This window comes from Callorhinus ursinus, unplaced genomic scaffold (assembly GCF_003265705.2).
Source record: "Callorhinus ursinus isolate GAN/ISIS: 27379988/994484 unplaced genomic scaffold, GSC_fseal_2.0 scaffold37, whole genome shotgun sequence".
Taxonomy (NCBI): Eukaryota; Metazoa; Chordata; class Mammalia; order Carnivora; family Otariidae; genus Callorhinus; species Callorhinus ursinus.
Window position 1 is genome coordinate 7966144 of NW_027397099.1, and position 72089 is coordinate 8038232.

Genomic DNA, 72089 nt, shown 5'->3' on the forward strand with positions numbered 1-72089 from the left:
GAACTCAGCAACACCATCAAGTGTAATAACATACGTAGGATCCCAGAAGGATCTAGCAAACTCTAAGAGAGCAAGAAAGGAACAGAGAACTTCAAAAACAACCATAAAACAAGTAACAAAATGGCAGTAAGTATATAACTATCAATAATTACTTTGAATATAAGTGGACTAAATGCTCTGGTCAAAAGACAGAGGGTCACAGAATGGATAAAAAAGCAAGACCCATCTATATCCTGCCTACAAGAGACTCATTTCAGCCCTAAAGACACATGCAGATTGAAAGTAAAGGGATGGAATAGCCTTAATCATTCAAATGGAATTGAAAAGAAAGCCAGGGTAGCAATACTTCTATCAGACAAAATAGACTTCAAGCAAAGACTGTAAGAACAGACAAGGATGGCACTATATAATCAGAAATGGAACAGTCCAACAGGAAGATATAATAATTATAAATATTTACACACCCAATATGGGAGCACTCAAATATATAAAGCAGCTAATACCAAACATAAAGGGCATAACTATTAGTGATACAATAATAGTAGGGGACGTTAACATCTCACTTACATCAATGGATATATTATCACAACAGAAAATCAACAAGGAAACAGGGGCTTTGTATGACACATTGGACCAGATGGATCTAACCGATATATTGAGAACATTCCATCCTAAAATAGCCAAATACACGTTCTTTTCAAGTGCACATGGAACATGCTCCAGAATAGATCACATATAAGCCCACAAAACAAGGCTCGATAAATTCAGAAGTTTGAAGTCACATATTTAGTTTTTCCAACCACAATTCTATGAAACTAGAAATCAACAACAAAAAAATCTGGAAAGAACACAAATGAATGGAGGTTAAATAACGTGCTACTAAACAATGAATGGGTCAACCAAAAAATCAAGGAGGAAATAAAAAAAAAATACAGAGAGCTAAATGCAAGTGAAAACACAATGGTCCTAAATCTTTGGAATGCAGCAAAAACTGTTCTAAGAGGTATGTTTATAGCAATACAGGTCTATCTCAAGAAAGCAAGACAAATCTCAGATAACCTAACCTTGCACCTAAAGGAGCTATTAAAAGAACAAAACCCTAGCCAGTAGAAGGGAGAACCAAATGATTAAAGCAGAAATAAATGAAATAGAAACCAAAAAAAAACAAAACAAAAAAATACAAAAACCCCATAGAACAGATGAAACCAGGAGTTGGTTCATTGAAAAGGGCAACCAAATTGATAACTGTTTGCCAGACTGAGAGAGAAAGAGACACAGACACACAGAGAGACATAGAGGCAGAGAAGACTCAACCAAGATCAGAAATGAAAGTGAGAAAGAACTGATGCCACAGAAATACAGAGGATTATAAGAGAGTATTATGAAAAATTATATGCCAACAAATTGGACAACAGGAAGAAATAGCTAAGTGCCTAGACACATATAACCTTCCAAACTGAAGCAGGAAGAAACAGGAAATTTGTACAGACCTATTACCAGCAATGAAATTGAAATAGTAATCCAAAACACTCCCAACAAACAAAAGTCCAGGACCAGAGAGCCTCACAAGTGAATTCTACCAAACATTTAAAGAAGAGTTAATACCTATTCTTCTCAAACTATTCCAAAAAACAGAAGAGAAAGGACTCATTCTCTAAGGCCAGCATTACCCTTATATCAAAATCAGTACTATTGGATATTCTAGCCATAGCAATCCGACAATAAGTAAAAGGCATCCAAATTGGTTAGGAAGATAAAACTTTCCCTATTTGCAGATGACATTCTATTCTACATCGAAAACCCTGAAGAGTCCAGCAAAAAAACTACTAGACCTGATAAATGAATTTGGTAAAAGTCACAGTATACAAAAATCAATATAAATCCATCAGAAATCTGTTGCATTTCCTAACACTAATAAAGTAGCAGAAAGAGAAATTAAGAAAACAACCCCATTTACAGTTGCACCAAAAATAATAAAATACCTACAAATCAACTTAACCATGGAGGTAAAAGACCTGTGAAAACTATAAAACTGATGAAAGAAATTGAAGAGGACACAAACAAATGCAAAGATTCCATGCTCACGGGTCAGAAGAATATTGTTGAAGTGTCCATGCCACCCAAAGCCTTCTAGAGATTCAATGCTCCTATTAAAATACCAACAACATTTTTCACAGAACCAGAGCAAACAATCCTAAAATTTGTTTGGAACCACAAAAGACAAAATGCCGAAGCAATATTTAAGGAGAAAAACAAAACTGGAGATATCATAATCCTACGTATCAAGATATACTACAAATCTGTGGTAATCAAAACACTATGGTACCGGTACAAAAACAGACAGATCAATGGAACAGAATAGAGAGCCCAGAAACCCACCCATGATTATATCATTAATTAATCTTCGACAAAAGAGGCAAGAAATGCAATGGGGTAAAGATTGTTTGTTCAACAAATGGTGTTGGGAGAAATGCAAAAGAATGAAATTGGACCACTTTCTTACACCATACACAATAATAAACTCAGAATGTATTAAGGACGTACATTTGAGACTTGAAACCATATAAATCCTAGAAGAGAGCACAGGCAATAATTTCTCTAACATCAACCACAGCAACATCTTTCTAAATAGGTCTCCAAATGCAAGGGGAACAAAAGCAAAAATAAAACTATCGGGACTAAATCAAAACAGAAAGCTTCCACACAGCAGAGCATACAATCAAGAAATCCACAAGACTCCCAACCTACTGAATGGGAGAAGATATTTGCAAGGGACATACCTGATAAAGGCTTGGTAATCAAAATATATAAAGAACTTTTAAAACAACACCCAAAATCCCCAAATAATACAGTTAAAAAATGGGCATTAGACATTGAGACTTTTCTCCAAAAAAGACACACAGATGGCCAACAGATACATGAAGAGATGCTCAATATCACTAATCATCAGGGAAATGCAAATAAAAACCACAATGAGGTTATCACTTCACACGTGTCAGAATGGCTAAAATTAAAAATGAGAAACAAGTGTTGGCAAAGATGTCGGAAAAAAATGAACTCTCGTGCACTGTTGGTGGGAATGCAAACTGGTACAGCCACTGTGGAAAATGGTATGGAAGTTCCTGAAAAAGTGAAAAATACAATTACCATATGATCCAGTAATTCCACTACTGGACATTTAGCTGAAGAATACAAAAACACCAATTAAAGATATATGCACCCCTATGTTCATTGCAGCATTATTTACAATAGCCAAATTATGGAAGCAGCCCAAGAGTCCATCACAGATGAATGGATAAAGGAGATGTTGTATATAAATACAATGGAATATTACTCAGCCATAAGGAAGGACAAAATCTTGCCATTTGCAACAATATGGAAGGATTTAGAGTATAATGTTAAGTGAAATAAATCAGAGAAAGACAAATACCACATGATTTCATTTGTATGTGCAATTTATTTTTTTAAACATTTTATTTATTTATTTATTTGACAGAGAAGAGTGAGAGCACAAGTGCAGGGCGGGGGAGGGGGGCGGTGGCAGCAGCAGAGGGAGAGGGAGAAGCAGGCTCCCAGCTAAGCAGGCAGCCCAGTGTGGGGCTCAATCCCAGGACCCTGGGATCATGACCTGAGCTGAAGGCAGACACTTAACCGACTGAGCCACCCAGACGCCCCTGGTATGTGCAATTTAGAAACAAAACGAATAAAAAGATTGACAAACTGAACAGGATGATGGTTACCAGGGGAAAGGTGGGTGGGGACATGGGTAAAATAGGTGAAGGGGGATTAGGAGTACACTTACGATGATGAGCACTGAGTAATATATAGAATTGTTGAATCATTATATTGTACACTTGAAACCAATAAGTATACTGGAATTAAAATAACATTTGAAAAATAAAAATAAGTAAAAAGATTATACTCCATGATCAAGTGGGATTTGTCCCTGGGAATCAGAGATGGTTCAACCTATGTGAATATATATGGAATAATTCACAGTAATAGAATGAAAGATAAAAGTCATATGATCAAGTCAATAGATGCAGAAAAAGCATTTGACAAAATACAAGTCTTTCATGATAAACTCTCAACAAATTAGGTGTAGAAGGAAAAAACTTCCACATAATAAAGGCCATACATACATAACAAGCCCACAACTAAAATTATACTCAATGGTGAAAATTGTAAAGCTTTCCTACTATGATCAAGAAGACAAGGGTGCCCACTCTTACCACTTGAGTACCACACAGTACTCAAGAAAAAGAAATAAAGATATCAAACTTAGAAGAAGTAAAATTGTCTTTTTACAGATACATAATTTTATATACAGAAAATCCAGAAGACCCCCAATTACTGTTAAACCTAATCAACAAATTCAGTAAATTTGCAGCACGCAAAATTAACATAAAAATCAGTGTTTTTATACATTTATAATGAATTATCTGAAAAAAATCCCATTTACATTATCTAAAATACTTAAGCAGTAAAAGATCTCTACACTGAAAACTCTAAGACATTGATGAAAGAAACTGAGAATGACACAAATACATGCAAAGATCTTGTGTTCATGGATTAGAAAAATTATATTGTTAAAATGTCCATAGTACCCAAAGCCATCTATAGATTCATTGTAATCCCCATCAAGATTCCAAAGGCATTTTTTTACATAAGTAGAAAAAACAATCACAAAATTTGTGCGGGTACACAAAGGACCCTGAATAGCCACATCAATATTGAGAAAGAAGTCAATGCTGGAGGCACCACACTTTTTGATTTCAAACTATATTATAAAGCTGTAGCAATCAAAACAGCATGGTACTGGAATAAAAATTAACACACAGACCAATGGAACAGAATCAAGAGCCCAGATATAAACCTATGCATATACAGTTAACTGATATTTAACAAGGGAGTCAAGAGTATTCAAAGGAGAAAAGACCATGTCTTCAATAAATGGTGCTGAGAAAGTTGGATATTCACATGTAAATTAATGTAACTAGACTCACTAGACTCATCTTCCAGCACCTACAAACATTCACTCAAAATATAATAAAGACTTAAATATAAGACCTGAAACCATAAAACTCTAAGAAAACAGGGAAAAAGCTTCTTGACATAGATCTTGGCAATGAGTTTTGGATAGGACACTAAAAGCACTAGAATCAATAACAAAAAAATAAGTTGGATTTCATCAAACTTAAAAGCTTCTGTACAGCAAGAGAAATAATCGACAAAATGAAACCTATTGGATGAGAGAAAATATTTGCGGTCCTCTTTCATAGTAAGAAGTTAGTATATAAAATATATAAAGAACTAATACAACTCAATAGCAAAAAAAAAAAAATTAAAAAATGGTCAAGGGATCTGAACAATTTTCCAAAGAAGATATTCAAGTTGACCAACAAGCTACTTCTTGAAAGACAAAGGAAGTAGGCAAAGGTCAGGACATTCAGGGACTCGTATGTCATTATTTGAAAAGTAATCATTAATCATTAGGTTAATGCAAATCAAAACGTCAAGGAGATATCACCTCATTCCTGTTAGAAAGGCTATCATCAAAAAGAGGTAACAAAAATGCTGGTGAGGCTCTGGAGGGAAAAGGACCCCCTTGTGCACTGTTGGTAAGAATGTAAATTGGTACAGCCTTTAGGAAAACAGTATGGAGGTAAGTCCTTCAAAAGTTAAAAATGTAAAAATAGCACTGTTTGATTCAGCAATTCCACTTTTCAGTATATACCCAAAGGGAACAAATCACTGTGCTGAGGCAATATCTGCACTTCCATGTCTACTGCAGCATTATTTACAATAGCCACGACATCGAGATGACCTAAGTGTCCACTGATGGGTGGACGGATAAAGTACATGTAGCACACGCACACACACATGCACACACTGGGATATTATTCAGCCATCAGAAAGAAGGAAATCCTGCCACTGGTGAGAGCATGGGTGGATTGTGAGGGCATTATGTGAAATAAGTCAGTCAAACAGAGGAAGACAGATACTGTATGATCTCAATTACATGTAGAATGTTAAAAAAATCATAGAAAAAATGAGATCAGATTTGTGGTTATCAGAGGCAGTGGGTAGGGATGGGAATTAGGTGCATATATTCAAAACATACAAACTTCTACTTATAAGATAAATAAGTGTTGGTGATGTAATATATAATATCTATAGTTTACAACACTGTATGGCCTATTTGAAAGTTACTAAGAGTAAGCCCCAAAGTTCTCATCACAATAAAAAAAATGTTTTGTAACTATATGAGGTAATAAATGTTAACTTATTCTGGTAATCACTTCACTATATATATATATATACACACACACACACACACACACACACACACACGTGTGTGTGTGTGTGTGTGTGCGTCAAGTCATTATGCCATATGCCTTAAACTTACATGGTATTGAATGTAAATCCTATCCATAAAATTTGGGGTGGGGGGAGGAAGACGTGCAAAGGTCCAGAGTTGAAAGAGACATTTTAAAACCTTTTCACATTCAAGCCTTTCCTGATGGCAGAAGCCTCAACCTTATTTTGTATCAAATTTAAGTACATAGGCACAGCTCACATTATACTTTCAAGTTTTCAGTTTTGGCAAAATAACTTATTGTATAATTTAATCCATATTATTTATATAGAATTATATGAGTTGAGTTGTAGTTGACTTGTTTGTGGATGTTTATTTTGATTTCTCAGTTTTCTTTTCAGATATATAATCTGATATATTTGTTTTCCAGATCTCAAACACTTTTGACAGTATCCTTGGCCCTGAGCACCCTCTCTATAGTGTTGAGAGGACGCATCAGCTCTAAAAAGGAACAGGCCATTTTCCAGGAATTGCATGGAGTTCTTTGCCCAAGGAACAGACAGTGAATGGGGGTGAGGAGGAGAGCTAATTCTTAAAAGTTGAAGGGAGGTAGGCAAGGCTCAGGACATTCAGGGGCTCATATGTCATACCAAGAGCTTTAGTCCAAAAGAAAAGGAGAGCCATGGAAGATTTTTTAAGCAGGGAGTGATGAATATCGTTGTAGTTTAGAAAAATATTACCGGTTGTTGGCTCGGAGGATGCACTGGAATTAGGGGTGGTGAAGAGTCTGGTGCAAATCTCCAATTCTGGGAGTGGCAGAGAGACTTATTAGAACACAAGAGTGAAGATGGAGAGAGGCTAATAGAAAGCAAAGGAAGCCATGAGGACTAGAGAGGAGGCAGTTCTGGGGAGCAGGATTTGGGCCATGCTGGGTAGCAGACTGTTGGTGTGAGCATCAGTGTGAGGTGGGAAAATCTCTCACAGCCATGTTGTGAGGACATCTTATCCTTCCCAGGCTGTAACCAGAGGCTGAAGGTATCCATTAGCACCAATGACCTTTTCTTATGGAGGAAGGAAAAAGGGAGCACCAGGAATCTGACCTATGGCCCTGGCTGGTCAAAGGCCTGCCAAATGTGCTTGTTAAAATGTCAGCAGCCATTTCATCTGTGGGAAACATCCTTCTGTCTCAGCCCCTGGCATGTGTGTACCCCAGGAGGGAGCCAAAGGGTCATGGGTGATGCCAGAGCCCTTGCTCCTTGCTGTTCTTGAGTCTGACATATGGAGGCGGGAAACTCCAGAATTGATGACCATGAGCAGCACTAACTGAGCCCAGCAGATGAATGAATCTCTTATTCTCAGACAAGATGTCTGTCATCCATGTGAAATGGCAGAGATAACCACAAGGATGATACTGACACCAGCTCATGTTTATTCCACCTTCACTGTGTACCTGGCATTGTGCTAAGCGCTTTATGTGTGGTTTGTCATTTAATCCTCAGGACTTTATAAGGGGGTTTCAGGAAGGGTGGGTCAGCAGTTAGGAACAGACAGAGCTAGGATTCGTACCCAGCCACCAGTTCCAGCACCAGTCTAACATTTCCGCAGCTCTTGTCCTTTTGACTCATCTCATTCAGTGGTTCTCATCCAGGGATGATTTTCACCTGCACCCTCCACCCCTACAGTGGATTTTTGGCAAGATCAGAGATATTGTTGATTGTCACACTTGGAGGTAGAGTGAAGCTGCTGCCATCTAGTACATAGAGGCAGAGATGAACACCCTGCAATGTGCAGAACAGACCCTAAAACAAGGAAGTATCCAGCCCAAAATTCAATAGTTGAGGTACCCTGACCCAGTCACTGGGGCAAAGTAAACATCCAAACAACATTTACAGTTTTGGAATGAACAGTTTCTGCCATTCCGTTCCTTTCTTCATTCAGTTGTTTATTCATCTGTTTCTTCATTCAAGAAATTGCAATCCTTTCCTCAAGGTTTTAGTACCTTTTCCGATATACACAGGTGGCTTTTCTTGGCTTAGTGTACCTTCTAATTGGAAAGAAAAATCACACCCTGTTGTTTTCACCTGGTTGATAACCAAACGGAAAAGCAATTGTTTGTGTGTTGGTACTTGAAAAAAAATTTACGGTTTGGAGTGTTAGCTGGGAAGTCTAAGGACAGTGTTGATCCCAACGCAGAGAGAGAGACAGAGAGAGAGAGAGAGAGAGAGAGAGAGAGAGAGAGAGAGAGAGAGTGTGTGTGTGGTAGACACCCTAAGGAAATCAGTCTGATCCCAGAGAAAACAATTAGAACCATGTGGTTTTTCATTCACCACTGTTTTCAGAAGCACTGCCAAAACATTTGAGATAAAGACAAAGGGGTCGTTCATGCCCAGCAGCCCTCACTGGGGGAAAGCAGAGTCCCCTGGATGGAGAAAGGCAGGCAGCCTTCTGGCTCCCACTGTTAGGGCTTTATTAGTGGGGCAGACATAATTTAGAGAATCAATGAAGAGGCCAAACACTGCTGCTGGTCAGAGAGAATCCCCCAAGGTAGGCCCCCTCTGTGCCTCAGGAGAGCTTGGCATACAAGGACTCTCCACCTCATTAGTGTCCTTCTAAATGTGCATAGACAGAAACCCACAAAGAATTTCTGTGACTATTTAATTATGGTTGGGTCTCTTTTGTCTTAAAGCAGACTACAGTCTGCTAGTCCAGTGCAGTACCATGGGGAAGCTTTACAAAGTCTCCTAATGAGTGGGCCTTCCTGTGTTTCTATCATTCCCTGAGGGTGGGAGAATTATCTGTTTGTCCCCAAAACTGACCAGCAGAAGTAGCAACCTATTCAACTTTAGGAACCTCTAAAGGTAGTGAGACTCACATCAGAGCAATTCAAAACTCGACAGGTAGAAAAGCCTCTTGGCATGGAAATAGAGAATTCAGGAAAGCAGTTCAGTAAGAGAGAAGAGGGTTCCACTAGATTTAAGATGCTCTGAAGACTGGAGTTTTAAGCTTATAAATAAACAAGCTCTCTATATAAACAATGCCTGGTACAGTATAGGAGCTTAATGTTTACCAGATGATCAATTAAATGGACCAATGAAAGTTCTAATTTTGTTGTCTGAAGGCCTAAGGATACTTAAATATTTTAGCATAAATTCCTTATACTAATGCAAAAATTCCTCTGTGAATTTAAGTTAGGAATCAAATCTTAATTTGGTCTTTGGTTATAAAAAAGAGTCCTTGGCTTCATGGGATCAATGGCTTTTCTTTCCTCTCTTTATGCACTTTTGTTTTATACACTTTAAACTTCAGGGAAGATATTTGGGAAGCTGTAATTTTGAGATCTTAGAAAAAAAAATGTAAACCCAAGAAAACTACTGTTACTCTTTCCCTTGGAGAAGATTACTGGGTAAGTGCTGAGTTGTAACAACTTGCATAGAAAGCTGAATATAAAATCCTAAACAAAGGGCAGTCTAAACCCAGGGCAGCATGAAAGGCAAGGAAATTTCCTTGCTATTTTATTTAGAGCAAAGGGGCTCAGCAGGATGTATGGAAAGTGAAGTTTAATGATGTGAGGTCCAGAGGTTTGCAATTGGTCTCCTGTTCTGCCAATGACTTGGAAGGTGGCCTTGAGGAATGACCTCTGCTGTGAACCTCCATTTCCTCTTCTGCAGGATGGAAACAGTACTATCCACCTAACATAACATTCTGAGTATTCTTGAATACCACATAAGATATTACCCATGTATGTTATTTAAGGATTGTATAACTCTATAAACTATTTTATTGTCATTTTTTATGGTCATTTTATTTCAACATCTAACCTCAAACATCAGCTTTTGAGCTTAGAAAATATCTCTTCAATAACACCTCATTATAGAAATCCTGTTACTTTTATATTAACTATATAGTAATAAAATTTTCAACAACTATCAAAGTATCTACATGGTCATGTTTTATTTATAGCTGTAGCCAAAATTGCCAAGAAATGTAAGAAAGGATTATGGACCAAGATACTGGGGACATGAGAGTTGATGTATTTTCTTTTTTCCCCCCTTCTTCACTTTTTCCCTCTATCCCTCTCTCCTTTTCTTCTGTATCTACATGACAACCATGTATTATGTCTCATGATACAAAATAAATCAAACGGATTCCCTCATCTCAGTGACTTCAACATTTACTGGTGGTGAAGGTCAAGCTGAGATAGAATTGAAACAAAGGATCAAATACATCTCAGAGATGCTAAGGTGAAGTGGGAGGTCTAGGGAGGCTTCTTGGATAAAGAAAAGCCTACTTTGGATTTTAAAGGGTAAGGATTTGGAAGGAAAGAAAGGGTGAGAATACAGGTTCAGGAAATTCCCTGTGGTTCCATAAAATTGAAGGGAAAAGTGTTTATAAGCATGTTAGGAAATAAGACAAAAAAGGTAGAGAGATGCCTCATTGGGAAGGGTCTTCCCAGTCACACGAGGTATTTTGATTTCATTTGAGGGAACCATGGAAGACCTTAAAATCAGCGTGGTGATGTGATCCAGTAGTTATTTTGAAAAATTATTCTGTCATCCACTGGAGAGGAGATAGAAAAGGGGAGTCTATAGGCAGGAAGACCAGTTTAGGGGCTGTTGCTATGTCCTAAGTGAAGGTCGGTGGCCAAGATGTAGACCAAGGAAGGAAGGAAAGAGAAAGAGGGCTTCTGGGTACTTCAGTGGTGGCATACTGGACAAGACCAAATGAATGGCTCTATGCAGGGTCCAGGGAGAGTAGAGGGCTTCCTTGTTATGCCCTACCTCAAGCTTTGCCTCATTTTGCCTCTTTCAACATTATTTTGCTAAAGTATAAAACATGTTTATATAGTTCACTTTCAGACAGCAGTTGTGTTTAGGGACCCATATGTCTCCATCTGCGGGAGAACATTCCAGGGAAAGGTATAGTTTGTTGGTTTGTTTTTACAGATGAGATAACATTTTAAGAAGATGAAGTTGGATATCTTCCTTTTCTTGCTTTCTGTATACAGAAGCAAGCTTATGTAGATCATAGCCCATCAAGTAAGGAAAGGGTTTTATTTTTTTTAAAGGTTTCATTTATTTAAGAGAGAGAATGAGATAGAGAGAACATGAGAGGGGGGAGGGTCAGAGGGAGAAGCAGACTCCCTGCTGAGCAGGGAGCCCGATGCGGGACTCGATCCTGGGACTCCAGGATCATGACCTGAGCCGAAGGCAGTCGCCTAACCAACTTGGCCACCCAGGCACCCCAAGTAAGGAAAGGTTTTTAATGGGCCAGTTATCCTAAAAGTTTATATACTTACTACAATAAAAAACTTGTCCTTCACAAGATTCCACATTGGACAGTTTAGGTAATGTGCAATAATAACTTGATTGGAAGCCAGTTTTAGAGAGCTTACTGGCATATATTTGCATCTTTCTGTGGGTTTTGCTTTGAAGAAAGGACCTTTCTTTTGAATGTATTGTTTATTGTCATTTTTCAAGATAATCCCTTCCCAGCCCCCTGCCTCTACCATAGTCACTCTCATTTGACCTCAGCCAAGAACTCCATCTTGGAGAGGTTGTATGTGTGGTTAATTTCATATTCTGGCCCTATCTTTCCAAAGATTAATGCTGTTAAGGGAAGGGACTTTTAAAGCTTATGGAAAGGATTTCCTTTGAAGAAACCAAATAACTCTTTCCCAGCATCAAACCCAAAGCCTTATTTTACTTAGAAACATGGACCTCTGTCTCTCCCAATTATTTGGACTCTAACTCACTGTGTGATTTAGGGCATGTTAATGACTGAACCTCAATTTCCTCACTTAAGAAATTGAAATAATTTCTATTGCATAGAGGTGTTTTGCAGATTCAGTCTCTAGTATAGGTCTTGGCAGGCATGTGTATCAGTTAGGATAGATTAGGGCCTGCTGCAGTAACAATCAAAACCTACTTCTCAATGGTTTAAAACAACAAAGAACAATTTCTTGTGCATGCTACATGGCCAATTAAGTTTCAGAGGGGTCTCTGCAGTCTGTAGTCATGCAAGGATCTGATCCAGTGGAGACTCCACATCTTATGACATTCACATCTCCATACCAGATTTCAGGATGACTTTTTTTATTTTTATTTTTTAAAGATTTTATTTACTTATTTGACAGAGGGAGACACAGCGAGAGAGGGAACACAAGCAGGGGGAGTGGGAGAGGGAGAAGCAGGCTTCCCACAGAGCAGGGAGCCTGACGTGGGGCCTGATCCCACGACCCTGGGATCATGACCTGAGCTGAAGGCAGACGCTCAAAGACTGAGCCACCCAGGCGCCCCTCAGGATGACTCCTAGTCATATTTCATTAGATAAAGCAAGTCACATGGCCATACTGAACTTCAAAGGTATGGGAAAGTATAATCCTTCCATGTCTTTGGGATGGATAGAGGAACTAGAAACACTGGGTGTGGGAGGAGTCATGTTACCAACCCTGACTTCCTTCTACTTCACAAGAAGAGTAACAGCTATTCATGGACAAGACACCACTGAGAAAACACTGGAACACAGGGGTGAGGCAGAAGCACAGCTTCTTTGTGGTGATCCACGATCCATTGTTTTCCTCTAACACCCAGTGCCCCATGCAGTACGTGCCCTCCTTAATACCCATCACTGGGCTAACCCATCCCCCCAACCCCCCTCCCCTCTAAAACCCTCAGTTTGTTTCTCATGGTTCATATGGTCCATAGTGTCTCATGGTTCGTCTCTCCCTCCGATTTCCCCCCCCTTCATTTTTCCCTTCCTTCTCCTAATGTCCTCCACGCTATTCCTGATGTTCCACAAATAAGTGAAACCATATGATAATTGACTTTCTCTGCTTGACTTATTTCACTTAGCATAATCTCCTCCAGTCCCATCCATGTTGATGCAGAAGTTGGGTATTCATCCTTTCTGATGGCTGAGTAATATTCCATTTTATGTATGGACCACATCTTCTTTATCCATTTGTCTGTCGTAGGGTATCTTGGCTCTTTCCACAGTGTGGCTGTTGTGGACATTGCTGCTATGAACATTGGGGGGCATACGGCCCTTCTTTTCACTACATCTGTGTCTGTGGGGTAAATACCCAATAGTGCAGTTGCTGGGTCATAGGGTAGCTCTATTTTTAATTTTTTGAGGCACCTCCACACTGTTTTCCAAAGTTAGCACACATTTCTAATTTAATCCACCAAAAAAGGAAACTTTCCATAACTGGGGCCTGTTCAGCAGCCCAACAAGGAGGGAAGCTAATTTCTAATAATACATACTACTTAATATAGCTTATAGCCCAGCTTAAGCAGTCATCTAACAAGAGCCCCCAGGGATCTCTGTAGCTCATCCTGAACATCAGATTACATTGACACTTCAGTAGAGCTAAGTAAGTGGACCTACTTACCTACAGAGCTAAGACAGGAAACTTGCCGCGCAGGTCTACCTAATTTGATCCCCAAATTGGAGGCTTGCCAACCTTGGATCCTGGCCTGTGTAGGGCCACTAATTCAGAGCCCTGCTTACTGCTGTATATAGCTGTCAACACTCCTGAATGGTAAAATTAATCACAGCACATGGAAAGCTGCATCCTATTGCTCTGCCTAGACTGTCAGTTGAATGGAGAGCACATCCCATGGCTTTCCCCATCTGCAGAGAAAACCAGTGGCCCCATCTGGCCATGTTTTTCAGTGCAGTTTAGCTTGAGTTGAGAGTCCTCAGGAATGAGTTGAGGGCCTGTTCTGCTGCCCTACCATAGCAAGGAATATAATTCATAGCTCCACCACCTGCTGAATATGGTACCCAACTCCAATGGTCCCAGAAGCCTGACCAGAGAGAGGATCCAGGCAACTTAGGAGTCCATCCTATGGACATTACCAGCTGACACAGTGAGAAATCCAAACTAAGCTGACCAGTGAGAACTGTCTCTGCCAAAGTCAACCTATAAAGTCTGGAAGAGAGACCAGTTACTGAAATGTCACCTTGGTATGTAAGGAATCAAGGATCATAAAAAATTCAGGTTAACATGACACCAATCAAAGGAAACTAATGAAGCCCCAATAACTGACCCTAAGACATGGAGATTTATGATTAGTCAGGTAGAAAATTCAGAATTCTCTTAAAGAAGTTTGGTGAACTTTATAAACATACAAACAACAAAGTTAAAGAAACAATGCACAGACAAAACAAGAAGCTTAAAGAAACACAAACCATCAATAACCCCAAACACAATTCCTAGACCTGAAGAATACAATAATTGAACTGAATCTGAGAGAGCTTCAACATCACTCCTGACCCTGCAAAAGAAAGTACCACTTACCCAGAAGACAGAGCATATGAAATTATCCATTGAGAGGAACAAAAGGAAAAAAAAAGTGAAGAAAGCGTAAAGGAAATATAGGATACCATCAAAAGCATATATAGAGAATGAGAATCACAGAAGGAGAAGAGAAAGGGAAAGGGACAGAAAGTATATTTAAAGCAATAATGGATAAAAACTTCCCAAACCTGGAGAGAGAAATGGACATCCAGATCCATGAGGCCCAAAAGACCTCCAACAGGTTGAATCTGATAGGGTAACAACTGAGAAACATCAAATTGTCAAACGTTAAAGAATTTTGAAACCACAAAGAGAAAAGACAACAGGCAACATTCAAGGAAACCAAATAAGACTATGGGCATATTTCTCAAAAGAAACTTTTCAGGCCAGGACAGAATGGGATGATACATTCAAAATATTGAAAGCAAGAAGATGTTAGCCAAGAATCATATACCTGGCATATTTTTTTTTAAAGATTTTATTTATTTATCTAAGAGAGAGGGAGAGAATGAGAGAGGGAACATGAGAGGAGAGAGGGTCAGAGGCAGAAGCAGACTCCCTGCTGAGCAGGGAGCCCAATGCGGGACTCGATCCTGGGACTCCAGGATCATGATCTGAGCTGAAGGCAGTCGCTTAACCAACTGAGCCACCCAGGCGCCCTTATACCTGGCATATTTTAGAAAAGGAGAGATAACAACTTCCCTGAACAAAAGCTGAGGGACTTTATTACCACTAGACCTGCTCTGCAAGAAATGCTAAAGGGAGTTCTTTCAGCAAAGGAGAAAGGATGCAAATTAATATCATAAAAACATATGATGGTTGTGTTAAACTCACTGGTAATGGTGAACATGTAGTCAAAGTTAGACTCTATCATGTGGCAATATTGGTGTGTGCTTAACGTTTAAACTATAGTTGTAATTCAAACAAATGAAGTAAAATTAACCAGAACTACAACCATCTACTGTTGGATACACAATATAAAAATATGTAAACTTTAATATCAATAACCGAATATGTGAGGAGGAGGAAAAGTAAAAGTGTAAAGTTTAGGAATGCTATCAAGTGAAGTCATTATCAGTTTAAAATAGGGTGTTAAGATATTTTATGTAAGCCTCATGGTAACCACAAGGGAAAATCCAGTAGTAATTACAAAAAAGAACATACTAAGATGCTCAAGCATACAGATACCAAAAGACATCAAATCACAAAAATAAGACAGAAGGGTAAGAAAGGAACAATGGATCTATAAAACAGAAAGTAACTTTTTAAATGGAATAGTAAGTGTTTATCAATTATAACTTTAAATGTAGACGGATTAAATTCTCTAGTCTGACTAAAGACATAGAATATCTGACAGATAAGCAAGATTCAATGATATGTTATCTACCAGAGACTTACTTTAAACTTTAAAAGACACATACATACTGAGAATGAAGATATGGAAAGGTATTTCAAGCAAATAATAACCCCCCCAAAGTAACAGTAACTATACTTTTATCAGACAAAATAGAATTTAAACTAAAAGGGTAAAAAGACAGAAAGAAGGTCATTATATAATAAAGGGGTCAATCCATCAAGAAGATATAACAGTTGTAAATACTTATAAGCACCCACATATATAAAAAAAGTAGAAAAGACGAAGTAAACAGTGAAAAAATAGTAGTTGAAGACTTTAATTACTATAGTCTCAACAATGGATACATTCCAGACAAAGAATCAGTAAGGAAGCAGGATTTGAAACAATGCTGTAGATCAAAGGGACCTAACAGACATATACAGAATATCTGAACCAGCAAAATATGTAGTTTTTTTTTTCAAGCACACAAGAAACATTTTTTAGGGTGGACAGTATGGACTAACATTTATCCTAGACAATAGGTTAGTCCATAAAACAAGTCTTAGCAAATTGAAGAAGATTAAAATCATACCAAGTATCTTCTCTGACCACAATGATATGGAAAAAGAAATCATTAGCAGTAGAAAAACTGGGAAACTCATGAATAAGTGGAAATTAAGGAACATTCTCATGACCAACCAAAGAAGAAATTAAAAGGAAATTTAAAAATTTTCTTAAAATGAATGAAAATGGAGACACAATACACCAGAACTTATGGGATGCAGCAAAAGCAGTTCTAAGAGGGAAGTTCATAGCAAAAAAATCATACATTAAGAAACAAGAGATCTAGTAAGCACCCTAACTCAACAGCTCAAGGAACTAGAAGAAAAAGGAAGAGACCGAGCAAAAAGTTACCAAAAAGAAAGAAGTAATAAAGATTAGTGAAGAAACAAGTGAAATAGAAAACAGGAAAATAGAAAAGATTGATCAAAGTAAAAGTTGATTCTTTGAAAAGAAGAAAACTGCCAAACCTCTAGCTAGACTACTCAAGGAAAGAGAGAGGACGCATATCAAAACTGTCAATGAAAGAGAAACATTACAACTGATACCACAGTAATACAAAGGACTGTAAGAGGCTACTATGAACAACTAGATGCCATCAGAATGGATAACTTAGAAGAAACAGATAATCCAGAAGAAATGAATAAATTCTTAGAAGCATACAACCTACTAACACTAAATCAGAAAGATACAGAAAATCTCAACAGACCAATTATTAGTAAGGAGTTTTCATCAGTTTATCAAAAATCTTCCAGGGAAGACAAACACAGAACCAAATGGCTTCACTGTAAGTTTTACCAAACATTTAAAGAAGAATTAATGTCAATCCTTTTCAAGCTCTTCCCAAAAAATTTAACAGGAGGAAATACTCTCAAACTCATTTAAGCAGTACCCTCATATCAAAGCCAGAAAAGGACACCGCAAGAAGAAAAAACTATAGGCCAACATCCCTGAAATATATCCACAGAAACATTAATAAAATACTAGAAAACCAAATTCAGCAGCACATTAAAAGGATCATTCACAATCATCAATTAAGATTTATCCCTGGGATGCAAGGATGGTTCAACATATCAGTTAAATATGATGCACCATATTAACAGAATGAAAGATAAAAATCATATCTCAACAGATAAAGGAAAAGCATGTGACCAAATTTAACATCCATTCATGAAAAAAAAAACTATTAACAAACTAGGTATAGACAGACTATACCTCAACATGACAAAAGCCATGTATGACAAGTCCCCAGCTAAAATACTCAGTGGTGAGAGATTGAAAACTTTTCTTCTGACATCATGAACAAGACAAGGGTGCCCATTCTCACTACTCCTTTTAACATAGTACTGGAAATTCTAGCCAAAGCCATCATGCAAGAAATAAAAGTCACTGGAATTAGAAAGGAAGAAATAAAATTGTCCCTATTTGCAGACGACATGATTTTACATAGAGAAAATCCTAGACTCCACAAAACACTGTTTAGATCAAATTCAGTAAATTTGTAGGATATAAAAATAACATGCAGAAATCAGTTTTATTTAAATTGAATTAGCCAACATATAGTACATCATTAGTTTCAGACGTAGAGTTCAATAATTCATCAGTTGCATATCACACCCAGTGCTCATCACATCATGTGCCCTCCTTAATGCCCATGACAGTAGCTTTTCTATACACAAAGAATTATCATAAAGAAAAAAGGTACTATAGCTTACAACAGAATCAAAACCAATAAAATACTTCAGAATAAATTTAACCAAGGAGGTGAAAGTCTCTACACAGAAGACTAAGACTTTGATGAAGGAAACTGAAGAGGACTCAAATAAATGCAAAGATATCCTATGTTCAGGAGTGGAATAATTTGTTGTTAAAATGCATCATGTTATCCAGAGCCATCTATGGATTCAATGTAATCCCTATCAAGATTCCCCTGGCATTTTTTTTAGAAGTAGAAAAAACAATCCCCAAAATTACATGGAACTACAAAAGACCCCAAATAGCCAAAGCAATCATGAGAAAGAAGAAGAAAGCTGGAGGCATCGCACTTCCTGATTTCAAACAATATTATAATGCTATAGCAATCAAAACAGACACAAAGACAAATGGAACATAATTGAGAGCCCTGAAATAAACCCATACTTATATGGTATACAAATATTTGACAGGGGAGCCAAGAACACTCAATGAAGAAATAAATGGTGCTGGAAAAATGGATTTTTTTTTCCATTGTAAAAGGATGAATCTAGACCCTTACCTTATACCACTCGCAGATTAACTCAGAATGGAGTAAAGACTTAAATATAAGATCTTAAAACTATAAAACTCCTGGAAGAAACAGAAGATAAGCTCTGTGAGATGAATATTTGCAATGGATTTTTGGATAGAACAGCTAAAGCATAAGCAACAAAATAAAAGTAAACAGGCAGGACTACATAAACTGTTTCTTATGCTGTGCAGAAGCTATCAAATTAAAGAGACAACCTACAGAATGGAAGAAAACATTTGCTAATCATATATTTGATTGTTACTAGGCAAAATTTATAAAGAAGTCATAATATAATAGCAATACAACAAATTATATAATTAAAAATGGGCAAAAGATGGGGCGCCTGGGTGGCTCAGTCAGTTAAGTGACTGCCTTCGGCTCAGGTCATGATCCCAGAGTCCTGGGTTCCAGCCCCACAGGAAGCTCCCTGCTCAGCAGAGAGCCTGCTTCTCCCTCTCCCTCTGCCTGCCTCTCTGCCTACTTGTGTTCTCTAGCTCTCTGTCAAATAAATAAAATCTTAAAAAAAAAATGGGCAAAAGACCTAAATAGACATTTTCCCAAAGAAGATTTTCAAATGGTCAACAGATACCTGAGAAGGTGCTCAGCATCACTCATTCTTGGGTAAATGCAAATCAAAACCTCAGTGACACATCACCTCATGCTTGTTAGCATAACCATCATCAAAAAGACAAGAGATTACAAATGCTGGCAAGGATGTGAAGAAAAGGGAACCTTCGTGTTGTGGGATTATAAATTGGGGCAGTTACATGGAAAACAGTATGGAGGTTCCTCCAAAAATCAAAAATAAAATTACCTTATGATCCAGCAATTTCAATTCTGGGTATGTATTCATAGGAAATGATATTACTAAGTCAAAGAGATATCTGCACCCCCACCCATGTTTACTGCAACATTATTTATAATAGCAAAGACATGGAAACAACCTGTGTCCACTGATGTATGATGGATAAAATGTGGTATATATATTACACACACACACACACACACACACACACAATATTATTCAGCCATAAAAATGGAAACCCCGCCATTTGCTATAAGAATGGATTTTGAAGGCATTATGCCCAGTGAATTGTCAGATAAAGACAAATTTGGTCTTACATATAGAATCTTATTTATAGAATTTACATGTACGATCTTACTGACATGTAGAATCTTAATAAAAATTTACAGAAAAAGAGATCAGATTTGTTGTTACTAGAGGGAGGGGTTGAAGTTGGGGAATTGGATGAAATTGTTCAAAAGGTACAAACTTCCAGTTATAAGAAAAATAAGTACTAAGAATATAATGTATAACATGACGACTGTGGTTAACACTGCTGCATGGTAGATCTAAAGGTTGGTGAGATAGTAGATCCTTAAAGTTCTCATTACAAGGCAAACATTTTTTTTCTATGTATGTCAGAAGATGGATATTAACTAAACCTACTGTTTTAACCGTTTCACAATATGTTTAAATCATTATGCTGTGCACCTTAAACTTGTATAGTGCTGTATTATCAATTATATCTTAATAATCCTGAGAAAAGACATTTTGTTTTATACACAAATATCTAAGCAATGTAACCACTTTCTAGTTTAAAAAAGTGCATCAGTATACAAAACAAGAAATGTTTAAAATCAAGCACACATGCTTATGAAAATATCTGGAGTGAGTGAATATGTGTATGTGTATGTGCGTGTATGTTTTATACCTGTATGCTGTGTATGGCTGGGGGCAATAAGGGAAGAGGAGCATAGGAAACAGTGACAACAGTTAACGCCTTTGGCTGGGTAATGCTATGCCAGTTTTCTATAAATTTTTATAGGTTAATGGGATAAATAATTGGTCTAAATATCATTTAATGATGCATTTTGAATATTATATATATATATACATTAAAGTAAGGCTCACATAAGCTGCCTGACACACAGAAAGAACTTCTTGGCTCCCAAGAAAAGCTGAAACTCTTAGAAAAAATCTCATAGCTTTCCCTGTGGTCCTGTTGGGTTACCCGCAAAATATAGAGCAACATTGTGGTATTAGATGCAATTAGGCAGCCCCACTGTTAGCTGTATGAGAATAGGCAAGTTTTATCACCTCTCTGACAGTTATTTCCCTCAAATGCAAAACAAAAACAGTAATACCCTATTTGGTTTCACAATCTTGTACTTAATACATAAATCCCATTGAGTATCATTTAGGCTCCCAGTGACAGGGAGCTCATTACATTGACAATGAGGCTCCTTTCATCCTTGCATAGTGTTGTTAGAAACTTCTTTCTTATGTTGAGCTAAACTCAGTCCTCCATTGGTCTTTAAGGACAGTGGTATCTTTCTGTCTATGCCAATTCTACAAGAAGGCCATGTACCTTCTTGGATTCTGCCCATATACTATCTGAATATTTTCATTTATTTTGCCCTGATATACATCATAAAACCATTAAAGAACATTTTTCTTTAAATCTAGTAACTGAACTAGATGCCACAAAAGCTCTCAACCACTGTTAATAAGTCTTATATAAAATGAGGGAACAGGAAAAGTTAAAAAAAAAAAGCAGGTTGCGTGTGTGCACACACATGTGTGCATGTACATACATGTATTAGTCTTTATGTAGTTGCTCATAAGGTAGTGGTTGCTATTGATAACTCCCCCCTTATCCATTATCTCCACTAATCAGTATTTTTTTTTAAATTTTATGTTATATTAGTCACAACACTGTTCATCATTGGTTTTTTTTTTTAAATTTTATTAGGTTACGTTAGTCACCATACAATACATCATTAGTTTTTGATGTGGTGATCCAGGATCCATTGTTTTCGTATAACACCCAGTACTATTAAGGAGCGCACGTACTGCAAGTACATCATTAGTTTTTGATGTAGTGATCCACGATTCATTGTTGTCATATAACACCCAGTGCCCCGTGCAGTACGTGCCCTCCTTAATACCCATCACCGGGCTAACCCATCCCCTCACCCCCTCCCCTCTAGAACCCTCAGTTTGTTTCTCAGAGTCCATAGTCTCTCATGGTTCGTCTCTCCCTCCGATTTCCACCCCCCTTCATTTTTCCCTTCCTTCTCCTAATGTCCTCCCTGCTATTCCTGATGTTCCACAAATAAGTAAAACCATAGGATAATTGACTTTCTCTACTTGACTTATTTCACTTAGCATAATCTCCTCCAGTCCCATCCATGTTGATGTAAAAGTTGGGTATTCATCCTTTCTGATGGCTGAGTAATATTCCCTTGTATATACGGACCACATCTTCTTTATCCATTCGTCTGTTGAAGGGCATCTCGGCTCTTTCCACAGTTTGGCTATTGCGGACATTTCTCCTGTGAACATTGGGGTGCATATGGCCCTTCTTTTCACTACATCTCTGTCTGTGGGGTAAATACCCAGTAGTGCAATTGCTGGGTCATAGGGTAGCTCTATTTTTAATTTTTTGAGGCACCTCCACACTGTTTTCCAAAGTGGCTGTACCAACTTGCATTCCCACCAACAGTGTAGGAGGGTTCCCCTTTGTCCACATCCCCGCCAGCATCTGTGGTTTCTTGCCTTGTCCATTTTTGCCATTCTAACTGGTGTAAGGTGGTATCTCAGTGTGGTTTTGATTTGAATTTCCCTGATGGCTAATGATGGTCTTTTAAAAAAAATTTTAATAAATATTTTAAATAAGATCTATTTTTAAAAAGCAATTAATTTGAGAGAGAAAGAGAGAGAGACAGAGTGCACGAGCAAGGGGGAGGGACAAAGGAAGAGGGCCAGGGAGAAGCAGACTCCCCAGAGTAGGGAGCGCAATGTGGGCTCCATCCCAGGATTCCAGTATCATGACCCGAGTTAAGGCAGATCCTTAACTGACCGAGCCACCCAGGCGACCCCACTAACCAATGTTCTTTATGGATTCCTTCCTATATGGTTTAAATCCTTAGTCGTTTTGCCTTCCACTTTGGTTGCTTCAGCTTTCTATTAGCTTAGTATTGCACATGGGGATTCTAAAACCTACCCAAGAGGATCCCCTAGGTTCCAGACATAGTCCTTTCTGACCCATTGTGCATCAGTGACTCAAATTTCTTTTTAATGATCAAGAACAAACATCTAGCTAGGATAGTAACTTCTCCCCTTCTTGGTTTAGTGGTATATATAACAAGTTGTGAAATGGGCAGATGGCCACTGAGACCGCTAATTCAGTGGAACAGTGTGTCCCCTGGCAAAACAAACAAACAAACAAAAAAAAACATTTCTCCACTGAGAACCAAAACATTCAGATTATAAGAGCTCAGAGTTGTAGGGACAGGGGGGCAAATATTCTATGAATGGGTATAAAAATGAGAGGAGTTTTTCCCCTCTTGATTCTCACACCTGTATTTCTGACTGTGGGAAATACACCATGTACTGGTTGCTTATTTAAAGCATATACTGCGTATTTTAAGATCGAACTCCAAACTCTCAGGGTGTTGTTCCCCAGTAGGTACTGTAACTGACTCTTCAGTAGACCATTCCACCATTCCAGGATACTAGATGCTTTTGAAGGAAATGTGGTATATTATAAGATCATTGAATTGCAGGAGTATAAACCAACCACCATACTTATTTTGGTATAAAATGAGTTCTGTATTCAGAAGCAATGTTTTGTGTTCTTCCATGATGGCAAATAAAAGGTTCTTCTAGTCCATGGATGGTGGTTCTGATAGTACACCGTGGGCAGGAATGACAAATCTATATCTAGAATATGTGTCTATTGCAGTGAAGACAAATCCCTATCTCTTCCCTGCTGAAAGAATCTTGATGTAATCAACCTGACATAAGACTGTTTCCCTAAAGAAATAATTATGATGTTACTAGACGCATATCTCTTTATTGCCATATGAATCTTAAGATGATCCTATATCTTAGCTCAGTGAATCATTTGGTGGGAATTTATCCTAAGTAAATAATCAGCTATAGGGAAGGTTCTTTATGCCCAAAGATATCAATCACAGAATTACATATATTAGCAAAACTTGGGGAACAGCTTCTGCATCCCACAATGAGAAGCAGGGGATTAAATTATGGTACATAAAGTCAATGAGTTATTACACATTGCTTAATAACAGTATAAAATAACAATGTTAAAAATAAAGAATCCAAGGGCGCCTGGGTGGTTCAGTCATTAAGCGTCTGTCTTTGGCTCAGTCATGAGCCCAGAGTCCTGGGAAAGAGTTCTACGTCAGGCTTCCTGTTCGGCGGAGTCTGCTTCTCCCTCTCCCTCTGACCCTCCTCCCTGCTTGTGCTCATGCTCTCTCTCTCTCAAATAAATAAGTAAAATCTTTAAAATAAAAAGAAAAAAAGAATAAAGAATCAGAGTATAATATTTGTGTACACAATACAACATATTAAGATCAGAAGAAACCTGTATGTGAGAAAGAAAAGCTTGGAACAAATTCCATGTCCAATAAATCAGCAGGCCTGCTCATTTGCTCTTCCTAAATATCTCCCAAATCTGTGCACATCTCTACTTCTCCATCATTACCGTCTTCCTCCTGGCCACTGTTTAATCTCATCAGGATGAAATCAAGAACCTCCTAACGGCCTCTCCTCATGCACATTTGCTTCATTTTGATGAAGTCAGAAGGATATTTTTATATGAATTTGACTATAGACGTTCCTGTGCCTAAAACACTTCAATGGCTTTTCACTCAAGAATAAGTTCTAAAGTTTTTAATGCACCTCAAAAAGCTATATATATGATTTGGCCAGAGGAAACCTTTCCCGCCTCATCATGTTTTGCTTTATCTACCCAGCCACTGTGAGATTCAGGAAAAGCCCTGTTTTGGGTCCAGATGCTTCTGTTAACAGGCAGAAAGCTCTTAAAGCTCATTGCTGCTAACATCCAAGGTTAAGTAACAGGCTCTGTGTATTTTTTAAGTCTTCCTTCCTACTACTTTTTGTTTTCTTAAATATTTTTCATAGAATTAGAACCTCTATTAATGAAAATTCAACTGATACTGAAAGAATGAATGCTCTCTAACAGTTATTTTTCATGTTTACACTAGACTAGGAAGATTTACAAAGGCAAATTATTTCAAGGGTTGGCTAATCAGAATAGAATTTCAGGCAGAATGTCAACCACTGCACAGAAAGAAAAAGAGAAACTAAGTATCTGTGTCCCCCATTTGTAATTATTTCATAATTATAAAATAAGTTGAGAAAACATTACCATAAGGCTGACAGGATTCAGAATAAATCTTCATAAAAGAACATGAAGCAGTTGCTATGACAAAAGTGAAGGAGTGAAAGAGTACCCCCCACCCCCGCCTTTTCAGGCTCTGTGAGGGAAGTGCTCCCCTCTTGCTCCCTAAGGCTCATGCTGTGGCCCCTTGCCCTCTACCTCCCAGGTGATCTCAACATCAGTCCCTAGGGGTGGATTCCCAGGCTTCCAGTGAAGGGACAAAATCCTCGGTGTCTCACAGTTCCTTGTCACCAATAGAATTTTTAATCCATAAAGGAAATTGTCTCCTCTAGTTCTTTACTGAATTGTAAAAGAAAGCAGTCCTCAGATCCTATCCCATTTATGTCATTGAAATCTATTCACAATTATTCAGAAGTGCTGGAAGTGGCCATTTATTTTCACACGTCCCTGTACTGGAGCGTTATATCTGGTGGAGTTTCATTTTACTCTCTCAACTCCAATCACAGTTCCCCTGATCCATGGCTGTATCACAGATGCTTTCCCAGACAACTGATATCCAGGATAAATCTTTGCATTATAGTATCCAGCACATCACTGGACTCTTCTGCTGGTAGTGCATGGCTTACTGGACAACTGATTTCAAGGTTGCAGCCATTGACTCAGCAAGGGGACTTCAGCTTCTATAATCACATGAATACTTCCCAGGTGCCAGCAGCAAATTTAGAATGGTAGCACTATTATTACATCCCCAGGGACATCCTCCTGAATCTCCTTGATCAGGTAAAATTGCCCTATTATAGGCTATCATAACCACATGCTATCATTATCATTTATTTGTGTGTGTTGCTCTCATAGTGTAAGTTTCATGAAGATGGGAATTATAGCCCTTTTTTTATTATCTCACTCCCTTTATGTTTTTATTCTCCATTACATCTCCCATGTCTAACCTACTGCAAGGCACATGATAGGGGTTCAGCAAACACTTGAATAAATTAATAGGTAAAAATTACTCAAGGAGTTTTAATTTAGGCAATAGGGCAGCTTGCACTGAACTCATCATTCCAGAGGAAGTAAGATTTAAAAATTATGGATACAACACAGTTAAACAACAACAACAATAAAAAGAGTGACCAAATATAGGCTTAAACCAGTAAGGACTTGAACCTTGGGGGAAACAAAAAGGAGCCATACTGGGTAAGATCCACATTTGTATTTCCCTTGAGGATACTCTAGTAGTTACAGAATCTGACAGCTAGAGCAGAAGACACAGTGTTTGGGGCCTGTGGAATCAGAATACTGTTTTGGGATTTCCAGAAATCCTTGAATGTTGAGAAGGAAAATTCTAAGATGGAATCACAGATAGGAAATTCCAAAAATCCATATATGAATTCTTTCTAATTTTAGCCTGAATCCTTACTATGCATGTTTAGATGAGACAGGCTGGAGCCCAGAGGCAATATTAACAACTTAAAGAATGAAAGAACTGAGAAGAGATTTAATCTGCTGCCCCCCATAGAGGAATAAGAGCTTGGAGTTAGAATCCCTGTATGTGAGAGGTGCTTAATAAGTATCTTTGGCATTTCACTTTCATATCTTGGACTTCACTTCCATATTTAAGAACTGAGAGGTTTGTCCTAGGACTAAGCGCAAAACCAACATAGCAACCACCCTAACAAAACCTAAAACTAAGCTACAGAATGAAGGTGATCTGTAATTAATACACTCAACTGATAGGGGAAAACAAAAAAGCATCCCAGTTCCAAATGAGCTAGAAAGATTCAGTCTCTGCAACATTTTACCAATGATGCCCAATACACAATAAAAAAATAGGAGTATGCAAAAACAGGTCAATGTGATCCTTGTTCTTGGGAAACCAGTCAATAAAATTAAACCCCCCAAATGACCATAGAATTAGCAAGAAATCACTTTAAGGTAACCAAGGCATTCTAGAAAAAAAAATGATGTAGGAGATACCAGCTTTCCCATATGCCCATAAAAATTATTAGCTATCCATGAACAAACAGCTCCAGAAGAGCTCTAGATTCCCCTTCAGAAATTTTAGCTACAGTATGGAACAACAACAACAACAACAACAACAACACCTGAGAATATTCACACGAGAAGAAAAACAAGTTTATTTTCCTCACATCATCCCATCCCCAAGCCAACACTGTTCAACTCCAAGGAGATTTCCAGCTAGTGAGAGTTCCTGTCACCAGGAAAGAACGGGTTGAGAGATGAGCTTCTCTAGCCTCTCCAGGCACTGTGTGAAGGTCAAGCTTCAGTTTTTAACCCACCCAAACTGGCAAAGAGAGCCAGCTAGGAACAGGACGAAAAACAGACTATTATTAGCAAACACACAGCAGGAATGATTTTGGTTCACAGAGACCTGCTCTTCAGACAAACTCAGCAGCTTTGCCACGGGTATTTGCTATTGCTAATACCAGCTCTTCCTCATTCCCTCCCCTCTGCCTTCCTATCCCCTCCCTTAAAACTCCTTCTGCCAAAACCTGGACCCAACACTGGTAGCTATTCAAGATCTTTGTGGCAGTGCAAGTGTAAGAAATCAGCACCTTGGTTCCTTCCCACTTCCACCAGGGCCTGGGTGCTATGCTCACAGCCAGCCCAGGCTTCTACAGCTGTGTGAGTACAGGATACCAGCATAAAAAACCTGGGCTGACCCCCACCAGCATGCCTGTGCTTGAGGTTAGCCCCTAGCAATGCACCTGCATGCCACTGCCTGATGTGCATCAGTGACCCCCTACTGCAACACATATGCATGGAGGGGAGAGTGTGCAGCTACCAATAAACACAAATATTCAGGGCCTCCCACAGATGCTTGTCGATAGAATCAAGCCCTGCCTTCTGTCACTAGTCAGCAATACCACTCCTAGCTATAGATTGCTTTAGTTCTGGCATGCCCCTAGCCCCTAGCCCTACCACTGTCATGACCCTCACTACAGTGTGCAAACCCAGGGGAAGAGAGTACATCTACAGGTGAGCACACCAATACCCAGGTCCCCAGAGCTGCTTGCAAGTCCATGCCACATCTTGCCTTCTGTCAATGGCCAGCACCACTATGCCTACCTGTAGGCTAGTCTCTCCAGCTTTGAGCCTGCATGTCCCCCAGCTTGACCCCTATCACTGGCCTCCACCACAGTATGCATACCAGGGAGTAGAATGTAAAGTCATAGGAGGACACACTGACACCCAGGTCTTCTACAGACACCGGTGGGCCCATAATTGGCCCTGGTCCCCATCACTACAAGTATGTCTGCAGGTGACCTCTACCACTACATAGGCACCTACAGCTGAATGTGTGCATACTGCTGGCTCCAGCCACCATCACTGCCTGCCCTCATCCCTAGTTACCAGTCCTGCAGATGCTGCTTAGGAGCCCAATAGCCTATGTGGCCACTGCAGACTCCCCCATGCAGTGCTTGCCAAGGATGACACAGCTGTCAATACTGTAGAGTCCAGTGGCCTCAGCCAAAGAGACATCACACCACACTTGGAGATGGTGCCACCATGTGCCCCAGCACTTGGCACCCTACATCACTAGACCCAGGGTCATAGCACAATACAGTGTGCCCCATCTGAGATGAAGGACTTCCCTGACTGAAATTAGTGCATAATATATGTGTTTCTTCAGAGGCACAGACAACTATTTGAGGCTGCAGGGATCATAAAGAATCAGGGAAATACGTCGACACCAAAAAATATAGTAAACCTCCAGGACCTGGAAGAAATGGAGATCCAGTAATTGTCTGACAAAGAAATCAAAAGGATTTTTCTACAGAATCTCAGATAGCTAAAAGAAAACAGATCATTTAACAACATGAGGAAAATACTACTAAAACAAAATGAGAAGTTCCCAGACAAAACATTTAAAAGAACCCAAATTTTGAAGTTAAAGACCCAACAATTCAACTAAAATATTCAATAGATGACTTCAACAGCAGACCTGAAGAAGAGAGAATCAGTAAGCTAGAAGACAGATCAGTTTAAATTGTACAATTAGAAGTGAAAAAAAGAAAAGAATTGAAAGGAAGGAGGAAAGCCCACAGGAGATACCATCAAAAGCAATATGTCTGCATTACTGGAATCCTGGAAGGAGAAGAGAGGGAGAAAAGAATAGGAAGCTTATTTCAATAAATAATGGCAGAGAACTTCAAAAAGATGAGTAGAGCTCTGGACATCCAGGCTCAAGAAGGTAATAGGTCACCTTAAAATTTCAAGCTGTTCTTCTCCATTACACAGAATAAAATTGTCTAAAATCAAAGACAAAGAATTTTAAAAGTAGAAGAGAAAGAAATTCTCTCATACAAGGGAACCTCTATAAGGCTGTTAGCAGATTTTAAAGCAGAGATTTCACAGGCCAGGAGGGAATGAGAAGATAAATTCAAAGTACGGAAAGAAACCACCCACCAGAATGTTTTACCCAGCAAAACTGAAGGCAAAATACTTTCCCTATTTAAAAAAAGCTAAGAAAATTCATCATCACCGAACCTGCCTTATAAGAAAAGTTGAAAGGAGTACATTAAGCTGAAACAAAAGGATACTCAATAGTAACACAAAAATATATACCACACTGGTAAAGGTGAACAGACAGGACACTCTGTATGTTTACCTTAAATCTGTAAAATGGTAATGTGTTAACGAAACTCTAGAATAAAAGTCAAAGGATGAAAACGCTAATGAAAAAGACTATAACTTCAACAATTTTTAAATAATACATAAAAAGTAAATGTATATCCAAAATATAATGGGATGAAAGGATAGAGCTATGTGACCAAAGTTAAATTGTTATCAATGTAAAATAGACTATTATATCTTTACAGTGTTTTATGTAAACCTCATGGGAACCATAAAGCAAAAATCTACAATACATACACAAAAATAGAATGGAATCAAAGCATAACACTACAGGTAATTATCAATATGCAAAGAAAGTGGGGGGCGGAGCAAGATGGCGGAGGAGTAGGAGACCTGGATTTCGTCTGGTCTCAGGAATTCAGCTGAATAGGGATCAAACCATTCTGAACACCTATGAACTCAACAGGAGATCGAAGAGGAGAGTAGCAACAACTCTCTGAACAGAGAAGCGACCACTTACTGGAAGGTAGGACGTGTGGAGAAGTGAATCCGAGGCGATATTCGGGAGGATAGACGGCGGGGGAGGGGGCCTCCGTCGGCCACTACCGGCAAGTGCTAGAGCCGCGGAGCACAAAATCGGAACTTTTAGAAGTCGGTTCCGCTGAGGGACGTCGCTCCAGTGGCTAAGCGGGGGGTGGAACCCTCATGGGACAGTGTGCTCTCAGGACCCTCGGGGCCGCAGAAAGACCGGGGGTGCCTGAGTGCGGCAGAGCTCCCCGGTATCAGAGCGGGGAAGCCAGCTGCAGAGACAGAGCCGAGGCGTGGGCTCTCTGCTTGGGGTTGCCATAAACTGTGATCCGCGGCCCAGTCGGGCCACTGCTCCTTCAGCAGGGACCCAACAAGCGGCAGAGCAGGGGAGACTCCCCTTCCTCCCCTGGGAGGAGCGGCGCGGGAGCGCACCGCAGGGATCTGCTGGGTTTGGAGACTCCACACGGGGCCGGGTGCCAGAGATAGAAATACTCGGTCACAGGCCGGGTGAGCACGGAGTGCGGCCGGAGACCGGGGAGATGGGAGTGACTGGTTTTCTCTGGGGGAGCACTTACGAGTGGAGCCCTGAGTTCTGGCTCCTCCGGGGCGGAGACTGGAGGCCGCCATTTTCACTCTCGTCCTGCAAAGCTGTAGGGAGAGCTTGCAGGGAACAAAAGCTCCCGAGAGCAAACCCGAGCAGATTGCTTAGCCCGGACCGACAAGGGCGGGGCAATTCCGCCTCCAGTAAAGACATTTGGGAACCACGGCAACAGGCCCCTCCCCCACAAGATCAGCACGAACAGCCAGCAAAGACCAAGTTTACCGATCAAGGAGAACGGGAGAACTCCAGCGCTAGGGGAATACTGCACAAAGAATTCATGGCTTTTTTACCATGATTCATTAGTTTTTCAAAGTTAATTTTTTAACTGTTTTTTTTTTTTTAATTTTTCTTTTTCCCTTTTTCAGCCAACATCTTATCAATCCCTTTTTGAAAAAAATTTTTTTTATTTTTCATTTTTAGAGTCATATTCTATCCCTTCATATTAGATACCCTTATTTTTGGCATATGTATATAAGTTGTCCTCTCTTTAAAATTCTGAAATAGTTTCTTCTAAAAGATAAAAAAATACCCTAAATCACTAGTGTATGGCTTTGTCCTAGTCTCCTACCTGATCACATTCCCCCCCTTTTTTTTTCTTTTCATTTTTCTTTTTAAATCTTTTCTTTTTTCAAACTTCTTATCAATTACTTTTATACAATCTTTTATAATTTTCATCTTTACAGTCATCTTCCATCCCTTCATTGTATCAACCCTTATTTTGTACATATATAAGTCTTTCTTTCTTGAAAATTTTAGGAGGCACTTTCTTCTAACAGACCAAAATACACCCAAAATCTGGTGTGTGGCACTGATCTATGCACTACCCTGATCATATGTGATCATATCCTGTTTTGTTTTGTTCTGTTTTTGTTTTTATCTTTTTCTTTTTTTTTCCTCTTTCTTTTTTCTTTCTTTCCCTTTCTTTTCCCCTGGTTTCAGGTCTTTTCTGATTTGTATAGAGTATATTTGCTGGGGACATTGTTAACCTGTTAGCATTTTGTTCTCTCATTCATCTATTCTCTGGACAAAATGACAAGACGAAAAAAAATCACCTCAGCAAAAAGAACAAGAGGTAGTACCGTCTGCCAGGGACCTACTCAATACGCACATTAGTATGATGTTGGACCTAGAGTTCAGAATCATGACTTTAAAGATACTAGCTGGGCTTGAAAAAAGCATGGAAGTTATTAGAGAAACCCTTCCTGGAGAAATAAAAGAACTAAAATCTAACCAAGTCAAAATCAAAACTGCTATTCATAAAGTGCAATAAAAAATGGGGGCACTAACTGCTAGGATAAATGAGGCAGAAGAGAGAATCAGCGATATAGAAGACCAAATGATGGAAAATAAAGAAGCTGTGAAAAAGAGAGATAAACAACTACTGGATCACGAGGGCAGAAATTGAGAGATAAGCGATACGATAAGACGAAACAACATTAGAATAATTGGGATCCCAGAAGAAGAAGAAAGAGAGAGAGGGGCAGAAGGTATATTGGAGCAAATTATAGCAGAGAACTTCCCTAATGTGGGGAAGGAAACAGGCATCAAAATCCAGGAGGCACAGAGAACCCCTCTCAAAATCAATAAAAGTAGGTCAACACCCCAACATCTAAGAGTAAAACTTATGAGTCTCAGAGACAAAGAGAAAATCCTGAAAGCAGCTCGGGAGAAGAGATGTGTAACCTATAATGGTAGAAACATTAGACTGGCAACAGACCTATCCACAGAGACCTGGCAGGCCAGAAAGGACTGGCATGGTACCTTCAGAGCACTAAACGAGAAAAATATGCAGCCAAGAATACTATATCCAGCTAGGCTGTCATTGAAAATAGAAGGAGAGAAAAAGCTTCCAGGACAAACAAAAACTAAAGGAATTTGCAAACACGAAACCAGCCCTACAAGAAATATTGAAAGGGGTCCTCTAAGCAAGAGAGAGCCTAAAAGCCACATAGACCAGAAAGGAATACAGACAATATACAGTAATAGTCACCTTACAGGCAATACAATGGCATTAAATTCATATGTTTCAAAAGTTACCCTGAATGTAAACGGGCTAAACGCCCCAATCAAAAGACACAGGCTATCAGATTGGATTAAAAAACAAGACCCATCAATACGCTGTCTGCAAGAGACTCATTTTAGACCCAAAGACACCCCCACATTGAAAGTGAGGGTGTGGAAAACCATTTACCATGCTGATAGACACCAAAAGAAAGCTGGGGTGGCAATCCTTCTATCAGACAAATTAGATTTTAAAACAAAGACTGTAATAAGAGATGAGGAAGGACACTATATCCTACTTAAAGGGTCTATCCAACCAGAAGATCTAACAATTGTAAATATCTATGCTCCGAACATGGGAGCAGCCAATTATATAAGGCAATTAATAACAAAAGCAAAGAAACACATTGACAACAATACAATAATAGTGGGGGACTTTAACACCCCCCTGACTGAAATGGACAGATCCTCTAAGCAAAACATCAACAAGGAAATAAAGACTTTAAATGACACACTGGACCAAATGGACTTCACAGACATATTCAGAACGTTCCATCCCAAAGCAACGGAATACACATTCTTCTCTAGTGCCCATGGAACATTCTCCAGAATAGATCACATCCTAGGTCACAAATCAGGTCTCAACTGGTACCAAAAGACTGGGATGATTCCCTGCATATTTTCAGACCACAATGCTTTGAAACTAGAACTCAATCACAAGAGCAAAGTCGGAAAGAACTCACATACATGGGGGCTAAAGAGCATCCTACTAAAGAATGAATGGGTCAACGAGGACATTAAAGAATTAAAAAAAATTCATGGAAACCAATGAAAATGAAAACACAACTGTTCAAAATCTTTGGGCTGCAGCAAAGGCAGTCCTGAAAGTATATAGCAATACAAGCCTTTCTCAAGAAACAAGAAAGGTCTCAAATACACAACCTAACCCTACACCTAAAGGAGCTAGAGAAAAAACAGCAAATGAAGCCTAAACCCAGCAGGAGAAGAGAAATAATCAAGATCAGAGCAGAAATCAATGAACTAGAAACCAAAAGAACAGTAGAACAGATCAACGAAACTAGGAGCTGGTTCTTTGAAAGAATTAACAAGATTGATAAACCCCTGGCCAGACTCATCAAAAAGAGAAATGACCCAAATCAACAAAATCATGAATGAAAGAGGAGAGATCACAACCAACACCAAAGACATACAAACAATTCTAAGAACATATTATGAGCAACTCTATGCCAGCAAATTAGACAGCCTGGAAGAAATGGATGCATTCCTAGAGCTGTATAAACTACCAAAATTGAACCAGAAAGAAATCGAAAACCTGAACTGACCTATAACCACTAAGGAAATTGAAGAATCATCAAAATCTCCCAACAAACAAAAGCCCAGGGCCAGATGGCTTCCCAGGGGAATTCTCCCAAACATGTAAAGAATTAATACCTATTCTCCTGAAACTGTTCCAAAAAATAGAAATGGAAGGAAAACTTCCAAACTCATTTTATGAGGCCACCATTCCCTTGATCCCCAAACCAGACAAAGACCCCATCAAAAAAGAGAATTACAGACCAATGTCCTTGATGAACATGGATGCAAAAATTCTCACCAAAATACTAGCCAATAGGATCCAACAGTACATTAAAAGGATTATTCACCATGACCAAGTGGGATTTATTCCTGGGCTGCAAGATTGGTTCAACATCCGCAAATCAATCAACGTGATACAATACATTAAGAAAAGAAGAAGAATCATATGATCCTCTCAATAGATGCAGAAAAAGCATTTGACAAAGTCCAGCATCCTTTCTTGACCAAAACTCTTCAGAGTATAGGGATAGAGGGTACATACCTCAATATCATAAAAGCCATCTATGTAAAACCTATAGCAAATATCATCCTTAATGGGGAAAAGCTGAGAGCTTTCCCCCTAAGGTCAGGAACGTGGCAGGGATGTCCACTATCACCACTGCTATTCAACATAGTATTAGAATTCCTAGCCACAGCAATCAGACAACACAAAGAAATCAAAGGCATCCAAATCGGCAAAGAGGAAGTCAAACTCTCACTCTTTGAAGATGATATGATACTTTATGTAGAAAACCCAAAAGACTCCACCCCAAAAACTGCTAGAACTCATACAGGAATTCAGTAAAGTGGCAGGATATAAAATCAATGCACAGAAATCAGTGGCATTCCTATACACAACAAGACAGGAGAGAGACAAATTAAGGAGTCAATCCCATTTACAATGGCACCCAGAACCATAAGATACCTAGGAATAAATCTAACCACAGAGGCAAAGGATCTGTACTCAGAAAACCATAAAATACTCATGAAAGAAATTGAGGAAGACACAAAGAAATGGAAAAACGTTCCATGCTCATGGATTGGAAGAACAAATATTGTGAAGATGTCAATGCTACCTAGAGCAATCTACACATTCAATGAAATCCCCATCAAAATACCATCCAGTTTTTTCAAAGAAATGGAACAAATAATCCTAAAATTTGTATGGAATCAGAAGAGACCCCGAATAGCCAGAGGAATGTTGAAAAAGAAAAGCAAAGCTGGCGGCATCACAATTACGGACTTCCAGCTCTATTACAATGCTGTCATCATCAAGACAGTCTGGTACCGGCACAAAAACAGACACATGGATCAGTGGAACAGAATCGAGAGCCCAGAAATGGACCCTCAACTCCATGGTCAACTAATCCTTGACAAAGCAGGAAAGAATGTCCAATGGAAAAAAGACAGTCTCTTCAACAAATGGTGTTGGGAAAACTGGACAGCCACATGCAGAAGAATGAAACTGGACCATTTCCTTACACCACACACAAAAATAGACTCCAAATGGTTGAAAGACCTAAACGTGAGACAGGAGTCCATCAAAATCCTAAAGGAGAACATAGGCAGCAACCTCTTTGTCCTGAGCTGCAGCAACTTCTTCCTAGAACCATTGCCAAAAGCAAGGGAAGCCAGGGCAAAAATGAACTATTGGGATTTCATCAAGATAAAAAGCTTTTGCACAGCAAAAGAAACAGTCCACAAAACCAAAAGACAACCGACAGAATGGGAGAAAATATTTGCAAATGACATAGCAGATAAAGGGCTAGTATCCAAAATCTATAAAGAACTTATCAAACTCAACACCCAAAGAACAAATGATCCAATCAAGAAATGGGCAGAAGACATGAACAGTCATTTTTCCAAAGACGACATCCAAATGGCCAACAGACACATGAAAAAGTGCTCAACATTGCTCGGCATCAGGGAAATCCAAATCAAAACCTCAATGAGATACTACCTCACACCAATCAGAATGGCTAGGATTAACAAGTCAGGAAAGGACAGATGTTGGCGGGGATGCAGAGAAAGGGGAACCCTCCTACACTGTTGGTGGGAATGCAAGCTGGTGCAACCACTCTGGAAAACAGTATGGAGGTTCCTCAAACAGTTGAAAATAGAGCTACCATACGATCCAGCAATTGCACTACTGGGTATTTACCCCAAAGATACAAATGTAGGGTATCGAAGGGGTACGTGCACCCCAATGTTTATAGCAGCAATGTCCACAATAGCCAAACTGTGGAAAGAGCCAAGATGTCCATATACAGATGAATGGATAAAGAAGAAGTGGTATATATACACAATGGAATATTATGCAGCCAACAAAAGGAATGAGATCTTGCCATTTGCAACGACGTGGATGGAACTGGAGGGTGTTATGCTGAGTGAAATAAGTCAATCAGAGAAAGACATGTATCATATGACCTTACTGATATGAGGAATTCTTAATCTCAGGAAACAAACCGAGGGTTGCTGGAGTGGTGGGGGGGCTGGGAGGGATGGGGTGGCTGGGTGATAGAAATTGGGGAGGGTATATGCTGTGGCGAGTGCTGTGAATTGTGCAAGACTGTTGAATCCCAGATCTGTACCTCTGAAACAAATAATGCAATATATGTTAAGAAAAGAAAAGAAGAAGAAGATAGCAGGAAGGGAAGAATGAATGGGGGGGAAATCGGAGGGGGAGATGAACCATGAAAGACGATGGACTCTGAAAAACAAACTGAGAGTTTTAGAGGGGAGGGGGGTGGGGGGATGGGTTAGCCTGGTGATGGGTATTAAAGAGGGCATGTTCTGCGTGGAGCACTGAGTGTTATACACAAGCAATGAATCATGGAACACTACATCCAAAACTAATGATGTAATGTATGGTGATTAACATAACAATAAAAAATTAAAAAAATACAAAGAAAGCCATAAAGGAAGAAAAATGCAACTACAAAACACGCAGAAAAACAATTAGTGAGACCTTACCTATCAGTGTTTATTCTAAATATTAATGGATGTAATTCTTTAATCAAAAGGCATAGAGTGGCTGAATGTATGTAAAAAACACAAGCAAAAATGGAAGACCCAATTATATGTTGCCTACCACAGAGACTCACCTCAGCTCTAAGGACAGAAATAGATTCAAAGTGATTGGATATCAAAGGTATTCCAAGAAAGTGGACACACACACACACACACACACACACGCATGAGTAGCTTTATTAGCCTCAGATAAAATAGACTTTAAGCCAAAAATGTAACCAGAGACAAAAATGATTTTTATATAATAAGGGGGTCAAATCATCAAGAAGATAGATCACAAATATATATGCAGCATCTAAATATATTAAGCAAATACCAACAGATCTGAGAGATAGACAGTAATAAGAATAGGGGACTTTAATGCCCCACTTTTAACAAGGGATAGATTATTTAGAAGAAAATCAACTGGGAAATGTTAGATTTGAAGCACACTTTAGACCAAATGGACCTAACAGATAACATAAAGAACATTTCATCCAACAGCAGCAAAAATACTTTCTCCCCAAGTGCACAATGTATTCTCCCCAGCATAGAACACAGTGTAGGTCTCAAGACAGGCCTCAGTAAATTTAAGAAGGTTGAAATCATACCAACTATCTTTTCCAACCACAATGATGTAAAACGAGAAATCAATTATGAAAAAAATATGGAAAGAATAGAAATACAAGGAAGCTAAATAACATGCTACTAATGAATGGGTCAAGCAAGATAAAGAGGAAATAAAATATATGGAGACAAATGAAAAAGAAGACATAGTAATCCAAAATATTTGGGTTGCAGCAAAAGCAGTTCTTAGAGGGAAGTTTAGAGCAATACAGGTCCACCTCAGAACCAAGAAAAATCTCAAATACATAACTTACCCTTACACATAAGAGGGCTAGAAAAAGAACAAAGCTCAAAGATAGTAGAAGGAAGGAAATAATAAAGATCAGAACAGAAATAGTAAAATAGAGACTAAAAATATGAAAATGAAATCAGAAACTGGTTTTTAGAAAAGATAAAAATATTGATAAACCTTTAGCTAGACATGAAGAAAAAAAAAAGAAGACTCAAAATCAGAAATGAAGGCAAAAAACAACTGACACCGCAGAAACACAAAAGATAAGAGAATATTATGAAAAATTATATGCCAAATTGGACAACCTAGAAGAAATGGGTCAATTCCTACAAACATATAATCTTTCAAAATTGAATCAAGAGGATATAAAGTATTTGAAGAAACCAATTACTAGTAATGAAGTTCATCAGTAAGTAACAAAAATACTCTCAAACAAAAGCCTAGGACCAGATGAATTCATGTGGATTCTACTAAAAACAGTTAAAGGGGGGTTAGTATCTATTCTTCTCAAACTATTCAAAAAAAAAAAATAGAAGAGGAAGGAAAGCTTCTAAATTCGTTTTATGCAGCCAATGTTATCCTGATAACAAAACTAAATAAAAACACTACAAAACAAAACAGGTCAATATCTCTGATGAACATAGATGCAAAAGTCCTCAACAAAATACTAGCAAACTGAATTCAACAATACATTAAAAATATTCACTACAATATAAGATTTATTGGAGGAATGCAAGAGTGGTACAATAGTTGCAAAATCAATGTGATATATCACATTAAGATGAGATAGGATAAAAGCCATTTGGTCATCTCAGTAGATGCAGAAGAAGCATTTGGCTAAATACAACATCCACTCATGATAAAAACTCTCAACAAGGTGGGGTTAGAGGGAACAAACATCAATAAAATAAGTGTCATGTATGAAAAATGCACAGCTAATATCATACTCCATGGTGAAGAACTCAAGAATAGGACAGAATGTCTACTTTCATCACTTTTATTCAACACAGTACTGAAGTCCTAGCCACAGCAATTGGACAAGAAATAAAAGGCATCCAAATTGGTAAGGAATAAGTTAATGTATCATTATTTGCAGATGATACTATACAGAGAAGACCCTAAATACAACAAAAACTAGAACTGATTAATAAATTCAGTGAAACTGTAGGACACAAAATTAATATACAGAAATCCACTGCATTTCTATAAACAAAGGAGGAGAAAAATTAAGAAAACAAAGCCTTTTAGAATCAATACCATTTACAGTTACACCCGATACAGTTAGATACCTAGGAATTAACCTAAATAAAGAGGTGAAAGACATACTCTGAGACCAATACATACATACTCTGAGACCTATAAAACATCAAAGAAATTGAAAGGACACAAAAGAAATGGAAAAACTTTTCATGCTCATGGATTGGAAGAATAAATATTGTTCAAATGTCCATAGTACCCAAAGCAATCTACACATTCAGTGTGATCTCTATTAAATACCACCAGCATTTTTCATACAACTAGAATAAACCTAAATTTTCTGTGGAATCACAAAAGACCTTGAATAGCCAAAGCAACCTTGAAAAATGAAAGCAAAGCTGGAGGCATCACAATTCTGGATGTCAAGTGGTATTACAAAGCTGTGGTAATCAAAGGAGTATGGTACTAGTACAAAACAAAACAAAACAAAAAACCACATAGGTCAATAGAACAGAATAGAAAACCTAGAAATGAATGCACAATTCTACGGTCAATTCATCTTCAACAAAGCAGGAAAGAATATCCAATGGAAAAAAGACAGTTTCTTCAAGAAATGGTGTTGGGAAAACTGGACAGCAACATGCAAAAGAATGAAACTGGACCACATCCTCACACCGTTTATGAAAATAAATTCTAAATGGATTAAAGACCTAAATGTGAGACCTGAAACCATCAAAATCCTAGAAGAGAGCACAGTCAGTAACTTCTTTGACATCAGCCATAGCTACCTCTTTCTAGATATGTCTCCTGAGGTAAGGGAAACAAAAGCAAAAATAAACTATTGGGACTCCATCAACATAAAAATCTTCTGCCCAGCAAAGGCAACAATCAACAAAGCTAAAAGGCAGCCTACTGAAAGGGAGAAGATATTTGCAAAGGACATATGTGATAAAGGGTTAGTATCTAAAATATATAAGGAACTTATGAAACACATACCCCCAAAAATGAATAATCTAATTAGAAGTGGACAGAAGACATGAATAGACATTTTTCCAAAGAAGACATATAGATGGCCAACAGACACATGAAAAGATGCTCAATATCACTTATCAGGGAAATGCAAATCAAAACTACAATTAGATACTACCACATACCTGCCAGAATGGCTATCAACAACAACACAAGAAAGAGCAGGTGTTGGCAAGGATGTGGAGAAAAGGGAGCCCTCTTGCATTGTGGAGGGGAATGCAAACTGGTGCAGCCACTGTGCAAAACAGTATGGAGTTCCTCAAAAAGTTTAAAATACAACTATCCTATGATCCAGCAATCACACTACTGGGTATTTACCCAAAGAATACAAATATACTATACCAAAGGGATCCATGCATCCCAATGTTTATAGCGGCTTTATCTACAGTAACAAAGATATGGAAATAGCCCAGGCATCCACTGATTGATGAATAAAGAAGTCACACACACACACACACACACACTGGAATATTATTCGGCCAGAGGAAGACTGAAATCTTGCCATTTGCAGTGACACAGATGGAGCTAGAGAGTATTATGTTAAGCAAAATCAGAGGAAGACAAATACCATATGACTTCACTCATATGTGGAATTTAAGCAACAGAACAAATCAAAGGTAAAAAAAAAAAAAAGAGAGAGAGAGAGAGAGAGAGACAGAGGGAGGGAGGGAGGGAGAGGGAGGCAAACCAAGAAACAGACTCTTAACTATAGAGAACAAAGGATGGTTACCAGAAAGATGGAGGGGGGGATGGGTGAATAGGAGATGGGGATTAAGAAGTGCACTTATGATGTGCACTGGATGATGTATAGAAGTAGTGAATCATTATATTGTATACCTGAAACTAATATTATACTGTGTTAACTGGAATTTAAATAAAAACTATAAAAATAAGAAAACAATCCCTTTTATATAATTGTACCAAAAAATAAAATACCCAGGAATAAACTTAACCAAGTAAGTTAGACCTGTTCTCTGAAAACTATAAAACACTGTTGAAGGCAATTGAAGATGACACAAATGGAAAGATACCCCATGCTTATGGGTTGGAAGAATATTGTTAAAATGTCCCTACTACCCAAAGCATTCTAGAGATTCAGTGCAATCTGTAACCAAAGGCCAACAGCATTTTTCAGAAAACTAGAACAAACAATCCTAAAATTTGTATGGAACCACAAAGACTCCAAAATGTCAAAGGAATTCTTAAGAAGAACAAAGCTAGAGGTATCACAATTCCAGATTTCAAGATAAATTCCAAAGCTATAGTGTAGTGTATAGTATGATACTGGTACAAAAATAGACATAGAGCAATAGGAAAGAATAGACAACCCAAAAACAAACCCATGCTTCTATGGTCAATTAATCTGTGACAAAGGAGGCAAGAATATACAATGGGGGGAAAGACAGTCTCTTCAGTAATGGTGCTGGGAAAACCAGACATCCACATGCAAAAGAATGAAACTGGACCACTTTTTATATGATACACAAAAATAAGCTCAAAATGAGTTAAAGACTTAAATGTGAGACATGAAATCATAAAAGTCCTAGAAAAAAAAAAAAACAGGCAGTAATTTCTTTGACATTGACCTCAGCAACATTTTTCTAGATATGTCTCCCCAGGCAAGGGAAACAAAAGCAAAAATTACAGGGACTATAGCAAAATAAAAGTTTTTGCACAGTAAAGGAAACCATCAGCAAAACAAAGGTAAAGCTCCTGAATAGGAGAAGATAGTGATAAATGAGATATTCAATAAAGGGTTAATATCCAAACTATGTAAAGAACTTAAACAACTTAACACCAAAAAAAAAAAAACTCCCCAAATAATCCAATTTAAAAACACGAAGAGGATCTAAATAGGCATTTTCCAAAGAAAACATACAGATGGCCAAAAGACACATGAAAAGATGCTCAACATCACTAATCATTAGGGAAATGCAAATCCAAACCACAATGATATATCCTCATACACCTGTCAGAATGGCTAGAATCAAAAAGAAGTAAATGTCAGTGAGGATGTGGAGTAAATGGAGCCGTGTGCACTGTTGGTGGGAATGTAAATTGGTGCAGCCACTGTGGAAAACTGTATGGAGGTTCCTCAAAAATTAAAAATAGAAATATCATATGATCCAGTAGTTCTATTACCGGGTCACCCAGAAAAAATGAACACACTAATTCAAAAAGATATATGCACCCCTATGTTCATTGCAGCATTATTTCAAGTAGACATGATATGGAAGCAACTCAAGTGTCCATCAACAAATGAATGGATAAAGATGTGGTATATATATGTATGTGTATAGGAATGGAACATACTATGGAATATATATACATATATTCCGTGTGTGTGTATATATACATACACACTATATACTATGGAATATATATATTTCAATATACTGTATACTGTATATACATAGTGTGTGTGTGTATATATATATATACACACACAATGGAATATATACATATATAATATGTATGGACTGTGCGTGTACACACACACACACACACACACACACACACACTATGGAATATTGCTTAGCTGTAAAAAATGACATCTTGCTATTTGCAACAACACATATGGACCCAGAGGGTATTATGCTAAGTGAAATAAATCATTGAAAGATAAATACTCTATGATTTCACTTATATATGGAATCTAAAAAACAAATGAACAAACAAACAACAGATTCTTAAATGTAGAGAACTGGTGGTTGTCAGAGGGGAAGTGAGTGGAAGGAGAGGTGAAAAACCTAAAGGCGATTAAGAGGTACACGCTTTTGGTTGTAAAATAAGTCATAGTGAAGAAAAGTATATCACAGGGAATATAGTCAATAATATTGTAATAATAATGTTTGGAGACAGATGGGGATGATACTTTATCATGATGAGCACTGAGTAATGCATACCATGGTTGGAAAACAAAACAAAACAGAACTACATGATGATTTGATCTAGCAATCAAATGATCTAGCAATTTGATCTAGCAATCCCACTTCTGGGTATATATGCAAAGAAAATGAAATCAGAATCTTCTAGAGATATCTGCCCTCCCATGTTGATTGAAATGTTACAATAGCTAAGACATGGAAACAAGCTAAGTGTCCATCAACATATGAATGGATAAATAAGATATAAGATATACACACAATGGAATATTATTCAGCCATGAGAAAGAAGGAAATCCTGTGTTTGCAACAAGTTGGGTGGACATCGAGGGCATCATGCTAAGTGAAGTAAGTCAGATATAGAAAGACAAATACTGTATATTACTTATACATGGAATCTAAAAACAGAAACAGAGTGGTAGTTACCAGAGTTTGGGGCTAATAAGGAGTTACTCCCATAGTGTACGAACTTCTACTTATAAGATTAATAAGTTTGGGGATGTAATATACAGCTTAGGGATTATAGCTGATACTATATCATATATGATATACTTTAATATTGCTAAAAGAGTAGATCTTAAATGTTCTCACCACAAAAAAAGAAATGATAACTATCTGAAGGATGAAGGTGGTAGCAAATACTATGGTGGTAATCATTTTGCAATTTATAAATGTATCGAATCAACACATTATACACCTTAAACCTGCTCAATATTACCTGTCAATTATATCAATAAAGCTGGAAAAAAAGCTGCACTTTATAAAAATAAAATAATCTATGAAAATGTTACAGATCATTACAATAAAGTAATGGATAATTTCAGAAGAGATATGGAAGCTTAAGAAAGCAATCAAATAGAGATCTTAAGTGGACTAGTACAATAGCTAAAACTAAAAAAAAAAAAAAAATCATGGATGGGATTAACAGAGTGTGTCCAACCAAAGAAAGTAGTCATAAACTTAGACACATAAATAGTATTTATCCCGGACTAAGAACAGAGGAAAGAGAAAGCAAACTGGGGGAAAAAGACCCTATAATTGAACCCCAGAAGAAGAAGAAAGCAAGAGTTAAAAAAAAGACACATTTGAAGTACATTGGCCAACTCAACACCCAAAGAATAAATAATCCCATCAAGAAATGGGCAGAAGACATGAACAGACATTTTTCCAAAGAAGACATCCAAATGGCCAACAGACACATGAAAAAGTGCTCAACATTGCTCAGCATCAGGGAAATTTAAATCAAAACCTCAATGAGATACCACCACCTCACACCAGTCAGAATGGCTAAAATTAACAAGTCAGGAAATGACAGATGTTGGCGGGGATGTGGAGAAAGGGGAACCCTCCTACACTGTTGGTGGGAATGCAAGCTGGTGCAACCACTCTGGAAAACAGTATGGAGGTTCCTCAAACAGTTGAAAATAGAGCTACCATACGATCCAGCAATTGCACTACTGGGTATTTACCCCAAAGATACAAATGTAGTGATCTGAAGGGGTATGTGCACCCCAACATTTTTAGCAATGTCCACAATAGCCAAACTGTGGAAAGAGCCAAGATGTCCATATACAGATGAATGGATAAAGAAGAAGTGGTATATATACACAATGGAATATTATGCAGCCAACAAAAGGAATGAGATCTTGCCATTTGCAACTATGTGTATGGAACTAGAGGGTATTACGCTAAGTGAAATAAGTCAATCAGAGAAAGACATGTATCATATGATCTCAATGATATGAGGAATTCTTAATCTCAGGAAACAAACTGAGGGTTGCTGGAGTGGTGGGGGATGGGAGGGAAGGGGTGGCTGGGTGATAGACACTGGGGAGGGTATGTGCTATGGTGAGCGCTGTGAATTGTGTAAGACTGATGAATCACAGACCTGTACCTCTGAAACAAATAATACAACATACGTTAAAAAAAAAAAAAAGATAGTAGGAAGGGAAAAACGAAGGGGGGGAAATCAGAGGGGGAGAAGAACGATGAGAGACTGTGGACTCTGAGAAACAAACAGGGTTCTGGGGACGGGGAGGGATGGGTTAGCCTGGTGATAGGTATTAAAGAGGGCATGTATTGAATGGAGCACTGGGTGTTATATGCAAACAATGAATAATGGAACACTATATCAAAAACAAATTTAAAAAAATGTTATGAAGTATATTGGCCAATCTTTTTCAGATTGTCCTCAAAATCATCAATGCACAGGTCCAAGAAGCCCAGAAAAATCCCAGTCAGAACAAATACAAAGAAAATCACACCTGAGCATATCGTAGTCAAACTGCTGTCAACCAAAATAAGAGAAAAGCCTTAAAAGCATTCAGTGGAGGAGAGGAGACATACAGTAGAACCCAGGGAAGAAGGACAGCAGATTTATTATAAAGAAAGGACATAAAACAAAAAACAAACAAGAAAAACCAATGGAGACTCAAAAGATAAAGGAGTGACATCTTAAAGTGTCCAGGCAGAGGGTCAAGTGTGGGGATGTACTATTACATAGATTCCACCACGAAGTATAAAATAGATTTTTAAAAATAAAGAAAAAAATAAGGACAGTTTTCAAACAATAGCTCAGAAAATATATACAGAAAAAACAAACAAACAAAAAGAAATGCTAAAGGAAGTTCTTTAGGTTGGTTATGAATACCACCAATGAACAATTAAATATTTAAGGGAAGGAGAGCAGTAGAAATAGTAAATATTTGAAGTTTTATTTTCTTTTCTCAATTTGTATACACTGTAATGGACTTTTTAGAGCAAAATGAACAACAAAATCAAGATTGGTGAAGTAGGGGTAGAAATATATGGTGATAGCACAAAGACAGGATGGGAACACACTGTTTTAGGCTTATATGTTGCTTATTACATTATAAATGAAGTGATATGTTAATAACATATTAGATTGTTAGTAACAGTATTAGAGTAATCATAAAAATATTTAAGAAGACTAATACAGGAGATAGGTTTAAAAAAAATCCAAAACTTTGACTAAACCAAGAGAAGACAGAAAGGACCAAGAGCTGAAGTACAGAAACAATAAATTACATGCTGCTCTAATTAACCCCAACTATCTCAATACTTCTATTAAATGCAAATGACTTACACATTTCAATTTATAAAATAGTTTTGTGATGATTTTTAAGATCCACTCTCTTAGCCGTTTTCCAATTTGCAGCGCATTATTAACTAGAGCCACCATGCTGTGCCTTATACCCCTATGACTTATTTATTTCATACTGGAGGTTTGTACCTTTTGACTCCTTTCATCCATCTTGCCTGCAAGCCCTGCCTCTGGCAGGGCTTTGTTTTCTATGAGCTTACCTTTTTAAAATTATTTATTATTTTTTTTGTAGATTCTACCTATAAGTGAGATCACATGGTATTTGTCTTTCTTGGTCTTTTTTCACTTAGAATAATGCCCTCAAAATCCACTCATGTGGTCGCAAATGACAAGATTTCCTTTTTTATTGTTGCATAATATTCCACTTAAATACACCACATTTTACTTATCTATTCATGCATCCATGGATACTTAGGTTGTTTCCACATCTCGGCTATTGTAAATAATGTGGCTATGAATGTTGGGGTGCATATACCTTTCAATTAGTGTTTTCATACACATTCCAATTTTAAAGCAGGGATTGTCATACTGGATGTAGAGGAAGAACCAAGTATCTGTTTTTAAAAGATGTGCTTTAAATATGAAGACAAAGATAAGTGAAAGCAAAAATACAGAAAAATGATGAACAGAACCTTAAGGCCCTGAGGCACCTAGGTGGTTCAGATGGTTAAACATGGTCATGATTTTGGAGTCCTGGGATCGAGCCCCATGTTGGGCACCCTGCTCATTGGGGAGCCTGCTTCTTCCTCTACCTCTGCCCCTCCCCTTGTTCATGTTCTCTCCCATGCTCACTCTCTCTCAAATAAAATCTTAAACAAACAACAAAAAAAACCCTTAATGCCCTATGTGGGTACACATGAGGATACTCATAATTGCCAGTCAGGCAAAGTGGACCTCAAGACAGGGAGTAATGCCATAGATAAAGAACATTATTTCATAATGACTAAAGGGTCAATTACTCAATTCCTAAAAATCCTCAAAGTGTGTATAATGAATAATGATACATAAAGAAAAAATAGATAAAGTGAAAGCATAGAGAAATCCAAACAAAACCAGAGATTTTAACACTACTCAGTTATAATTGATAGAACAAGTAGACAACAGTGAAGAATGTAGAAAATTTGAGGACAGTGTTAACCACCTTGAGCATAGTGACATTTGTAGAACATATACCCAGCAACTGCAGGATGCATATTCTTTAAGTGCATATGGGACATTCATAAAGATAGACCATACACTGGCCCTTAAAACACATCTCAATAAATGCCAATCAGTTGGAACCATGGAGAGTATATTCTCTGACAAGAGTAGTAAAATTTATGAAGTTAGTAACAGTAAGATAACTGGTAAAGCCCAAAGTCATTTGGAAGAAGAAATCACAGAGGTGGTTAAAAAGTACTTTGAAATAACTGATAATTAAAACATAACCTATCAAAATTTGTGAGCAGTAACTAAAGAAATACTTGGAAATGAATGTATAGCTTTAAAAGCTTACCTTAGAAAAGATAGGCTTAAAAATCAGTGATCTAAGCTTCCACAGTATGAAGTAAAAGTACAAATTAATTACAAAGTAAAAAAAAAAAAAAAACAAGAAATAATGGAGATCAGAAATCAGGACCTAAGAAACAGACTGATAGTGACCGATGTTGACTAATAGAGAAAGTCAATGAAGGCAAAGTTCTCTAAAAGGATTCTTAGACCAACTGAAGAAAGAGAAAATATAAATTACTAATATCAGTACAATAGAGGAGAAATAAATAATGTCATGTGAGTCCTCTCAAATCATCAAACCTGGGTAGTTTGGGGACCACAAGTATTAGCATAAAAACATACTCATGGCCGAGTTGTTGTTGTTGTTTTAATAGTAAAAGGATAAAAAGCAAAATCAGCAAAGGGAAAAGTTTCATGGGGTAAATTCCAGAGTAAACCAGAGACAAACTTTTTAAAAGTCTGTTCTAAGTAGAGTTATACAGGACATGCTTAGTTCCTCCACAATGAGTTGTGACAACACATGTGAAATGCCTAATGAACTCATTAGACACTCCACGTCCAAGGTTTTTACTGGGGACTGGCCATGTAGTTAGCCTCTTTCTAGAGTATACCACAATTCCAGACTGCCAATAGAAAAGCAGGTATTCAGCACAGACCATATTGTTTCACACTTTAGGTACAGTGAGCCAGTCTTATCAGATTAGACAGTGAGGACCTTCCTGAAATCCAAGTTTTTGGTGCCAGCCAAGAGCCAACGTAGAAAGCAATCCTTTCAAATGATAGCCATCAGACCTGCTGTATTAACTCTTTTTAGGCACAGGTACATACCCTACAAATGTTACAAAACTATACCAGTATCAAAATGATACAGGTGAAAAACTACAGATCTTATAAATATCACAGATTGGGACACCTGGGTGGTTCAATTGGTTAAGCATCTGCCTTTGGCTCAGGTCATGATCTCAGGGGTCCTGGGATTAAGCCCCACGTTGGGCTCCCTGCTCAGCGGGGAGTCTGCTTCTCCCTCTGCCCCCCTCCCTGCTCCTGTGCTCGTGCGCTTTCTCTCTCGGAAAGATAAATAAAATCTTTTAAAAAAGTATTACAAATCAACTCTGTGCCAATATATTTGTCAACTGAAACAAAATGGTAAATTTCTTGGAAGTAAAACATAAAGCTAACACAAGAATAATTATGATAGTAATTTATCTTTTAGAGAAATTGAATTAGGGGGCAAATCTACTTATAAGAAAATCCAGCTGCATATGTTCTTATAAATTCCATAAAACATTTAAGGGAGATGGGGCACCTGGGCGGCTCAGTGGGTTAAGTGTCCAACTCTTGATTTCCGCTCAGGTCGTGATCTCAGGGTTGTGAGAACCAGCCCCAAGTGGCACTCCACATTCAGCACAATCTGCTTGGGATTTTTTTCCCTCTGCCCCTCCCCCCACTTGCTCATGCATGCTTTCTCAAATAAATATTTTTAAAAAGCCATTAAAGGAAGTAACAGTAATCTAACACAAATTCTTTTAGAAAACAAAAATTAGGGAACACTTCTGACCTTTTTGAGGTCAATATTACTCTGACAAAACCTGAAGTATATGATGAGTAAATAAATTGTAGTCCAATATCCTTGGTGATTAGAAATGCAAAAGTCCTTAAATAGTGTTGGAAAAATTAATCCAGAAACATATAAAATGGGAAATGCATCATTGGGCTTTGTTCCAGGATGCAAAATTGATTGATTTAGGCATACTAAACCAATATAATTTACCACATTAACAAAATAAAGGAGAAAAATTGTATGATTACTTTAATAGATGCAGGGAAAAAGGCATTAGACAAGAATTCAATTCCATGGCATTCCTAGAGGGGAAAAAAGCTCTCAAGAATCCAGGAATAGAAGGAAACTTTTTCAAGTTAATAAAGGACATCCATGAAAAACCTACAGACAACATTGTGCTTTAGGTAAAATACTAAACATGTTGTACCTGAGACTGAGAACAAGATAAGGATGTCTATTCTTACCACTTCTATTCAATATTATACCACATATTTTAGCCAGTGTACTAAATAGAAGGCATAAGATTAGAAATATCTTTATTGACAGGTAACATGACTATTTATACAGGAATAAGGAAGATATCTAATAAAACCTACTAAAATTAATGTCAATTTAGCAAGATGACAGCATACACCTCAACTTACAGAGATTAATTCTATTTCTGTAGACTAGATTAGTAGTCAGTTACTAAGAAGGTCCTGTGATCCTTGCCTCCCACCGTTTATTCCCTGTGTAGGCCCCACAGACATTGGATTGCAGCTGCCTTAAGTGACCAATATGATATGTCCTAAGTAACAAGGTATTGCAAAGTACTGCGTAAAAGGCATTGCAGCTTTTCCCTTGGTCTTTTGGATCATTTATTGTGGAGGAAGCCAGCTACCCTGATGGGAGGATAGTCAAGCAATCCCATGGGGAGGCTCATGTGGGGAATATGATAAACACCACGTGAGTGAGCTAACTGGCAATGGGATCATCTTGTCTGGGTCAAACCTTCAGATGACTGCCGTTCTATTTGATGTTTTACTGCGACCTTAGGAGAGCAAAACTTGCCATCTAATTGGCGCCAGAGAAGGACCAATAGAGAAAGAATAAATGATTACTGTTAGTTTAAGCCACTAAAGTGTTGAGTGGTTCATTGTACAGCAATTGATAACTAATATAATGATTGGAAAATGAACTTTAAAGTAGTATCGTCTACGACAACATTCACAAACATTAACAAACATCAAGAAAATATTTCAGGGTGCAGATTTGTTTTTTTAAATATAAGTCAGGCCTCTATACTAAAAAGTATAAAACACTGTCCAGATAAAAATTAAAAAGACCTAGATAAAAGGTTTACAATGTTCATGGATTGGAAGATTTCAATATTGGTAAGATGTTAAGATGTAATTCCTCCCCAAATTGTTCTAAAGATTCAGTGTGTTTCTAATTAAAATCCTAGCAGGCCTATTTGTGCTAATTGATATGTAGATTCTAAATTTTATATGTAAATGCAAAGGACCTAGGATAGCCAAAACCTATCTTAATAAAATAGACTTATAGTGCCTGATTTCGAGACTTAATGAAAAGTTTCAGTGATGAATATTTTGTACAGCTGTACTAGGATGATCGATGAATACTTTAATTAGGACAAAAAAACAGAGTCCATAAATAAACCCACATCTACAGATACCAAGGCAATTCAGTGCGGAAAGTCTTCAAAAAATAGTGTTGGATCAACTGGACACTTGTGTGAAAAAAAAACCAAGAGGGACCTCAATCCTTACTCCTATCATTTACCAAAATTAATTTGAAATAGATCACATACCTAAGCATAAAAGCTAATATTAGCCAACTCCTACAAAAAATATAAAAGAATAGCTTCATGCCATAACATAGATGAAAGTTCCTTAGATAGGACTCAAGTAGTACTAATAATGCAATTAAAAAAAAACAGATTTTAACATATGCTCTTGAAGAAAATTACCATCTAAAAAGTGGCAGCCTAGAAAAAAATATTTGCAAAGGACTTTATCCAGAATATACAAAGAATTCCTACAGTTCAAAAATAAACAGATAAGCCAATAAGAAAATGCACAAATCACTGGCAAAAGAAGATGTATACTTAGCCTGTAAGTGTATGAGAAGCCACATCACACAGTCATCAGAAAAGAACAAATCAAACTCACATGAGACATCGCTTTACAGACAGACATCAGTATGGCTAAAATTTAAAAGACAGACAATATTAAGGGGTAGTAAGGATGTGGAACATGCTGGAACACTCTTACATTGCTTTTGGGAATGTAAAATTGTTCAACTATATTGAGAAACAATTTGATGGATTCTTATAAAGCTAAAAATAAACCTACCCTCCAACTCAGAAATCCTTCTCTTAGGAATTTATCCAAATGAAACAAGTGCATGTCTGTAGAAAAATTTCTATCCAGGAAAGTTCATAATAGCTTTATTCATAAGAGCCAAAACTTATCAACCCCAGAGTCCATCTACAGGTGAATGGATAAACAAACTGTGATATAATCTTTTAATGGATAATGGATCACTGCTCAGCAATAAAATGGAACCAACTTCTACAGTATACAACAGCAGTGACAAATCTTAAAAGCATTCTTTTGGGTGAAAGAAGCCAGACATAAAATGATCCATACTGTATGCTTCCACTTATATAAAGCTCTAGAACAAACAAAACTAACCTGTGATGACAGAGTTCAGAACAGTGAATGCACAGGAAAGGAAGTGGGGTGGGATGGGTGTTGGCTGAACAGAGCATGAAGAAACATTTTGGGGTGACAGAAATGTTCTATATTTTAATTGGGATGGGAGTAGCATGGGTAATACATTTGTCAAAACTCAGCTGCACACTTCAAATCTGAGAATTTTGTTGTGTATAAATGATAATTCAGTCAAAAAAAACCTGAAACCCAAAAGCAATGTTTATCCTTCTGGGGTCAGACAGGCTAAGAAACAAACTGGGTCAGGTTCTCCAAGCCAAGAATCTTGATTTAAAATCCCATGCTTTTTTCCCCCATCTATGGTCTCCTGAGAAGCTCTCACCTTGGGAAGGGGTCACCTTTGGCTTTGCACCAGTGTCTTCCTGGCCCTGTCTCTGACCGGAGGGTGCCTTTCTCTCCTTCTGACCCTACACCAGGTTCTTTGATAAAAGCCTCCCTGCTGGAATAATTTCCTTCCTTATGTCCATGAGCGCTTGAAAATTTGAGGCTGATTTCTCTCAGGGGAACAATCTCCACTTAAAGTCAAAGCCACCGAGGGGCTCCTCTAATCTCAAAAGCATTTGTAGAGCTGAAAGCTGTGTTTTTATTCCCGGGTAACTTTCCCACAATCACGAAGCCTGCCTCGACATACTTTTACAGTGAGCACCGACAGGCCCCGATTTCCTTAAATATTTCTGTACCTGTTAGATGATCCCAAACCTCGGGAACAGGATGGCTTGCTGTCGTGTGTTCCCTGCTCTCCAACACAGATCGACGTGTTCATACTTCCTGAATTCCCATCAGCCCTGTTGGGGATATGAGGGTTTTATAGTTTGATTGCACACCTCTTCGGCAGTCACCTCCCTTCCCAGCCTCTCTGTGAGCCTTTCCTCTTTCACAAACAATCACTAATCATATTTTCTCTCTGGACTGACACCTGCCTTATTGGGAACGTGTTCCACTCAGCAGCTGCACCTGAGCAGGGCCCGTGGCCTCCAACCTGCCCAGGGGCGATCTGAACCTGAGAAAGGACTAATTCAGACAGGCAGTTCAGGAAATCAGAATTGAGACTCAGGGACTTCTGAATGGTGATGTCCCTGAGGGGTACATTATGATCCATGGATATCTTCAGTCACCTGATTTGACTGTACTGTTGGATTTTGCTAGTCTTTGTATAATAGAATACAACAAGCTTTCTTGCTTCAAGCCCATGTGGTTTGCATTTTGGAGAGCTCCCTCCTACAGGCAGATGCATTCACACACAGGCCAGGGGAGTTTGGAACTCAGAAAACAAACTTGCGAGGAGGTCCACCTGCGTGTACTCCTTTTCTCATCTCTGCTGATCGGTGTAGCAGGGCGGAGATTCTCAGCTGCCTGTGTTTGAAGCAAGAGTTGCCAGGAAGGAAATGCCACCTGGAGTTTGCGTGGGAAGAACAGTGAGCAGGGGGAGTTGAAAGACTCCTTGCTATAATTAGAGAAACAGTGGAGCAGACGTATGACCCAGACGTTCTGCTACTGGGAAACCTTGAGACATTCTGGGAAACTGATTTCCTTGAACTTTTCCCAGGCTGGCAGCCCCAGGGGGTCCAGCCTGAGGCCATGGGAAGTCATTAACTGTGTGGCTCAGGCAGAAAGGACACAAATTGCTATTCCTGACCCCACAGTTGGGTTCCAAGTGCAGGTCTGGTCTGGAGTCCTTGTGCTCAATGCTAGTGATCAGCAGGTGCCCAGATCTGTCTGCCACCTACCCTCAACATGTGGCTTTAGTGGTCCTTGCCTACTGGCCACAGGCCTGACTGCTGTGGCCATCTGTGACCAGAGAGGGGAAGAGAATGGCGACTGAGACCAGAGGAACAGATTTTGCATCTATACAAAATGAAGGCATGGTGGTGAGCCACTGGGCAATACAGAGCAACATCAAAAATAAAGCACAGGCTTAGGAGTTAAACAGCATGAATTTGAATCCCAACTCTGGCTCTTGCTAGCTGTGTGGCTTTGGGAAAAACTATTAACCTCTCTGAGCCAACTGTTTCTTGCTCTGTGAACTAGAGAAAATATATCTTATATGGTTGTTGTGAGAATCCAAGTAGCTAATGGATAGAATAAAGTACTCAACACTGGGCTTGGCACAGAGTAGCCATGACTAAGTGGTAGTCACGGTTTAAGAAATTTAATTTTGGGTCATTACACCTAAGTTTGAGACCAGCTTTTATTTAACAGCTTTGCTACCTTGGGCCACTAATAGGGAATCTCTCCAACTTCATTTCCTTACTTATAAGGCAAAGAAAGTAATGCCCAACTCATGAAATTGTTAGATCTCTCAGAAGCCTTCCCTGACCCCCTGCCAGTTGTAGGACTGGATGTGCTCTTGTTAGGGCACAGATTCTGATTCATTGTGTCTGTGCTGTGGCATGAGCTTCTGCATTCCTAACAACCCCCAGGTGATGCCTATGCTGTTGGGCCGCACTTTGAATAGCAAGCATGTAAAGTTGCCATTCCTTTCTCGGGGGGGGGGGGGTGTGGGTGTGGGTGTGGGTGTGTGTGTGTGTGTGTGTGTGTGTGTGTGTGTGTGTGTGTGTGTGTGTGTGTGTGTGTGTGTACACGTGTGTACACCTATAGGACTGTCTTCTCATTCCCCACAAATGGGTCCACCATTGTCTAGGACTTGAAACAACTTTCCTAGGCAGAAGGTTCGGGCTGCTTCCCCCCTTCCACCTTAGGAGGCTTTAAATCAAGTCAACCCCTGTGACCTGAGATGGAGAAACCCAGCTCCATTTGCTGGGAAACCTCACTTTCTACCTTGGATCTCCTCCACTTCTATTCATTCTCAGAACCCAGTGTCCCAAGATGCCTGGGTGGCTCAGTCGGTTAAGCGTCTGCCTTCAGCTTGGGTCATGATCCCGGAGTCCCAGGATTGAGCCCCTGCATCCCTGCATCGGGCTCCCCACTCAGCGGGGAGTCTGCTTCTCCTTCTGCCTCTGCCCCTGCTCATGCTTATTCTTTCTTTCAAATAAAATCTTAAAAAAAAAAAAAAAAGAACTCAGTGACCCTAGAGTGGCCTTTCTCACAGAGATTTCTCTTCACCTGCCCCCTAGCCCATATTGGCATCAAGAATTCCATCCTGGTCTTTGTGCCCTGGATCCAGTGTGCCTCCACCACGGTGCCTGTTACACTCCACTCACGCACGCACAACTGACTTCCTAGGTGGTGAGCAATCACCCACCTGATTGCATCAGACCTGTGAGCTAGGACGTGACATAGCCCTCAGTGTCTCACCCCTGTATCAGAGCCCTCTCCCACCTGTGGAGCCGGCCTAGCTCCCTTCCCCATACCACTTTCAGGCCACAGGACTCCCCTTCATAATGACCCCCTGCTACATCTCAGGGTGTGGAGTTCCAAACCAGAGTTACCAAGCTGTCCACACAATGACTGGAATGGGGGAAGGACCGATGCCGTTGAAGAAAGAGAGGCAGAATGAAGAGAAAATTCTCTGAGGCTTTTAGAGGTGCTGGAAGTATTTAGGGGAAGATGTGGGGGAGGGCATTGTAAAAGCCAGAGAAAGCTTTCAAGCCCTGGGAGCCCTCTAGGCCCTTCCGGCTCTGACTGTCTCCGCCCCCCCCACCTGTCTGTCACACGTACATGCAAACGTCAGGGTGTTACAGCGCTCCTGCTGGTTTCTCTTACTTGTGTTTCTCTCTTTCAATCCTTCTTGCCTGTCTCTCTCTCTCTCTCTCTCCACCCCGTCCCCATGCCTGTCTCTTGCATCCCCTTTTCTCCCCTCTGTGCCTGTCTCTCAGTCCCTCCCCTTTCTCGGCTTCCCTTTCTCCCTTGGGCTTACTCTCCCTTGTTCTGACTGGCCCCAGCTTTCTCTCTGTCTCCAGAGTGTGGGCACAGTTTCCAGCTTCACATACCCAAACCAAACTGGAGAACAAGTGCAGGGAATGGGCCAGTTCTTTTCCTTTTCCAGAGCCTAACGATCTGGCCCCATGCCCTGGAGCTGGCCACGCTTCACGCTGACCCAGTGGGCCTCTGCTTTTTGGCAGGAGGGGAGCTGGGAGGCCCTGCCCGAGCAGCCCGCCTCTGCCTCATCCAGTGGGCACAAAGTGACACCGATAGCTAAGAGTGACACATACAGATGCTCTTTCCAGATACTGGTTTCCAAACCTCACTGTAAACACAAGCCCCCTTTTGCTGCTGTCCCTCCTGAGACAGAAGAGTTCGCTTCACCTTCACCATCTACACTGACAGCCTCTCTGGAGGGGGACCTTGTTTCTGCTGTCTTCACCTTTTTCAAATAATTTACAACAACCAGGAATTACATTTGTAATAAGAAAAGATTGTTATGAAATTAGGTCAATGCATGTTCTGAGTGTAGTCATCTTTGGACCCACCTTTCTGGCACTCACAGTCCGTGGCAGTTCCCGACTTGGCCAGCTCAGAAGCAAAAGGACACGGTAAGCAATGGGCAAATGCAGGCTTCTCCACTGAGGAAAGCCGTGCTCTGCAGGAACGGGCCCTGCTTCTCTTTTGGGCTTAGAAGGAAGAATCTGAGGTTTGTGACCAACATATTAGAAATATTTTAAAGCAAGATTAATCAGTGGGTGCTTGTCACCTGTGCAGCAATCAATCACTTGGCTACTCTCCACTTCTTCCCAAGAAGCTGCTCTGTTGGGCAGAGGAGAGCAGTTAAGTGGTCCCCCCTGCCCAGTGAAACTTCCAAAATCCTGTGGATTTTGCAGGTGACATCAAGAATATCAAGGGTGACCTGTTCACGGGGAGCCTTACCTTTGTTTCCTGAGTTTAGAAGAGGGGTGCAGTGTCTGTGGCATTTGCTGACCCTTTCTCTTCCACCCTTCTTCATCTCATTACAAAAACAAAATGGCCAGTCTCCTTCCATATGCACGCGTTAGCTGTCTATTCCGTTGTCCCGCAATTAGCACAACGATGGGTGATCAGGGTGGGGGGGGGATGATGTTGCTGTGAGTGACCTATTATTATCTGCAAATTACATTTTACAGGGAAATTAAATGAATTCTGTCCAAGCCCCGGGGCCAGGGAGAAAAGAAAATGCCTCATTGTTCAGTTCTGTGAGCTGGAGAGACTGCGCGTGGCGATAAAGAGACCTGTGTTTGTGCAAACAAGGCGTGGGCTTCCAGTTTGAAAGATGCATTTGTTACACCAAAGCTCGAAATAGGAAATATATGTGGGCAGACACAACGGAGATGAAAGAGGAGAAAACTAATTATTACTATCACTGCGTATGTGTGTTGGGGTATTTATATAATGTGTTAAACTTCTTCTGCTGGGAAAATGGTTGTCATATCAGTATGAACGAAACCTTACCCTAAAGGGGGGGGGTATTATAAGCTCAGTGGGATTGTGTGTTTGAAATGATCTTCTGCCCCTTCCTCTCCTCTTCACATGTCTTTTAATGAGTAGTGTATTCAGAGTATCATCTTCTCTTTCTTGTTTGTTATATTCTCTCAATAAGTGTGCCTTTTATTTTTCTCTGTCAGGCAGGTGGTAGGTATCGATATTAACTAAAGGAGTGGAGAATTAACACTGGCTGAAGTCACAGTGGTTTAGGCAAACACGAGTGTCATTGAGAAATCTGTCAAAGGTTGGAGACTCACAGAGACCTGCATGTGGACAGCACGATTGACCCTAAATCAAGTGTTCTAAACTATGGAGAAAGAAATGGAGTGGCCTCATCCCAATGATCGTGTTTCCTCAACTGGGAAAAGAGATGCACACATTAAAACCAACCCCACTCCTATGTGTGAAGGAATTTGCCATTAACAAGGCATTGTGTTGGGTGTTGGAGAAGATTCGATTATGAACAATACATAGCTAAATCCTAAACGAAATATTTCTACCAAGCATCCGATAAAATCCTTCCCCGACCATTGTGAGGGCTTTGTTCTCAAGAGTGTGGAGACTATCAACATTTCTCCATATCTGTGGATCTTGCATCTGAAATAGGAGTAGAATGACTGTGTTTGGAAACTCAACTTCAAGTCACAAGCAAGAGTGGTCAGTAGCTCTGGGATAAGCCTGCAGCTGAGCCCTGAAAGATGCAGGGTGGGGGTCCTCTATATACGTTTGAACAATGACTAGTGAAAACCAGATTTGTGAGTTCATCTTTTTTAGTTGAGGGGTGCCACAGACACGCTAATATTTCGTTTTTGTTTTCCCTTTTGGATTTTCCAGTACATAATGTATCATGAACAGTATAACAAATGGGGATTGGAAAGAAGTTTAAGAAAATCTTCCCCCATCCACTGTGGAAATGATGCCACTAATGTGCATTTTGGCCATGAGGGGATTAGATCTTTTTAGGAAATTGCTAAAACGTTGTACTAAACGCTCAAGAGAGAATGCAGTTGTATTTCACATTTGCCTGTATCATAATCACCAATGGGAACTGTTAAGTATTAACATATGCACCTATCCCTCCCACCCACCCAGTCTGATTCAGGAGCTCTGGCTGGGGCCAGAGAATCTGTGCGTTTCACAAACTCCCCAGGTGACCTGACATGTGTTCTTCCACCAGGTTGACAGAAACACTGGCACTGGAGTGGAATACTTGGATTCTGCCCATTTTCATGGCTTCATTGTATGAAAGTTCCCAAAACATTGAAAGCATTTCCTGTTGAAACCCAATGGGAGAGAATGGTCATGAACATTGAAAGGTAATCTATATAAAGCACCTATGTCAAAACGGATTTCTACTTTGTGCTTAACAATAATGACTTTTATTACTTCCACTCCATTGAGAAGGGTGGAGGTTCTTGGGGGTACAGATAACGCTCATGGACAGTTTGGAAACTCTTATTCTATACAACAGCAGAAACACAAGGAGTCCAGAGTCTCACCTCACAATGTTAAGCTTAAGATGGCGAGACATGGAATGGAATGGAACTTCTAACTTAGTAAAGCTGACAAAGAGGAACAAGACACAGACAGAGAATGGTGAAGAAGAGCTTCAAAAGCAAGAAACTCTAGTGGCCTTTTATGAGATTTTGGGTGGCCTGTCATACTTATTGGAAGGGCCCTAAGGAGGGTAACCATAGTTTTATGGACACTATGAAGACTCTAGGTGACTACACATGCAGACCATCATGAACTCCAGAAGGATCTTAGTTGTGAATCGGCCCTGATACATGCTTTTTTCTTCTTCAGTATTAGTCATACTTAATTAGTAGTTAACTTCCCAGAATACTTCCAGAAAAAAAGTCTATATGTGTTAAGTTCAAGTCAATAATGGGCTTCCAAATGAATACTAATGAAAAAAATCACAAAATAGAGCTCTATGAAGGAAGCCACCGAGTTGAAGTTCACCTTTGTAATTAGCACATTCTAGAATGAAAGTTTGCGGTTTGATATGTGAAGAAACTAATACATGAACATTATATATATATGGTTTTATAGTGTATATTATATTAATGGTTTTAAAATTCTTTCATTGATCCAACCCCACCAAATCACTTTATAATTAATTTTCTCATTTTGGCATTAAGGTTGTTGATGTTATAAATATGTCTTTTCTGTGAACTTCATTATTTCTAAAATTTCAGAACATGCTTTTCAGCTGCTTCTAGCTATCAATTTGGGATAGGTATATACTTTACAATGAGGTATTTCCTTACATTCTGTAACAGAATGGCAATTTTCATGTCATATAAATTTCCATGGAAGAATAAAAGGCTTACTTATTTCATTTTAAAGTAGACATTGGAACAGGTAAAGAACCTGGAGTCTCACAGGTGATAAGAGACATTTCATAATACCAGGCCTCAAATGTGGGCCAGTCTGATTCATCTTTGGATTTTCAATCCATTCTTTCATTTTTTTAAATGTTTTAGATATAATTTACATACCATATAGTTCACCCATTTAAAGTGCACAAATCAGTAATTTTTAGTACAGAACTGTGCAGCCATCACCAGAGTCTAATTTTAGAATATATTTATCACCTTCCCAAAAACTCACACCCATCAGCAGTCTCTCTCCATTATCTAAGCCTACGACAACTGTCCACCTATTTTCTCTTTCTGTGGAAAATGGAACCATACAATATGTGTTGTTTTTTTTTCTGACTTTACTGTGAGCATATTTTTAGGCTCATCTAGATTATAGTATATATCACAACCTCATAACTTATTGTTTTTTATCAAATGAGTATATCACATTTTATTTACCCTTTTTTTTTTTTTGAACATTTGAGTTGTTTGCACTTTTGGGCTTTGTGAATATGCTGTTATGAACATCAGTGTACAAATTTTTGTCCGGATATATATATTCACCTCTCTTAAGCATATAGCTAGGAGTGAATTTGATGAGTCATAGGACAGCTCTATATTTAACAGTGCACAGGAGGGCCAAACCTTTTCCTAAGTTCCTGTGTCATCTTACATTCCACCAGCAGTGTAGAGGAGTTCCAATTCCTCTACCTTTTTGCCAACACTTGTTATTATCTTTTCTATTACAACCATTCTACTGGGTGTGAAGTGGTATTTCATTGTGGTTTTGATTTGCATTTCCCTAGTGACTAATGATATTGCACATCTTTTCATGTGATTCTTGATCATTTCTGCATCTTCTTTGGAGACAATGTATGTTGAGACCCCTTGCTCATTTTTTAATTGGGTTGTCTATTGTTGGATAATTTTTTATATATTCTGGATACAAGTCCTTTACCAAATATATGATTTGCAAGTATTTTCTCATATTGTGTCTATCATTCTACTGTGATAGTATCCTCTGATACACAAAAGTTTTTAATTTTGATGAAGTCCAATTTATGTACTTGTTCTTTTGTTGCTTATCAAGGAAACCATTGCTTAACCCAAGGTCATCAAGATTTATTCCTACGTTTTCTTCTGAGAATTCTATACTTTAGCTTCTAAATTTAGGTCTGTGATCCACTGTGGTTGTTGTGGATGGTGTGAGGGAGTAGCCCGACTTCATTCCTTCGTGGATATCCAAGCACTATTTATTGAAAAGACTCATCTTTCCCCACTTTATTCTCTTGACACCCTTGTCAAAAACCAATTGATTGTGAATGTAAGGGTTGATTTATGGATTCTCAATATCATTCTACAGATGGCTATTTTTCTACCAATACCACACTGTCTTGGTTCCTGTTCCTTTGTAGTAAGTTTTGAAACCAGAAAGTGTGAGTCTTCCAACTTGATTCTCCTCCCACCTCAAGATTGTTTTGGTTATTTGGGGGTCCCTTGCATTCTGTATAAATTTTGGGATCAGCTTGCCAGTTTGTGGGAAAAAAAAAAAGCCAGCTAAAATTTGGATAGAGACTCTGTTAAATTTGTAGATCAATTTGGAGAGTACTGCCATCTTAACAATATTAAGGGTTTCCAATTCATAATCATGGTATAACTCTCCATTTATTTTGATTTTTTTCTATTTCTATCCATAATTTTTGTAAATCCAGGGTATAAGCTTTGCATTTTTTCTGATAAAATTTGTTATTTTATTCTTTCTGATGTTATAACTGGAATTGTTTTAATTTCATTTTTAGATATTTCATTTCTAGTGTATAGAAATATAATGTATATTGCTCTTGTGTCCTGTAACCTTGATAAACTCTTATTAGTTCTTTTCTTAAAGATTTTATTTATCTGAGAGACAGAGCAAGAGCATGGGAAGGGGCAGAGGGAGAGAGAGAAGCAGACACTCTGCTGAGCAGGGAGCTCTAGCTGGGACTCAATCCCAGGACCCTGAGATCATGACCCGAGCCAAAGGAAGACGCTTAACCAACTGAACCACCCAGGAGCCTCCTCTTACTAGTTCTAATAGGTTTTTATTTAAAGTTAATTCTTCAGGATTTTCTACATATAAGATCATGGTACCTTCAAAAAAGAGGTAGTTTTACTTCTTCCTGCCCTATCTGGATGCTTTTTCTTTTTCTTATCTAAATGTCCTGGCTAGAAACCTGACTAGAATTATAAATGTAGAATAGAAGTGATGAGAGGAGTCATCCTTGCCTTATTTTTAAGGAAACAAAGCATCTGGTCTTTCACCACCAAGTTTAATGTTAGCTGTGTATTTTTCATAGATATCCTTTATCAGGGTGAGGAAATTATCTCCTGTTCCTGGTTTGTTGAGGGTTTTCATCATGAGAGTGTGTTAGATTTTGTCAAGTGCTTTTTCTGCATCTATTGAGATATTTTTTTATCCTTTATTCTATTAATATAGTGTGTTGCATTACTTTGTGTTCAGATGTTAAATCAAATTTGTATTTGGGGATAAATTACACTTGGTCATGGTGCATAATTTTTTTTTTTTTTTTTAAGAGAGGGGAGAGGTGCAGAGGGAAAGAATCTTAAGCAGGCTGCTGGGCTCAATCTCACAACCCTGAGATCATGACCTGAGCCAAAATCAAGAGTTGGATGCTTAACCAACTGAGCCACCCAGGCGCCCTGGTGCATAATTCTTTCTATATGTTCTAAGTTTGGTCTGCTAGCATTTTGTTGAGGAATTTTTCATCTATGTTCATCAGAGATAGTGGCCTATAATTTTCTTATGAAGTCTTTGTCTGATTTTGGTATCAGGGTAATACTGGCCTCCAAGAATTTGTTGGAAAGTGTTCACTCCTCTTCAATTTCTTTGAAGAGTTTGTACAAATTCATATGCATTCTTCTTTAAATGTTTGGTAGAGCTCACCAATGAAGCCACCCAAGTCTGTGGGAATGTGTGACTAAATTATTTTCCCACCTCAAAAAATAATCTAATAAGAAATTGTTAGAGGCATACCTTTTTGTTTGACAAGATATCCATGAGATACTGTTGAACTAGAAAGGCACAATGCAGAAAAATATGTACTATGTGACTGCCTTTCTGGACACAATTATATAATTTTAATGTCAGTGTGCTTATATACATATGTGTACATCTATTCACTTATTTCAAATATATTAACATTCATTTTGATTCCAAATATATAAATATTCAAAATATTATTACACAAATATCTTCCCACACTGGAGCTCTGTTTCTACAGAATAAATTCCCAAGATTGGTATTGCTGGATTGCAGATTAGGTGTATTTCTAGGTTTAACAAATGTTGTCAGTTTGTTCATCATAGAAGTTAACAAGTCTGACTTCCATGAGTAATTTATGAGTAACCATCTTCCTGTATCCCTGAGAAAAATAGTTTTTAAATTTAAAAAAATTACCATTCATAGGTATAAATTATTACTTGACTGTTAGTTTAATTTGCATGCCTCTGATTCGACTTTGGACATGTTTAAATGTTTGTGAGCCATTCTGGTTTGTTCTCGTGTGTGTTATTTATACCCTGACATGTTTTTCCCTTAGAGTTTCTTTTCTTTGTCAATATATATGGTTACTTTAAATATTATAATATAACCCCAGTGTTGTATGCAATACAGAGACATTTGGGAAGTATTCTTTTCATATTAACTTTGTATACACTATATTGCACTATAAAATTTCCTTTCAATTTTTACCTGAACTAATGTGACCATATTTCCTTTTTTCTTTTTTAAAGATGTATTTAACTTATTTTAGAGAGAGCGAGTGAGCGAGCGCATGAGCAGGAGGGGCAGAGGGCGAGAGAATCTCAAGCTGACTCTACACCAGCATGGAGCCCAATGCAGCGCTCAATCTCAGGACCCTGAGATCACAACCTGAGCCAAAACCAAGAGTCAGATGCTTAGCCAACTGTGCCACCCAGGTGGTCCGACCATATTTTCTACTAAAGTTTCAGGGTTCTCAGATTTGGTCATGAAGTGTCCCCACCTCCTGTATTTTACATGTTTATTTACTGGTTTTTATATAGGATTTTATTTTTACTTTTAAGAATTACGGTGTATATTTTTGGATATGGTCTTAGATGTTTGTTTTCTTACAGATGGATAGCCACTTGTGCCCATGCTATTTTGAAATAATCCATTCTTTTCCCAGGAGTTGAAATGAACCCTTGCCATCTCTGCTGCTTCTCATAGGTGTTAGTCTTTGGTATATCACTGGTTCCATTTGTTGACATTTTATATAATACTTGTGCTTATATATTCAAAAGTGAAAGTACTCTGTATTTTTTATACTATCTTCATCCGATTTTGGTGTTTTTCTGACTGCATGTAAAACTGGTTAGTTTCCCATTTTTTTTTTTTTTTGGTTGGAACTAGCTGATATAACATTTGAGTGGGCTACTTTATGAATGATGGATGAAAGTCAACTTTGTACTAGTCTGTCTTGTTGCCTTTTTCAATGATAATTTTTAATTCCTAATATCATTTGGAGTAATATAGTACTCTATTTTTTTCCTTCCTGAGTCAATTTTGGCAATTTATATTTTTCTAAGAAGTCACGTATTTCCTCGAAGTTTTCCAACTGATTTCATAAGATTATAGGTATGATTCCATTCATTCTTTTAGTCTTTTGTTTGCAGTCAGGTCATCTTCCTCAGAATCTTTCGTATTTCTTTCTCTCTGTCTCTCTCTCCTTCACAAAACTCCTGATCTATTTTATTGGTCTTTCAAGGAAACAGATTTTGGGTTTCACTGTCATTGAAAATTTTATTAACTATAGATTTTGCTAATTCCTCCTTCCTTTTGTTTTGTTTTTTTCCTATTTTATTGAGTATCACATTTCTTAATTTGTTCTTATTCTTTGGTTCTAAAATGAATGCCTTTTAAAATTTATGAGTTTAATTTTGGCTCTACATTTTCCCCTGAGTACCGTTTTGTGTTAACTTCTGTAGGTTTTGGTATGCGACACTTTGTCTTGTTACTTGATTCCTAGGTTCAAAATTCAATTATCTAGTCCTCTTTTAAAAGTAATTTTTTTTTTTTGGTAATTGTTTCTAATTATATTGGATTGTGATTAGGAAATGTGACCTATATAATCTCTTCTTAGTTTTTTGAGATCAAGTATATGATTCCATATATTAATGATGATAATAAATTGGCATAGCAATTTGGGGGAAGAATTTTTCAATATCCAATAATGTTAGATGTGCATATTCTGTGACAGCCTATTCTGTTCCACTCAGATTTATATGAAATTCATACACACACATATCCACATAAGGAGAGAGTATATATATCTATGTGCTTATATATACACACAGACATATGGGTGCAAATACAAAAGAGGAGAGGGCGTATTTATATATGTGTGTGCACATCTGTGTATATATGTGTATATACAAACATATATATAATTTTTTAAAAAATTGGAATCAACCTTATTAACCTACGGGTAATTGTTCTTTATAATGGATTGAATAAACTGTGGTTAACTCACACAGTGGATTGCTACACAACAACAAAAAGTATTAAAATGAAAAACTTTAACATGGAGTACAATCAGATATAAAATGATATGCACAGCATGGAAGCATTTACTTACACTTTAAATTTTCACAACACTACATATTTGTGGAAATATCCACATGTATCCACATAGAAAAACATGCATGAAAAAGTTACAAATCAACTTCCAACTTGGTCACCTTGGGAGTTAGCCACAGGTGAAGGAATGTGTGGAAGAGTTTTAGCCACACTGTATTATTTATTCCCTAAAAGAAAACTGAAGCAAATATAATGAAATGATAGCATCTGTTTAATCTTTGAGCAAAGTACCTGGTTGTGTGTTTATTGCCTATTTCCTTTCTTTATTAGACAGAGAAGTTGTTTGGGTTCCTCAGCATGAAGCACAGTGATGAGGAGGCACTCGATTTGAAATGGTAAGTTAGGAAGTGAATTTCAAGTCATACTAGAGCCAGTAGAAAGAAATGACTTTGTTAAGTCCAGAAAGTACAAGACTTAAGAAGATTAGGATTTTTTTTTTAATTATTCCAGGGATATTTTCCTAAGGGAAGGAACTGCACTTGTTCTATGTAGGTAGGAGGCAAATAGAGAAACAGCGGACAGGACCTGAAAGGATGAAGGTTCTAGCCCGAGTTACAGCAGATCTATCCAATGGCCAGAAGGGTCTGGAATTGAGACAGAGTACTCAGAAGCAATCTTCTTGTCAGAAAATGTTCAAACAAAAACAAAGCAGCTCTGTTTATAGAATGTTTAGCAGGGATCTCTAATGCTAATGAATATCATTTATTGAGTACTCACCATGTTTTAAGCATTTTATATGTATTAATTTTTAAATTCCCAAAACAATCCTGTGAAGTTGTGGCAGTTTGTCAAAAGAATTGCTATGATGCTTACAAAGCACATGCCACAGTCCCTGGTACCTGATCATCTCTCAGGGAATTACGTAGCAATTAGTTTTCTTAACAAGCTTGATTAGGACTCCACTTCTTGCAAAAAAAAAAAAAATGTGCTAGTCAATTGAGAGGTTATCACCCAGAACACAGAGTCTTAACACATTTGCAACTCATGGTCTGTTATTTAATCTAAGTCACTCTTACATGAGGCAGTGAGAGATAGAATAAGGAAATGAGGGTAGAATGGAAGTGACTGGACCTAGCTCACATAGCACTGAATGGCAACCATCAAATTTGGGTGTTGGAGAAAGGGTACTGCACTCAGAAGTGTGCAAGCTCATAGTAGAAATGTCTGGCTTTGTGTCCCTGAGCTAGTACCTTTGTGTCCCTGAGTCTCCATCTCCCTATCTTAGGTTCCTTTTGTCTCCAAACTGTATAGCCTATTTACTTCCAACATGGGGTCAGTGAGGGTGAGTTCTCAGAAAATAGATGAACCAAACACGGACGTGGGAGATAGTTCATTCCTTCATTTAACCCTGCTCCAAAGGTACTCTGTTGTATTAACCACCAGCACTCTCTGCAGATGTTTGCAGACTGCATCCTATGTAGTAGCCTCTTCCCAATGACAGGCATGGTTTTGAGCTTTCAAACCCTGGGAATGATTTGGGTGGATAATGTCAACTGATTATGAATTTCTGGTATGTGGCCCACAGCTATTGGTGATGAATCAAGCTGCTACACAAGGGGACTTTTGATCAAGAGCACATTTCTGCATAATGAGAAGTAAAGTAGTGCAGATTAATGGTGTCAGCATTTTAATGGGACCTGGGGAAATGGCTGGGTGATGGATTCTTTTTACAGAGAGCAGCCCTGTATTCTGTCTCCCAGATTTGCCTCAAGGAGAGCCCAAGGGGAGCCACTGAAAGGTCACTGCATCTCTCTTTGACAGGTGTTGGCACAAGTGTTTCCTCGTTGTGTCCACCTCCTCTTTGCTGACCTTTCCCCCACTGAGTGTGACACTCAGAGCACGACATGGAAAACTGTCCAGAGTTCAGGATGTCTGAAGCACTAACGTTAAACAACTTACAAAATAAGCATGTAGTCATCAGGTAGTGTTGGGCTCACTAACATGGCCCTTGCCAGGCAAGGAAGCACTTCAAGGACGGCCCACTTTTCTGTCTGGGTGAGGGATACCTGACCTGTCCTCTACATAACCTTTGCTGCCTTAGGCAGACCGGGAGGAGGAAGACCTATAAGGATATACACATGAACATAGCCTGTCAAGAGCAGCCAGGGCCAAGGTCAAGGCCAAGGCATTCCAAAAAGTTTGGGCTATTGCTATGGAAACCAGGTAGCATCTGTTAAACATCTACAGGATGCCTAGAAGATACACATGCTTTGCATTTAACATTTAAGTTAATAATGTCCCTGCATTGAAGGTGTTAGTATTCCCATTTTGTGGCTGAGGACCTTGTATTCCCAAACAAACTCTGGGAGTTTGTTTGCCTCTTTTAAAATTATTAAGTTAGTAACAGTAGAATAATCATGATTATAATCATGATCAAGATTGCTAATATTTATGTAGCTCTCACTATGAGCTGGGCAGTCTTCTAAGAGCTTTCTTTATATATCAATTTGAATATCAAAATAATGCCACTGTATTGAGCATTGTATTTTTACATTTTACAAATGAGGAAATTAGGCACAGTAACCTGCCCAGAGTCACATAGTAAATTAAAGAGGTAGGATTTGAACTCTAGCATTTGGTGTTCACTGCTAAGCCTTCGGTGCCACACTGCAAATGCCATCCAGCCGTGCTAACTGGGGCACAGTCCTCTTTCCCTGGTCCCCACTGCTTCTTCCCCTAACCCCACCTCTGCCTTCAAATTACTCAAGATACTCAAGATTACTCAAGATACCATGTTTAGTGGTAAGTAGCAAATACAGTATATTATTAATGACAGATTTTCTCAGTCATGGAATAAACATTTGCTGATGAATGAACAAATGATTGAATAAAGGAATGAATATAAACAAAGGTAAGTCTGCCAAAGCGATCTGTGTAAAAACTGATACTTTCCTATCATGACATGATGCTCCCTTCCACTTCCAGTGACCCTTTATGTGTACTCACTACAGTTTAAAACCCTTCCTGATGACACCCTCTAACTTCGGGCTGAATGTTATGGATCTGCATGTTAGAAAGGGAGAAACGGCAGCTCACAGAGGTGAAGAGATTTTTTTTTTTATATATTGCATCATTGCTGTTGCTGCTGTTAATTGTTTTTACTCTTATTATTATGATGCCACATAATGATGCCTTTTGCACCTGTTACAGGCTAGGGACTACAAGCCCAAAGAAAAATAAGTACGGAAGGGATTGTAGGTTGAGAAAAAGAGTACAGGGGCCCAGAGACCAGGACAGCTGAAGAGGTGCAAGCTGGGTCTGAGGAATAAGCAGGGATTCAATATTCCCGAGTCTACCGCTCAGCAACACTTAGCATATTCTTAGATCTTCAGTGCTGACCTAATTCTCAGGGCCTCATCTTACTGTGACAGGTTTTCTTGCTCATGATATCCATGACTCTATGATGTTTATAAACCCAATGTCAGTCCCTTTGCTCCTGACTTTGGTATCAAAAAAATGTTTCATTAGATATGGCTTTGTTTATTCAAAGTTCATTCCTCCTTCACATCTTCTTAATGATTTTTAGGCTCAGACTATTAATCTTCTTACCCGAGTTAAACCTTTCTATCTGTTCTTTTATAGATATTTCCAAACTCAGAAGCTTACATTCATTGCCCTCTGTGGGCTTTCTTAAAACTTTTTATTCATTTATTCATGAGAGACAGAGAGAGAGAGAGGCAGAGGGAGAAGAAGGCTCCCAAGGAGCAGGGAGCCTGATGCGGGACTCGATCCCAGGACCCTGGGATCATGACCTGAGCTGAAGGCAGACGCTTAACCATCTGAGCCACCCAGGCACCCGCCCTCTGTGGGCTTTCTTAAGGCAATAATTAGCTAGAAACTCTGTTGTCAGAAATGCTGAAGAAAGTGTTCCAGTATTAGGTGGGACTGAGAACTTGGTGCTTGCTGGGGGTATTCACCCTGCCCAGTGTTGCTGAATCAAACAATTTAATTCATTTTGGTAAAGGCACTGAGTTTCTCTCTGTATCAGCCACTGTGTAAGTCCTTGGAATAAGGTGTATGGAGACCACCACCACGTTGAGAAGGATGTAGTGACATAGCAGAATTGTGAACGAATGAGCACCATGGAAGAGTTTGAATGAAGAGTTGTCAAGGAAGAAGTAACTCCATCAGGGGAGACACTGGGCAAACTTTTAGAACATTAATATTGAACCAAGTATGCACTAGATTGAGAAAGGGAACAGAATACAAGAACACAGAAGGGCACAAATTTATATGTATGTTATGTTGGGAGAACTCTTCTTCCTCTGCCAATGTTCTGGCTTCTTTCATTTTCTTGAATACAGCATGTTCTTTTTCAACACTAGGTCTTCTTAACCACTCTTCCTTCTGCCTGTAACAGTGTTCCCAAGCCCAACTCTGGTCACTGACTAACTTCTACCCATTTCTTTCAATTCCCTGGTTAAATGTCATGTTCTCAAGCCTATCCTGACACAGGAGACTCAGTTAAATTCTTACATTTATGCTCTCATCACACTTTTAAAATCCTCTTTGTTAACTTGCATTATACTCAACATACTTGCTTAAATGCCTGCCTTCTCCAATCCAGTGTGTTAAATTAATTAAACAAGGAGGCCACAAGACTGATGAGTCCCTAATCCATGGAGGACTAAGTAAGCAAAAGTAACCAAAGTAAGTAAGTAACCAAAATCTAATCCTGTAAATGCCTTGAAGTTACAAAATTAAAATGCTAAGGACGACCAATCACAGCCAATTTTTTACTGTACAACTTTACACTATAGCCGATCACATAATTTCCTTTCTTTGCTTCTGCACTTTCTCTGTACAAGTCTTTCCCCTGATTCCTGTCAGCAGTGTGCTCCTAACCACTTCTGGTTTGATGCTGCCTGATCTAAATTGGTTTTTGGTCAAATAAACTCTTAAAATTTCTAATATGCCTCAGTCTATCTTTTAACAAGTGTAAATTCATGAGGGCTCAGACCACGTCTGTCTTGTTCTCCGTGGATTCTCAGCACTTTCCTCAAGACCTGATACCTAGTTACCACTTCTCTATACATATTTTATGCAGTGGTGGGCTGGGGGACTCAGGGCATGGTGGAAAGTGGCTAGGAATGAGAACAACAAATCAACAGAGGGAGATAAAATTATAGAGCACTTTGACTAATGTCTTGCACTTACGTATGCTCCCCAACACTTCATTTTGAAAAACCAAACCAAATGTGGAAGAAACACAAACACACCAGATTTTCTTCAAGCTTTGCAGGAACTTATAGGAAAGGAAGATAAAAGATGGGTCGTTGACAAACACTGACACGATGATGGTTTTCTAAGAATCTCATGGGGCATAGTGGTAGCAGAAAATGGTGGCAGCCTCAAATATGTGGTAGCCTCTAAATATTCCTGAAAGTATGGAGCAAGTTATCAATGTCTATACTCCAAAAGCAGAAAGGAAAAAGAGAGGGAAAAGTAAGGTTTTATTTGTATCTATGATAATTGGAAGTAGACATGGCCATGTGAATCACACACAAGGAATGTAGTACCTTGGCTACTGGTTGGTCAGTCAATACATTCATTCATTTGTTGAGCGTTCATCAAGCTATAGTTTACCTAGTGTTATGTCATCATTACACTAGGCTGAGATCTTGCCCTTACAAAATCTGCCATACAACAGAGGAGAAAGGCCATCAAATACACAAATGAACCAGCAATTTATTCACCACAATGGCAAGGAGTCTACAAAAGGAGAAGCACAGACTTGAGGGCAACCTTGGCCAGTGGGCATGCCTATCAGAAGGCATCTGAGAGATCTTATGCTTTGGCATTGACTAAGGGAAGTTAGAATTTGATTATACTTACGAGGCCTCATGGGTCTATAATATGCCATTTCTCTGAAGCCTGTGCATAAACATTTACTGGGAAATTGGCAGAATCACATGACCCTTTCAACCTGCAAATGTCCCCAAACCCTACCTATAGGTACCCAAAACTCAAGTGGTTTTGTTTTTTCTTATCATGTAATAATAAATGATACTTATTAAGGATTGAGTTGGGTCACTCCAAGTTTTAGCTTTGTTTCACTGAATTATGTGGGGGTAAATTGTGTGCTACTGAGGCACTCATGAATGTGAATTTTTAGAGGCATTTCTTAGGATGTACCCTTTATCTAAGTCAAAGACTTATACCATGACTTTCCACCTGTATTTACAAATATGACTCCTTCTTAGGCAAAGAGAAAAAAATAGGGATAAGCTCAGAATATGCTCACTAAAGGTCTGAAAAACCCCAGTATGGACCTTTATTCCCAAACAAGGGGTACAGTTCCCCTCCTCTTACATAGATGACCTTCAGGGCAAAAGTAGTATGAAAAAATATATGAGAGAGTGATATATTCTTTTTTAATAAGAGAGTAACATTTTAGTTCTAACATTTTGATTTTTGTTTTAAATTTGTTTCTTCCCAGACCTTTTCTCCCCTTGTGTTGTCTCTTGGTTTAAAAAAATAAAGAACATGAAGAGCAACAACAATGGAATGAAACATTTAAAAAAAAAAAAAGACTCCTATCAAAGAGAAGTCCAGGACCAGATGGCTTCACACGTAAATCTACCAAAAATTTAAATAAGAGTTAATACCTATTTTCTTCAAATTACTCCAAAAAATAGAGGAGGAAGGACAGTTTCCAAATACATTCTGTAAGACCAGCATTATCCTGACAGTCAAATCAGACAGACAGCACAAAAGAGAAGACACAAAAAGAGAAAACTACAGGCCAATATCCTTCCTGAGCACAAATGCAAAATA